Here is a 72,089-nt window from a genome sequence, read left to right on the forward strand (position 1 = left end):
AGGATCTTGAGGAGGAGTGGGCAAATTACAGCTAAATCAGGCCTTTTAAAGGATTCTACAAACAAATTTCAAAGAATATATGAGAGAGACCGTATGTAGACTACAAATCCTGAACTATTACCTGGCTCTTTACAGTAAAGTTTGCACATATCTAGGCTCAAGGTCAAGAGTCACATGCTCTGTCTGAGCCAACCTAGGGCCCCAAAATATTATTATACTACATTTTTTTTAATACTACATTATTTGATCTTGTGTACTTTACAGAAATAAGTTCATTTAAACCATCAAACCTCATTTACTGGGATATATATTTTTGTTTATACAGGGTGGCATGGGTCATTTGAACAAAAATTGGTCCTTTGATGGTGGAGTTCTGTGCAGACGTGGAAAGTTACCTTCTTCTGGCTTGGTGTTGAGTTACCTATTACAATAAGGTCTCAATTTATGAAAGAACAGTATTATAGGGCTATCAGTTTCTAGGTACAGACAAAATTGGAAAGAACTGTGAAGGTTAAAGGACACATTAGAACCTTCTGATATACTGTGTTCTAGTAGAAAACAATGTACTGGGTTGAGGTAAGTTGTGTAAATTCTGTTACCTACCATGTGAGAGACTTTTTCCCTTTGTTGACTAATTAAATAGAAATTCCATTTAAATGTACATTTCTCTCGGGATGCCTGGATGGCTCAGTGGGTTAAGCTGCTGCCTTCAGCTCAGGTCATGATCCCAGGGTTCTGGCAGAGTCCTGCATCGGGCTCCTTGTTCAGCAGGGAGCCTGCCTCTCTCTCCTCCTCTGCGTGCCTCTCTGCCTGCTTGTGTGCTTTCTCTCCCTTTCTGACAAATAAATGAATAAAATCTTTTTTTAAAAATAAATTTACATTTCTCTCTGCAAGAGGAATGTTGGTGTCAGGCACACCAGAGCAGGCTGGCAACTGAAAGGTGGTCGAAGAATGGGATCTATGGGGATTAATCTTTGTGGTTTGTATAAGCTTCCAGATCTTGCTTTTTAAGTCTGTGTTTTTCTTTACCCCTAAGTGCTCAGTGGAGATTTAGGAGACAACACAGCATGGACTTTGGGAGGGATTCGGAATGGGGAAAGAAAAACCAGTAGTGAACTGGTGAGAGCTGACCTTCAAGCATAGGACTCTCAAGTGTGGCAGCAAGGACGAATGGCAGTGGTGACAATGCACTGTGGACACTGCACGACATGGTTTGCAGAACACATTGGCTTTCTTGGCAGGTCACAAAAATCAGTTATAAACCTGGTAAGAATGGTCAATATGAAACTCGTTTGTCATAAATTCTATTATTCACAGGTGCCATCTTATTGTCACAGGTTGGTAAGGTGGGGACCTGATCTGTTGTATCTTGTTACATCAAAAATTGAAGTTTTGCTCTTAGAGTCACCCCTTTATTTTTATCTATCTTTTATTCATTCATTCAGTTTTAGATAGGCTCCACAACCAGTGGGGGGCCCAATGCAGGGCTTGAACTCAAAACCCTGAGATAAAAGACCTGAGCTGAGATCAAGAGTTGGCAGCTCCATGGAGGCACCCATAATGGTAGCTAAGTACTAAAAAAGTAGGGAGCTCTTTTTTCCTTTTTTTTTTTTTTGGTGGATTGCTCCATTAAATTGTGTGTCATCCTCAAGTAGGGGCCATGCTAATCTTCTCTGTGTTGTTCCAATGTGCTGCCACAGCGACCACAGGAGGGAGCTCTTTTAACTCTGTAATCAGAAAATTTTGAAGTGAAAAAAAAAAAAAATAGCGGTGTTATGAGCTATTGAAATATATCACATGGTCTGGGAAAACAAAAACGCAGACCTCAAGCAGAGAGAGAAGTTTAGTGAAAGTATCTCTACCTTCCGCTCTGGTTGGGACCAAAGTGAAGAAGGTGGAAGAAAATGGAAGAACAGCTGGGTTGGCTCCAGGATGGGTTAGGTCTTGAATCAAAATACTGACAACAGGAAAAACTGGTCAGGGTCGTGTGAACTGCCACCATGAACAACACAAGTGGGTAAGTTTCTGGAACAGGACCAGGCTCAAAATACTTCTTGTTCTCCAAAATGGCTCAAAGAGGATTTGATTATTTTTCAGACTATGGGTTAGGGTCTATTAGACTCATGAAAACATCAGGGTACATAGTGAGTGTGGATACATGTTCTGTGAGATCTTTCTCTTGGTTTTCTATGTGTATATTTGGTTATATAAGTATATTATATATATATTTCTTGCCAAAGTTAGAAACTACAGGTTTCTAGAGCTCTGGCAGGGTAAGGGCTTTCCCAGTTGCTCATTTCATCAAACACTTCGTATTAATCATGGCACAGCTAAAATGAACAAAGAACCATATATCTCAGTTATCTACCAGTAAATGGTACCACAGTGAAGCTCACATTGTTATTTAAAATATATAATGTAAATATGGTATTGACAGTATAAAAAGTAAAGGCTATGGAAAACTCAAGAAAGGTCAAAGGGCATATAAGCAATATACAGATCATTTCCTTAAAAGATAAATTTTAATATACAGAATAAAATCCAAGATTTTGTTTTTCACCTTCCCCAAAATTTGCGGGCATGACTTCTGAATCTGACCAGGAAAGTTTATATTTTGGTCCAATACATTATTACACAAGTAGTATGATCAAGTCCGGCTTGATTATCATAAATCATACAAGTTAACAGAATTTACCTTCAAAATTGGTTATTCTTAGATAAAATTTCCAATTTTTTTCTTAGCTAAGAGTTTACTCAACTTTAGCCTCAGAACCAGATTCAAAATAAGGTATCTTCTTTGACAGCTGGTCATCATTTTAGGTTTAATCTATGCAAATTATTTAATACTTTATTGAGGATCATACAAAAACTCCACAATAAATAATGAAAAGAGTATGCAAAATCATTAGCCTCTGTTTGCAATACAGAAAATACATGTCAGTTCTGGACCAAAATAACTCCATTGAAATACAAAAAGTGACAGGGAAGAATGGAAGGATTTGCAGTGACAGCTTCTGGTGGGGAGCTACAACCAACCAACCACCGTCAGCTATTTTGGAAAGTGAGGGTGGGTTTTAATTTGCAGATAAAGAATGTCTTCGGTAGTTTAAAAAAATAGAAACTCTAAAAAAGCTTGTGAATCATATACAAAAGCAGCTGTTTGAGACCAAGGTTGAAAACCAGAAATTTTGTGTTAGCACCGCCAGCAAGCACAGGTTCTGTGATTCATCTGCCCTCCTCTCTTGCGCAGAATGCAGACGTGATGTTGTATACATCATTTACAGGTATAAAAATTGTCCTGGAATACAGGCTTCCTGTAGGGTAAAGTCTTAAGCCCTAAGAGGCACCAAGCGGTTACAAAGGCTAAGCAACCGTCCGGATCACAAGTTCCGACGATATAATAAATCCCGTGTTGCCTTATCAACTTTTTGCTGGTAGTCCTCCAATTTGTCAAGTATTTTCTGGGATAGCTGTAGGAGAAAAGAAGGGAATTGTTATAGAATAGGTCAAGGACTAAAAAAAGACAAAAGTTTTTAAGCACTCTTGATTTCATCAACCAGCCTCCCCCTTATAATGATATTCGCCGCTCTGCTTCATTTACTCAACATTCAGTACAGGGGTCTGCACTGTGACTACTGATAAAATCCGACTTCTCTGTTAAATGCAGTACCCCAATCCTGTTATCCCAATGAGTCTTCTAAACATGCAAATCACACCAGTATTTTTTTAAATTTAAATTCAACTAGCCAACATATAGTACATCATTAGTTTCAGACATAGTGTTCAATGATTCATTAGTTGCCTGTAACACCCAGTGCTCATCACAGCATATGCCCTCCTAAATGCCCATCACACAGTGACCCCCCCACCCCACCCCCGTATTTTAATAAAAGCATTACAAGCTGTCTTCTGAGAACCAGAGAGGCTACATCTGGCTTAACTAATCATTTTGTAAAGGGATTGGGCCAGCATGTTAAGGGCAACAAATGGCTTCTGCTTTCCCCTTAATCCTTGAGAACTGAAGAGCAAGCTCTAGGAGTAAGTGGTAGTACAAGGGCTTAGGGAAGATCCATGCCTCACGAGAGGACAGACTTACGGCAATGTTGTGACTATTGGCGCTGTTCTCTCCCAGAGCCTGCAGAAGCTGGTCAATAGAAGAGTAAGGGAGCCACACCATTGGAGCTGTTGCAGACAGTGGAAACTGAAAGGGAAAATATCTACTATTTGAAGAACATCTCAAAAGCGGACCATTTCTTTTGGGCAGTTAGTTTCACGGGTTTGAATAACATAAAATTCTTTATTTTTTTTTTTTACAATAAGAAATTGCACATACACGCATACGGACACACAAGTGTACAACCCCTCCTCCCCACCTTGCTTCTCTTTTCAACTGGGAAACTTGTCCTTTTCTCAGTTAAATCAAATGTATGTATGTATGTATGTATGTATGTATGTATTTATTTATTTTCATATGTATTTTTAAATTCATGTCGCCTCTTGTCTTTAAGGAGCCCTAAAGCCTAATGAGGAAAAATGAACTAAAAAAAAATTCTTAATGTCAATGAATGAGACTATTTACAGTCTGAAACTTAATTCCAATTATCTGGGGAAAAAAGTTTGAGAAAGAGAAAGCTCACCTTTCAGAGTTCTCAATACTTTCCCGAGGTAGCTTAAGAGCTTAGCTTTGTAGTTAACTAGACCTAGATTTTAGACCTGGTTTTTCTATTTACCATCTGTGTGAACTTAGGCAACTTACTTAACCTCTGAGTCTCTGTTTCTTCATGCGTTTAAAAAAAGGGTTAAAACAATCTCTCAGAGGTGGCTGTAAGGATTAAACGAGAAAACACTGACAGAAACTCAGCATAGTCTTTGGCACACAGAAAAGAACACTTTGTTTTTAATTACTTAACTCCTCCAAATACTAACTAAAGCTATATTCCTTTGATGGAGAAAAGTGAAATGTATTCCCGTTTTATAAATGGGAAACTGGAGACCCCTACAGTGTCGGTTCCTGATTGTGGAGAAAACTAGTCGTATAACTACAAAGAGTAAAGGTTAAATCCACTATCCTATAGTTCAATTTACTTTCACATCCTGACTTTATTAGGAAGATAAAGTCACAATTAAAAAGAAACATGCATACATGCCTACCTCAATTCCAAAGTACTGATGTCCTTTCCCCAATACAGCATCTACATATTCTGAAACCAAATCCACAGCTTCTTCTAAAAGGTCATAGTTTAAGTACAAACGGAGCAACTCAGCAGCATCAACCTTCTGTAAAAAGTCAGAGATTACGAATATCTACCTATTTCCATGTTACCTAGGCAATAACTGAAGAATGCTGTGTGTCTAATTCCCTGGCATTTATACTTCTCAATATAAGTAAATGAGCATTTGAGTTTCCTTATCTTGGGATAAGGGCTGGATTCCTAAGAGCCCAGTCACTTCTGGGTACCCTGTGAGACTTTATCTTGTTAAGTGGCCTTCCTGCCCTATTTTGTGATCTAAGGCACACTTTATTTATTTATAAATTTTTAAAGATTTTATTTGTCAGACAGAGAGAGAGAGAGAGGACAGAGAAAGAGCACAAGCAGGGAGAGGGAGAAACAAGCTCCCTGCTGAGCAAGGAGCCCAACACAGAACTGGATCCCAAGACCCTGGGATCATGACCTAAGCCAAAGACAGATAATTATGACTGAGCCACCAAGGAATCCTAGACGCATTTTATTTAACACTTTTCTACTTCAGTTTCCACAGTAGTAGTAAAAGTTAACATACCTTCTCAGAAATACTGAATACTGAAGAGCAATATGTTCATATTATCCTCAGAAATATATGAATGACAAATGCAAAAGAAGTTTAAAGAATTATCAACTTGAAATACCTGAGTTAGGGGCACCTGGGTGGCTCAGTCGGTTAAGTGTCTGTCTTCAGCTCAGGTCATGATCCCAGGGTCCTGGGATCGAGCCCCACATTGGGCTTCTTGCTCAGCAGTGAGCCTGCTTTTCCTTTTCCCTCTGCCTGTCTGCCTGCTACCCCCCTGCTTGTCTCTGTCTCTCTTTGTCTCTCTGTGTGTCAAATAAATAAATAAAATTAAAACAAACAAAAAAACAAACCTGAGCTAAATTTGTTTAACTCAGGGTGAAACAAAAGTGATTACAACTTTGGTTTGGAAGGGCTCTGCTAATTAGGCAATAACGCTTTCTATATTCTGATTTGATCACAGTCCTTTTACCAGCTTAACCGCCTTTTCTACTTTCTAACTTAAACAAGTAACACCCCCCCCCCCCAAAGGAGATAAACTTTCCTGATTTTAAGCTTTACAGTCTCTTTCCCTACCCTACCCAATGTATTTCAGATATAGTTTTCAAACTTAAGCATGCACTGTATCAAATTACAAGCTTGTTAAAATACAGATCCCAGATCCTAGCTACAGATTAATCTGAATGTTAAAGTGTGGAATGGGGCTCAGGAATCTGTATTTGAAGAAGCCCACTACCCAACTAATTCTGAGGTAGGCAGTCCAAAAATCCAATTTTGACAAAAACTTAAACCCTGTTTTAGTTTTGAAAACTACTCTACTCACTTCTGTGAATTTTTTGAGTAACAGTAAATACTGTGTCACACATATAGTCATTGTTCTAAGTATATACTCATTGTTCTGTGAGCAAATAAGCAGGCATTAATTTAATCACTAACCTGCAGAACTTTAATTCTAAACACCCAGTACTCCATACGGAATTAAAGTTAAGCTATTCTTAGTGTACTTAACTAACACTGAGAAGCTGCCCAAAGCATAGGTCAGTATATATCCATAAATTACCACCTTTTCTTTTTAATCATCTCATGAAATTTATTCTTAATTGTAAACATCAGTTTCTTACTCTGTACAAATTAAGATACCATTTACCTTGTAACTGTTTATAAGCCAGTTAGGCAGAGGCACTCCATGAGACAACAGCTTGTTGATTACACAGTGGTGATATAAATTATTCTGGACTTTGTACCTTTCCAGGTAAGTCGATAATAGTCGCCATGCTTCATCTGTGGCACTTGAAGAAAGCAGAAGGGACTAATGAGTTCTAGATTCTTTTTTTTTTTTTTTTTTAAAGATTTTACTTATTTATTTGACGCAGAATGAGAGAGCACAAGCAGTGAGGAGTAGCAGAGGGAGAGGGGAGAAATATTCTCCCCGCAGAGCAAGGTGCCTGATGTGGGACTCGATCCCAGGACCCTGGGATCATGACCTGAGCTGAAGGCAGAGGTTTAACCAACTGAGCCACTCAGGTGCCCCGAGTTCTAGATTCTTAACAGATATTTATAGCACCATTCAAAGCATGTATTTATAAGGAAAAAAAAAATCTTTAGAGACTCACAACTGAATTGGTAATATAACTAAATGGCAACTAATATTATTAGGGTCAGTGTGGTTTAGGGATAGTATTAGAAACCAAATGACTTGGATTCTATTTCTCTCCCACTAACTACATCTTTAGTTGACTACACAATTCAACTAACTTCTTTGTTCCAGATCCCTAAAACAAAGAAACTGGCTCAGATCACTGTTTCCAACCCCAATCAAGCATTAGACTCATGTAGAAGCTCTGTTTTAGAAGATGAGGGTGATGTACCTGTATTTTAGTAGTGATACTGATGTGCTAATTTAGGGATTGAAAACTAATGTCAGAGCACCTCCAAATTGTAAAATGTTCCAATTCTAAAGCACCAAGCTGTGCAAGAGAAATCGTAAATTCTATTAAAGGGAGGGAAGTTTTCTGAAGGTGAAGGTTAGAAAAGGGTTCTAAAGAAGCAGAAGTGCATTCAGTAGACACTAACTGGGTGCATGAGGGAAGTATTTGGAGGGTAAGCCCTTTTGGGGCGGATGAGCACCAGGGCTGTACCTAGACTCCTTAGTGGTGATGACAGATGAGAGCTGATTGGCTGCTAGCCAGGACCAGGCTTCTGCTTGCGCCGCCTCGCCTCCCAACTGCAACTTGATGCATCTGCAATGAAAACGTTTCCACACATGGTAAACTGACTTGCTGAAAAGAACCACATTCTTTTGTTACCAAAACCAGAGATGAGATGATAACTTTAGCTCCAGTCTGCTGCACCTTCCTCAGAACCACACAAATGAATGACCTGCAAGGCCACTGGTGTTAGGGGGTCATTTACTTCCAAAGGAAAATTTCTGAAAGTTTAATATTTAGGTACAAGGCATTATTAAAATGAAGAGAAGATATGCCTTTTCTAAAAAGGACACCACTATTTGGACCACATATCCTACTATCTTGGGGGAATGTGGGGCTAGGGATGCCAAATTTTTGACTTCTCAAGAGAAGTTATAAATCAAGATTTAAAAAAAATTATAATTAACTAAAAGAAATTTTAAAAAGTCATCGTGGTGGGCTAGAAAAAACACTTCTTCAAAGCACAACTGGCTGTGACCACTGGTTCACACTGGGCAGCAGTGCAATATTTCTGCATTAGAAAATGAAGACAACAGAAAGACAATTTTAAACATACTTGAAAGCAAGTCCCTCGAAGACTGGTGTTAAGGGGAGCTTAAAGGTCTGACAGAGTGATATGGCAGTGTCAAAAAGGCCAGCCTGAACCAAGAGAGAGACCATCTCCTCTGCTGATGAACTTCCTGTGGAAATCAAAAAGAGTTATTTTAGTGGCAACTGGTGCCTGCCAGTGACCTGAAGTAGCCTCTGGGGACAGGTCTCTCCAAGGAGCAGGGAGAGGCGCTTGGCCTGTCTGGCATGCTGGTCTAGCACACCGTGTCTAGCCTGCTGTCTGTGTCCCCAGACTGCCGTGTGACTACCTGCAACCGCAACTGCCGATGGGTCGTGCTGAGCTAGAGTGAGGCGAATGCGGGCCAAGGAACACTCTTTCTCGAGGTCGCCCAGTTCCAGGATTTCAATCTGCCGATTGGCTAGAAACCAAAGGAAAATATGTTCGATTCCCAAAGTGCAAAGGAAGTGTCTATCATCACTGCCTATTAACTTAGCCTGTCAATTCCCACTACACATTAAGTAGTTCAATGTCAATTCCAAAGGCACCGGAAGGAAATGGCGGTGGGAAGAAGGAGGGCTCCGTAAAAGTGAACTTAAAAATAAAGCAACAGCCCTGCTTCCAGCATGCAGCTCGGTTAAATCAAGCTACTCCAGTAAAAACAGCTGCAGCTGAGATGCTTACAATGTGTTGTACACAGAATTTCATTTAACTATTACAACTCAGAAATGCTGTTACTGGGTCAGAAAGAAAGGAACATGCCCACAGTGAGAGAAGCAGAATTAAGGGTTGGTGTGTCCAACCCCAGAGCAGTATTAGGGTTGATGTGTCCTAGAGCCCAAGCTCTTTAAGGAGGAATATCATGTCTCCATGGTGATATCCAAGGAGCCTGCTGAAACAAGTTTGATACTATGCTGATTTAAATACTGCAAACAACACTCTTTTTAAAGCATTTTCATTCCTCATATAGCCATATGAAGTTTTCAAAGAGCAACCAGATAATTTTTAGATTAAAATACTGAAAATAAGCTAAAAGAAACGTTACAGTATTTTTACATTGCTCTACATGTTACAATCACTATATAAAACCACACATTTAATACAGATAATACTATAACACAACTACATAATTACTGCTTAAGCCAAGAATCCACAGGAGACCCCCAACTCACTTGGAGCAGCTGTGCATTCTCCATCATGATTCCTCTTAGGGGATGCTCCAGGACGATCATACTGAGAAGACAAAACAAGTAATTAAAAGTTAATGAAAAGTTGAAAAGTTAGTATAAGTTGACCCCTGAACAACATGAGGGTTAGGGATGCCAATGCCCTACATAGTTGAAAATTTGCATATAACTTCTGACTCCTCCAAAAACTTAATACGTAATAGCTTGCTGTTGTCTGGATGCCTTACCAAGAACATAAACTCTCATTAACATATATTTTTATGTTATCTGTATTATATGCTGTATTCTCACAATAAAGGAAGCTAAAGAAAAGAACATGTTATTCAAAAAATTGTAAGAGAAATACATTTACATTTTTAAAAAGATTCCTTAAAAATTTATTTATTTAGACAGAGGATGTGTGAGTGGGGGCAGAAGGAGAAGGAGAGGGAGAATCACAACCAGACGCTGCGCTGAGCCCAACACGGAGCTCATCCTCATGAATCTGAGATCATGACTTGAGCTGAAATCAAGCGTCTGGCGCCTGATTGAGGCACCCAGGTGCCCCTACATTATTCCATTTATTGAAGACAACTGTGTGTAAGTGGACCTGCACAGTTCAAACTTGTGTTACTCAAGGGTCATCTGTATCTAATTTCGATATTACTAACTCAGTATTTGTGATCCAGAGCTTTCATGCTTAAATTCTCTCTACATAAATTATGTTTATTTCAACTAGCATGGCACTTACAAAGGTTCTGTAACTACGGAGTTGTTTGCCAAGTTGACCCACTTAGCTAGTTCTAACAGTTACTGGGTCTAAGGATGTTGACTTAACCTCCATATAAAGCACCTGACCTTCCTTGGTTCCAGAGTTATATTCTCCACCACAGACCCTGGGAAACAGCCTAGTACATGCACGAATGATATACAACATGAGTAGCTGCACATATATGACGCCATCAGCACTTTTTAAAAGTGTAAAACAGTTATGTGTAGATGGAATTAACAAAAATGAATGAAATAAAAGCAGCTACCATTTACTGAGCACTTTTTGCAGGCCAGGCACTGTCACTGTTCTAAGCACTCTACATGAATTACCTCATTTAATACCCAAACAATCCTATAAGGCAGATATCATCATCACCATGATCATCCCTATTTTATACAAGAGGATAATTGGGTAGCAAAAAATTAAGTAATTTGCTTGAAATTAGGTTTAACTCAAAACCATTCTGCAAGTACTTCTTCCAACAATAATTCTAAACTTGAGAACTAAAGGGGTGGTAATATATAACAAAGGAATTGCTGCAAAAATAGATGAAGTTCATAAATATCCCAGCAGAAATTTTAAACAAAATGGAACAAAACGAGGTGATAGTTTCAAAAGGACCAAGCCAAGTTAAGTGAAATGATCCCCAAACTCCAAGGTGGAAAGCTTTCATACCACTGCACCAGATGCTGGGTGTACAATCCATGCATATTCTGGACGAATAAGTCGTAAACAGTTAACAGCAGCCAAATAACAGTTGCCTTGTTTCTCAAGTCCCCGCAGAGTTCGAACCTCTCTGCCAAGACGCATTCCGTACTCAAACATCACTGTACCAGCTAGGAGGCAATAATAAATTAAACATCAGAATTTCAAAAATGTGTTTTAGAGGGATGCCTGGCTGGCTCGGAACAGCATACAGCTTTCAAGTTTCAGCTCCATGTTGGGTGTAGCGATTACTTAAAAAATAAAATCTAAAAAAAAAAAAAAAGTTTTAGAAACTTTGTTATACTTACCAAATATTAAAACGTAAAACAAAACTGATTTAACTTAAAACCACACAAAAATCGTGTGTTGGTGAGGATGTGGAAAATCTGGAACCACTGTACACTGCTGGTGGGAATGTAAATTGATGTAGCGGTTATATAAAACAGTAGGGCAGATCCTCAAAAAATTGAAAATGGGGGGCACCTGGGTGGCTCAGTGGGTTAAGCAGCTGCCTTCGGCTCAGGTCATGATCTCAGGGTCCTGGGATCGAGTCCCGCATCGGGCTCTCTGCTCAGCTGGGAGCCTGCTTCCATCTCTCTCTCTCTCTGCCTGCCTCTCTGCCTACTTGTGATCTCTGTCAAATAAATAAAATTAAAAAAAAAAAATTGAAAATGGGACTACCTTGTGATCAGCAATTTCACTTCTGGGCATAAAGCCTGAAAACTGAAAGCAGGGTCTTGAGGGGATACTTGTATGCCCTTGTTCACAGCAGCCATTACTCATAATGGCCAAGATGGGGGCAATCCAAGTGTCCATTGATGGATGGATAAACAAAATGTGACATATACATATAAAAGAAGAAGGAAGCAATTCTGTCACATACTATAACATGGATGAACTCTGAAGATTATTAGGCTAAGTGAAATAAGCCAGTCACAAAAAGACAAATAAGATATGATTCCAGTAGCCAAATTCACAGAGACAGAAAGTAGAATGATAGTTGCTAGGGGCTGGAGGAAGTAGAAATGGGAAGTTGTTTAATGAGTTTAGTGTTTCCATTTTGCAAGAGGAAATTGATTACACAGTAATGTGAATATACGTAACACTACTGAACACTAAAAATTGGTTGTTATTTATGTGGATTTTATTACAATTAAAAAAAGAAAAATCTGTAAATGTTATTTCTGATATTCATTCATTCATTCCATTTTTTTTTTTTAAAGATTTTATTTATTTGAGAGAGAGAGCAAGCATGAGAGGAAGAAAGTCAGATGGAGAAGCAGGCTCCCTGCTGAGCAGGGAGCCAAATGTGGGACTGGATCTGGGAATCCAGGATCATGACCTGAGCTGAAGGCAGTCGCTCAACCAATTGAGCCACCCAGGCGCCCCACTCATTCATTTTAAAAGTGATCAACACCCAACATGGGGCTTGAACTCATGATCCTGAGATCAAGAGTTGTAAGCTCTACCAACTGAGCCAGCCAGGTGCCCCTACTTCTTTTAGATACTACATTCCCAGATAGTACAAAAGACTAGAGTCCTAGTTTCAGCCACATTTTTACCTAATTCCACCCAGTGCAGCCAAGAAATGTTTGGATGCTCTGCTCATGAATGAATTATCTTTACAATACTTGAGTCACACGGGCTGAGTGAGATACTGAAAAACATCTTGTTCTGAGGCAGCATGAGACTCCAGAAACCAAACGGCATTTAACATTTCTTTTAGTTTTTTTTTTTTTTTTAAAGATTTTTAAAATTATTTATTTGACAGACAATGATCTCAAATAGGCAGAGAGGCAGGCGGGCGGGGGTGGGGGATGGAGGCTCCCTGCCCAGCAGAGAGCCCGACACGGGGCTTGATCCCAGGATCCTGGGACCATGACCCGAGCTGAAGGCAGAGGCTTTAACCCACTGAGCCACCCAGGCGCCCCTTTCTTTTAGTTTTTAAATGGAAGTATTTTTCATTCCAACAGTTTTAAAATTCATATAATTTTACTTAAAATGAAATTGACGGGGTGCCTGGGTGGCTCAGTAAGTTAAGCGTCTGCCTTCGGCTCAGGTCACTATCCCAGGGTCCTGGGACGGCCCCGTGTCGGGCTCTCTGTTCAGCGGGAAGCTTGCTTTGCTCTCTCCTCTTACCTGCCATCCCCTCTGCTTGTGCTCTTTCTTTCTGTCAAATAAATAAAATCTTAAAAAAAAAAGAAATTGACTTGACTTTCCCCCATCAACAAATGTTTCCGAGTGCCTGCCATATTAAGACATTTTTTTAGAAGCACAAGTCTTGCTCCAGAAAGATCTGAATATTAATTCAGCTAAAGTGGTCTTTTTTTTTTTTTTTAACATTTTATTTATTTATTTGTGAGAGAGAAAGCACAAGCAGGGGTGGAGGAAGAGAGAGAGAGGGTGAAGCAGATTCTCTACCGAGTGGGAAGCCTGATGTAGGGCTCCATCCCAGGACCCAAAGATTGTGACCAGAGCCAAAGGCAGATGCTTTAACTGACTGAGCCACACAGGTACTTCCAACTAAAGTGACCAGGTTGATGTAATGGATATTGCTATTGTAAAAACAGTGAGAGATCTTTAATTATCTACATGTCCCCTCTGTGTGAGTCAAGAATATAAGGAACATGCAAACATGTTTCACCATTAGGAAAATTAAGAATAAGGTTTATTAATTACTTCCATCTATTCTTTCAATGAAAATCAGCAATAAACCTTATGAAAAGTTCTCTGAGTGAAAACGGTAAAAAATATTACTAGTTCCAAGGGAAATCCACAGTGGTTATCTCGTAAAATGTGATCTTAAAACAGACATCAATCCCTTTGCATTTTAGCTGTTCTTTCTTTTTTCTCCATCTCAAAGATTTTACTTTTTTTAAATTTTTTTATTTTAAAGATTTTATTTGACAGACAGAGATCGTAAGTAGGCAGAGAAGCAGGCAGAGGCGAGGGGAGGGGGAAGCAGGCTCGCTAGTGAGCAGAGAGCCCGACACATGGAGCTGGATCCCAGGACCCTGGGATCATGACCCTAGCCAAAGGCAGAGGCTTTAACCCACTGAGCCATCCAGGCACCCCCATTTTAGCTGTTCTGATAAAGACTTCATTAATCATCATACAAGTCCAAACTAAGATACAGTCTTTTTTTCTTTTTTTAAAGATTTTATCTATTTATTTGACAGAGATGACAAGCAGGCAGAGAGGCAGGCAGAGAGAGAGGGGGGAAGCAGGCTCCCTGCTGAGCAGAGAGCCCAATGTGTGGCTCAATCCCAGGACCCTGGGATCATGACCTGAGCTGAAGGCAGAGGCTTTAAACCACTGAGCCACCCAGGCGCCCCCAAACTAAGATACATTCTACAAAAATGACTGGCCTGTCTGTACTCTTCAAAAATATCAAAGACATCAAAAGGCAAAGTCAGACTAAAAGAATTGCTCCAGATTAAAGGAGACTAAAGACATGACAAATAAATGTAATATGTGATTCTGGATCAGGGGATAAGGACAGTATGGGAGGAATGTGCTATTAAAAAAAAAAATCACATTAGCATATTTATAGTTAATTCATGAAATTAGTTTTATTTCCTTAATCTGATAATTGTATTGAGGTTATCTAAGAAAACGTCCTTAGCAAATGCATCTCAAGCATTTATATATCGAAACAAGAGTCTACAACTTACTCTCAAAACAATCAGCAATAAGATACGGGCAATAGCAAGCTGGCACAAGAACTCAAAGCCAGCCACAAAAATTCCAGATGCCTCTAGTAAAAGTGCATTTCTTTTAATATCAGACAGAAGATATAGATAGAATGACATCTCACTGAAGATTCCTAAAGAATGTTCTAGAATGGGATAAGTGCATGTCTTTAAGGCTAGCAGGTAATCCTCAAAAGGGTGAAGCTAATCTTGTAAATAAACATAATTTCCCCAAACGCCTATAGAGAACACTCATTCAGTGGTGAAAATAAGGTAAAAATTACTTAGGTCAACAGCATTTTTATAAAACATGATTAAACTGCTAAAGTTGCCCCTAACAAATTGGCTTCAACTGCTCACCCTTTCGGTAATTGTGGCGAAAGACGTGAAAGGCATAGAGGAGCTCATAGTAATTGTGAGTCATAAGGTCCACAGCTCGTGCGCGTGATTCAATTATTGCCACAACCTAACAAAGGGGAAGCAATCAGATATCAAAGTTAGTAGGGAGCATGACAACTGCCACAGCTGTGTCCAGTCATCAGCGGACAACTAAAATTACCTCGTTATGCAGATTCACATAAGGAAACTCTACAAGATCCTGTAGCTGTGAGCGTTCACAAAGAACTACCACCAGCTGCCGCAGACAATCTAACTGCCTACGAGGAAAAAAAAAAAGGGACATGAGGACAAACTGTCTCAGTGGATTAAACAAGGCTGGTAAATTGTCTTTAAAAAAGACTGAGCTTGACTACCTGCTAGAATCAGGAATTTGGGTTAAGGCTTCATATGCTTGGCTATTGTGACCCAAATCCAAATGATGTTTGAAAATGCATGTCCTCAAGGTAGCCTAAATGTCAAATAAAGGGAAAAAGAACAATGGCAATTAAAATGCCACGTCCATGCCAAATCCCAAGGGAAATAACTAGATTATAGTTAGTTCTTACCTGACTTTTCCAGTCACCACCTACTTCAGTTAATATTGATGAAGCCAATTGAATAACCAGCTCAGGCAAGCCAACAACATCTAGTAGACGCAAAACCTGAGGAGAAACAGGAGTTTCCATTAAAATTAATATGGTAGTGCACTTCAAACTGAAATAGGAATTAATCAGATAACTAGTTAAGATGAAGATTAAATCAAAGACGTTGACTACAAGACAGGATTATTTGGTTACTATTTGACTTTCCTTTAGGGGCGCCTGGCTGGCTCAGTCGGAAGAGCATGCGACTCTTGATATCAGGGTCGTGAGTTTGAGCCCCACGGTGGGTGTAGAGATTACTTTAAACAAACAAACAAACAAATAAATAAATAAAGACTTTCTACTGTCAAATAACAGGCTGTAAAATTTCCTATTGGGTCTTTTACGTTCGATGTTTAGTACACAGTGGGTACTCAGTATTTGTTAAAGGAACACACTATATTTCACTGCTAGTAACTATTTAGTAACTTCTAGTAGCTAGTAACTAAAGTAGTAACTCCTAGTAACTGTTTAGGTCACAGATGAATTTAAAGCCCAGAAAATAAATTGCCACCATAGCCTTATAAACCCCTGAAGAGAATAATGTTTGAGATAATCCATTTCTAAACAAGATAGTACAGTGCTCTTCAAACTTTTTTGATTGCCCACTCTATTAACAATGTCTGTGTACACATGTGCACATGTATTATACTTATGTACACACAGCTCTCTAATTTATTTTAACACACTCAGCATATGAATTTATAGAGATGAAATAGATAAAAATCATTTTGAATTATTTTTATTAGTACTTATTTATTCTTTTCTTTATTAATAGTATAAAACACCTTTTTGTTTTGGGTGCTTAGTTTTTATTTTATACTTTTTCTTGAAATATAACGTATATTTAGAAATGTACATAAATTCTAGATACACAGCTGATTAAATGTTCATAAAGTAAACATATCCATGTAACAAGCACCTAAAATAAGAATTAAAACATAACAGCATTCCAAAGCTCCCAGATGACTCCTTCCAGCTTCTTCTGACTTTTACTTGTTCCGTTTTTAATTTCATGGAAATCGAATCTTATGGTATGTATTTTTTTGTGTTTCTCTTACTTTGCTTAACATGTTTATAAGACTGATCTATTATTATATGCACAATTTCCTTTCATTGCTGTGGTAGTCCATTCAAAGAATATACCATAATTTATCGATCCATCCAGTCAATGGACACTTGAATTTCCAGTGTATGAGTTTTATAAATACCTGCCTGGATCATAATTGCACATCGTTTGGGTAAATATGTACATGTTTCTGGATATAGTCAGAATTGGAATAACTAGGTCATAGGGTGTATCAATGATTGCAGCTAGTAAATATTAAGTTTTTCTTCTTAAAGATTTTACTCATTTATTTGTTAGAGAGAGAGAGATGGCACAGCAAGGGGAGCAGCAGGCAGAGGGAGAAGCAGGCTTCCCACTGAGCAGGGAGCCTGATGTGGAATAGACCCCAGGACCCTGGGATCATGACCTGAGCCAAAGGCAGATGCTTAACCAACTGAGCCACTCAGGCACCCCCCAACAGTTTTTCAAAGTAGTTGTAACCAATTCATACTCATTACAGGTGATTAGGATACATTTAATGCCTTGATAATTTTCTTTCCTTTTTTTTTTAAAAGATTTTATTTATTTATTTATTTATTTATTTGAGAGAGAGAGAGAGAGAGAGAGAGAGCAGGAGCAGAGGGGAGGAGAGGGAGAAGCAGACTCCCAGCTCAGCAGGGAGCCGCACGTGGGACTCGATCCCAGGACCCTGGGATCATGTCAAAGGTAAAGGCAGACACTCAAACCTATGGAGCCACTCATGTGCCCAATAATTTTCATGGTTTCATATTATCTTGAGTTGACATTTTAATTCAAGGTACACTTACTTATATATTTTAAAATAGTATTCCTGAGAAGTCCAACTGTTATCAGTTGATTCTTGTCAGTTCTGATTATAGACTGTTACTGTTTTTACCTTGCAATATGGCTGATGAAGAGCCTGTATCAAAGGGAGAAGTATCAGCCCTATATTGTCCTCATTTGCTTGTACTTTCTTAGTCTGGCTTCTCTGAAGGAATTTTTAAAAAAATTGTGGAGGTGATTTTTATTAAAATGAAGCAATATCATGTGTAAATCAATTTAACTGGGCAAACATAATTTACTGAAATTGAATGGACTAGCGTAGATGCTCCTCTAAATGCACGTCCCAGCTGTGACACCCTCCCTCTCTCTTCAGATCATCTACCTTGAAACTAAATGAGAAGTGACCACGTGGTAAAGGACCACATAAGAGCACCAGAGTTGATCCTTATATTAAACATTAGCATTTTTTTTTTTTTTTTTTTAGATTTTATTTATTTGACATAAGCAGAGGGAGTGGGAGAGGGAGAAGCAGGCTTCTGCTCGCTAGGCAGGGAGCCCGATGTGGGGCTCGATCCCAGGACCCTAAGATCATGACCTGAGCTGAAGGCAGCTGCTTAACCGACTGAGCCACCCAGGCGCCCAAAACATTAGCATATCTAAATTTATTCTTTTGTGAGAGTTCTAGTATTTTCTTCCCAAGGCCCGCTTTGGGGTCCATTGGAGCAGTGATTTTTCATGTTTTTTGAATCAGTAAGTTTCTTGTGATGAAAGCTACAGAACTTCTCCACAGAAAAAATACAAGCATCATTTTGCACAAAATTTCAGGGGATTTATCAATTCCTCAAATCTAGCCAGCCTCGATTAAAAATCCTTAGAATTAGGGGTGACCAGCTGACTCGGTGGAGTGTGCAACTCTTGATCTTGGGGTTGTTGAGTCTGAGCCCCACAGTGAGTGTGGAGATTACTTAAAAACAAAAACCCTGGGGCGCCTGGGTGGCTCAGTCAGTTAAGTGACCAAGTCTTGATTTCAGTTCAGGTCATGACCTCAGGGTCGTGAGATTGAGCCCCTTGGCAGGCTCCATGCTGAGCCTGCTCAGCATCCCTACCCTGCTCATGTGCTTTCTCTCTCCAAAATAAATAAATAAAATAAATCTTGAAAAAATCCTTTGAATTCAAAATAATTTCATCAGAAGGATGTGGATGGTTATTAAGAGCTATAAATCTATTTCAGTAAAAATTCATCTATCTTGTGGTGCTGGTTGGCTCAGTCAGTATAGCATGTAACTCTTGATCTCAGGGTCATGAATTCAAGCCTCACAATGGGTACAGAGCTCACTTTACACTTGATCTTAGCCAAAAGGCCGAGAAGCGATACAGAGCTCACTTTAAAAAAAAAAAATCATCTGTCTCTTTTACAAGCAAGGAACCAAATGGTTATGCCTGTCTCTGTCGCATTTTTCTTTTTGGTGGGAAATAACAGGTAACAACAAATAGTTACCTAAAGCTTAAACATCAAGCATGGTTAAATGTTGTGGTGACAGACACAGAGACTTCAATGAAATGAGGCTTGAGGCTTGACTCTCTGGGAAAAGGGGAATAGCAGGTAGAAAGGTCTTGAGGGGAACAGAGTGTACGCCTGGCTTGCATGAGATAGTAAGCACACCACTCTTTCTAGAACTAAATGACCAGAGAAAACACTGATGGGAAGAAAGGTCAGGAGGGACAGCGAGGTCCAAATCTTAAACTAAGGCTAAATACAGTATTCCAAGTTAATTCCTTGAGCTTTAGGCAAGACTAGTGTCAATAAAGTTCTGATGACCACGCTAATAAACTGGTATCATGATGGGAATTTCACTTAAGTTAGAAACACTCACCTATTTTATTAAAATACACATTTCTTTAATTTCTCCAGGCAAATTCGTTTCTCTTCTCTTGGAAGTTCAGGGAATGATTAAGTTTTTACATTACTTTTCTTCCCAAATATCAAAACAATGATTTCAGATACATTTTTACACAGGGTGGTTTAAGAAGGACCAAACTACATCATAATGTACCTTATCATAATACTGCATCTTGGGGGTGGACACAATCTCTCCATCCTCTGAGCGAATCAAGCGATCCAAGAACTCCTCTTTGCCCACCTCAGATGCTGCATGGCGGAAGCAATCCAGAGCCTGGAGAAATAAAAGAATACAAAATGACTTACAATGAACTGTTCTAGCTGCTTAAGTCACCGGTGTGGAGGATAGGGGAGGGGAGCGCGGGGTGGGGGAAGGGCAGGCTGGTTTCAGGTGCTAAAGGAAAGCCAAAAAAGAAAAATTAAGACTTGGCTACATTTACAATGTCTGCCATTCTAAATTCTATTTGACACATTATTTAATATTTTTCTTTAACTTATCTCACTTTTTAACTTAAATGCTATTAAAAAGTTAACTTTAATAAGAAAATTGACGGATAAATATACAGTAGCATAGTAACATGTTAACATTTGTAGAATTTGAGTGGTGAGTATATGATTGTTTATTTTAAGTGTTTAAACTTTCCTGCATGTTTGAAAATTTACATAAACAGGATGTCAGGGAACAAATCAGAAAGGTAAACTTTGGGGCACCTGGGTGGCTTGGGTTAATTAAGCCTCTGCCTTCGGCTCAGGCGATGGTTTCAGGGTCCTGGGATAGAGCCCCACCATCAGGCTCTCTGCTCGGCAGGAAGCCCCGCCTCCCTCTCTGCCTACTTGTGATCTCTGTCTAATAAATAAATAAAATCTTAAAAAAAAAAAAAAGTAAACTTCCATAATGAGGATGAGAAAGCAGCATAAAATTAAAAAAGTATATGATGAAAACATGTAACTGAGTAATAAATTTGATTTACAAAATTCATCCCTAAAAACACCAACACAGAGGCAAAAGGGTTTTAATGCCTTCTTCATGCTTTCCCATGTTCTAACTAATTTGCAAAGCACATGAAAGCTGAACAACCCCCATATGGTTCTTGCTGGTACTAATCGTCTTTATTCTTATCTAGAGGATTCCACGCCTCCCATCCCTCTAACCTAGTTAAATGGAGACTGTGTCCTCTTTGCACTGAAGTTGGTTCATCATTCAAATGCAATTTACCTTCTGTCCCTCTCCTGTAACCAGGTAGCATCGTCCCAGCATAAATCGACAGGAACCAACATTGACTTGACACCAGGGACGCAGCAGTTGAATATAATCCTTAAAGGCATAAAAGGTGCTTTCTGATTAGAAAACAAATATAAGGAGATAACCACTCCCAAGTTCTTCAAAGACAGAAAAAGACAGACAATTAACACAAAAGGCGTATTTCCTGAAATCATCTGGAAATTAAAATCTAATCCTGTTAATTTACTCTTGTATTAGGTTAGATACTTAAAAAAAAAAAACAGGACTCTAATAACACCATTACATGTAAACACACAAACACTTTTCTGACTTAACAATTTTCAACTTTTGTATTTACTGGTTTAATGACTAGATTCCTTTAAAGGATTTATAGGAAGACAATGGTGTGTTTGTTTTAGTATAAAGAGAACCTAACAGGATTAAACAAGCAAAACAAGATACTCTAGAAAAAAAAAATACACTAGGAATGACATGTCAAGAAAGAAGTAAAGAAAATGTCTCTGGGGCATGTTTTGGTACACTCAAGTTTAAATTATTGTGGTTCTTATTATTAGCCGGTTAAAGTGTAGATAACATTTACACAGAAAAAAATTTCTGAAATCCCATTCTTTACCAGAATGATTAAACCTGAAATATTCAATAGCACTCACCTGCAATTGTACATACTGACAATTTCCCATCAAACATTCCAGAAAGAGACACCCGGGATTGCTAGGCCATCTAGTCACTGGATAAGGAGATTTTTTAACTTTTTTGGCAAACATACATACGTGTATGTGTGTATACACACACATATTGGACATCAAAGTCCACGCAATGACTTAATTTTTATTTATTTATTTATAAATAATTTTTTAAGTTTTAAATAAACATGAATGTATTATTAGCCCCAGGGGTACAGGTCTGTGAATCACCAGGTTTACACATTTCACAGCACTCACCATAGCACATACCCTCCCCAAATTGACTTAATTTTTTAAAAAGAAGGTAAAGAGAAGGTGGCAGAGCACATGTTCTTATATTAGACAAACATGGTTTGAAGGTTATATACTAGAAGCCTAGTCACCTAACTCAGAACTCAATTAACTATGGCTAAACCATGTATTTCAACCCTGGGCAACCACTTCCAACTCTGATACACTGTACATACTGGTGACGCCACTGGACGCCCAGCTTCTACCATAGTGTCTGAGATACAGAGCCATTCAATAAATACTTGAGGACATATAATGTTTCAAAAGAGATCTAGGTTTTAAGCACCCAATCTCAATAAGAATCTTCATTATACAGGGAGAATAAGAGCCTTAGGCTATTTAGACAGAAAACACATTTTTAACTGGCTTTTATTATTTTTTTTTAAGATTCACTTATTTATGAGAGAGAGAGAGAGAGAGTGAGTGAGTCAGGGTAGGAGCGGGAGAGGGATGAGCGAATGAATTCTCAAGTAGACTCCCTGCTGAGGGCGGAGCCTGACGCAGGGCTTGATACCAGGACCCAGACATCATGACCTGAGGCAAAGTCAAGAGCTGGCCACTTAGCCAACTTATGGAACCACCCAGAAGCCCCTAACTGGCTTTTAAATAAAAGGATACAAAAGCTGCAGTAAATAATTGGTAGTTGCAGTAATCATCTCGGGCCAATTCAACCCAGTTTGGCTCAGAGGTGCCTTTGGTTGAGAGAAGAGATGAGATATGATATGTTTTCTTGCAACTTCTTGGAAGAATAATTCCACAACTGTCTGAGGGCTAGATACTTAAAAAGAAAAGGTTATGACAATCGTCAATTTGTGATAGTAGAGTCAATTTTCAACTAAGATGATTTACTAACTCATTTCACACTTCAAATAAATAACATTTATTATTTCAAAATATAAAATGCATCATGGGTGTAAGCAACAGCAATATAAGTAAAAGCAGTTATAAAGTATGAAGTACTATACAAATGCAATAAAAAGCCATTTAAATCAACAGTGCACTCATTCCTTATTCTTTTCACTGATTTCACTATACCTAAGTGTCTTTGGGAGTCCAGGACCCCAGGTTCATGACCTGAGCCAAAGGCAGACTAACGACTGAGCCACCTGGGTGCCCCCATATATATGTTTATATATGCAATACCCTTAGTTTATGCCTGATTTGGGCTGCCTGGGGTTTCATGGACTCCCTTTTGCAGCCCTCAGGCCACAGCTTGCTTATGAACCTCCCCAAATGAAAGCAGCAGAAGTGGTAAAGGATCTGTTTAATGAATACCCAATAAACGCCAAATTTATAATCAAATTCACACAGTCTAGTCCTTACCAAACTTATTTGCCATTATAGCACCAGAGTCCGTCAGTTCCAGCACTGACAAGTGTTGGAGATTGGACTCCCTGTTGAGAACAGAGAAAAATACAGCAGTTCTACAAAAATATTATTACGAGTCTCCCAATGACATTGTTAGTAAGTTGTACATAAAAGCTCTATGGAAAGCATATTACCAAAGAAGATAGTTTATCTTACTGAAAGTGTAATTCTTCTAAGTAATAGATTCTCCTTTTTCTTTTGGTTATAAAGCAGCTTGGCCTACCTTTCCTAACTAGTATGTTTTTGTGTGGGGTCTAACTTGCCCTGTGACCTCATCTATTTGGCCTTCAACAGGATTTATCTTTATATTAAACACACACACACACAATAATGGTACACCTGAAACTCATGTAACATTGTTGTGTCAACTCCACATCAATTTTAGAAAAAGCATTAAAAAATGGGTAGTTAGCGTAAAACTCTCTCAACAGTTTCTTAGAAATAACAAATTTTAGCAATTGTGTATGTTTTCAATTTCCACTTAAGAATAAACATTTTTTCTTTTCAGAAAACCACATATATAATAATGTATATCTAGTATTTTGGTCCTTTTTATAAACTGCCTTCAACCTTTGGAAATCGAAGCAGCTAAACGCTCTGAATTTTATAGGCAAATCATGGAACTGCATAATGTTTACAATTTTTTTTAAGACAATGAAAAAAAATAACCAAACTCATACTTTATTTTAAAAATAACGAAATAATGAAACTCACAGTGTGTCAACTGGAACATCAGTTGCCAAGCATTGACTTCCCCACTTAATGAGATAATAAGACAAGAGTAGAGGAGTTGTTCGGTGTAGTAGGTCTTGCTGGTCTTGAATGAGCTGACCAGCTCCCAAGATCACCTGTACATGACGGGTGGGGTGGATGAGACCATACATAGCGATTAGTGATGGTAACAAAGTTTGGGTGGAGGTAAAATTATTATTATTATTTTTTAATTTATTTGACAGAGATCACAAGTAGGCAGAGAGGCAGGCAGAGAGAGAGGAAGGAAAGCAGGCTCCCTGCTGAGCAGAGAGCCCGATGCGGGGCTCGATCCCAGGACCCTGGGATCATGACCTGAGCCAAAAGCAGAGGCTTTAACCCACTGAACCGCCCAGGCACCCTGGGTGGAGGTAAAATTAAAACAAAACAAAACAAAAAAAACACAGTTACAAAGGGCACACACAGAAAGCAACATATATACATAAAGGCTACACACCTTAATTTTAGGGTAGCAAAAATATCTACCCAAAGATTTAACAGTACAAAAATGCTGATGGTTAAAGAGAAAAGAAAAGTGTAACTTTCACTGAATCTGCGGGCTCAGAATTCAAGAACAGGAACAGGGAAATCTAAGCCCTTCCTTATGTGGATAAAAACAGTTTTGAACATTACAGGAGAATTTGGAAATACCACCAAAAGCCTTAAAAATGTGCATAGGTTGTGACTAATCAATTACAGTTTTGAGAATTTATCTCAGAAATATAGTAGAGGTGTACGGATATTTATAGGTATGAGGAAGAAACTGGCAACAATCCGGATGGTCACAAATGTGACTGGTTGAATAAAACTGTACTAGGTTAACTATTAAAAAGAATTTTGTAGGGCGCCTGGGTGGCTCAGTGGGTTAAGCCGCTGCCTTCGGCTCAGGTCATGATCTCAGGGTCCTGGGATCGAGTCCCGCATCCGGGCTCTCTGCTCATCAGGGAGCCTGCTTCCTCCTCTCTCTCTCTCTCTGCCTGCCTCTCTGCCTACTTGTGATCTCTCTCTGTCAAATAAATAAATAAAATCTTTAAAAAAAAAAAAAAAAAGAATTTTGTAGTAGAATACTTAATGACACGTGAAAATACTGATTAGCTGTGTGAGGTAGAATAAAAACAATCAGATTACAAAAACACCATGTAGCATATCCTAATTCTAGAAATAAACAAAACGTTTGAGAACAAAGGGTCTACACCAAAATGTTATCCCAGTTGTCACTGGGTCCATTACAGAGGAGTTTTAATTTTTCTTGTTTACAGACAGAGGCTTACATATAAGGCTTGTTCTATAATGAACATCTATTCTATACTTAGAAAAAAAAAACAATGGTTATAATTAACAAACAAACAAAAAGCCCCATAAAAACCCCTGAGGAAATGTAAGACTGCAAAGACTAAAAAGAACTCACTAATGGCTGCTCTAAGTACCAGCCTCTCGGGAAAGGCCCCTGTATCTCCCTAGTGGTCCTGAACAAATCATCTTCCTAAATGTCCTCCTTACTTTTACCCGAAATTCTACCATTATTAACATATTTGAGTTAATAAATTCTGATTTGAAATATATAAATAGCTCTGTGAGTCCCAAAGGCCTTGAATTTCTTTTTACATTAACAGGAGTTAGTGAGCCAGACCCCTTGTCACACTTGGATGAAATGACCCACTGAGAGACAAGAAAGGCATTCTCCAAATATGGAACATTTAGTAGTGGAACAAGAGTTAGGTGGCCTAAGAAGATTAGGATGAAGAGGAAGCACAGAATGGAGCTGGGAGGACCCCAAGGTAGCACACACAGTTGGTTGAGAGTCTGATCAGGTCATGATCCTAGGGTCATGACATGGAGCCCTGAGGTGGGCTCCAGGCTGGGCATGGAGCCTCCTTGAGATTCTCTCTCTCCCTCCCAGCCCCCCAACCTATGCACATGCTATCTTTCTCAAACAAATACATACATCCTAAAAAAGAATGTGCTTAGGCTAAATTTTGTACTGCAGAAATACAACTCCTTTTCTTCTTCCTTTCTCCTCCACACTAAATGGTACCCTACTATCACAAGCAAAGTCGTTACTAACAATACTAAAATTTGGAGAGCCACCCTGGGAAATTTCCCCACCGCTATACATACAAAGATTAACTGCAAATTAACCTGCTTCATGTGTGCTTTTTTAAAAGCTTAATTATTTAATTTTTTAAAAAGTAGGCTCCATCCCCAGCGTGGAGCCCAATGCAGGGCTTGAACTCATGACCCTGAGATTGAGACCTGAGCTGAGATCAAGAGTCTGACACTTAACCAACTGAACCACCCAGGCACCCCTATTTAAGTAATCTCTATACCCAACATGGGACTCAAACTCAAGAGCTGCATGCTCTTCTGACTGAGTGAGCAGGTGGCCCATGTAATATATGTTCTTTTTTCTTTTATTTTTAAAAAGTTTACTTAATTTATAATTTTATTTATTTATTGGACAGAGAGAGTGCGCCCACACAAGCAGGGAAAGAGGCAGGCAGAGGGAGAGGGCGAAGCAGGCTCCTGCGGAGCAGGGAGCTCAACATGGGGCTCTATCCCAGGATCCCAGGGTCATGACCTGAGCTGAAGGCAGACACTTAACTGACTGGGCCAACCCAGCGTCCCTGTCATGTATGTTCTTAATCTGTATTTTATTTTAAAGATTTTATTTATTTATTTCACAGACAAGGACCACAAGTAGGCAGAGAGGCAGGCAGAGAGAGAGGGGGAAGCAGGCTCCCTGCGGAGTAGAGAGCCTGATGTAGGGCTCGATCTCAGGACCCTGGGATCATGACCTGAGCTGAAAGCAGAGGCTTTAACCCACTGAGCCACCCAGGCGACCCCTTAATCTGCATTTTAGACACTCACTACAGGTCAAATGTAGGTGACAGAGCAGTGAACAAAGACAAAAGTCTGCACATTCTGCTCTGTGTGAGTAGGGTTTTTTTTTTTTTTTAAAGATTTTATTTATTTATTTGACAGAAAGAGATCACAAATAGGCAGAGAGGCAGGCAGAGAGAGAGAGAAAGAGGAGGAAGCAGGCTCCCTGCTGAGTAGAGAGCCCAATGCGGGGCTTGATCCCAGGACCCTGAGACCAGGACTCGAGCCGAAGGCAGAGGCTTTAACCCACTGAACCACCCAAGTGCTGCTTTGTGTAAGTAGGTTTTATAAGTTTCCCTCAGGCAGTACTTACAGCATCACCCAGCCTCATTAACAGATGTTGTAATATCAAAAGGTCTCGGCAAATGAGGAATCGAGTACTGGCAATTTTACACACACCTCTGCAAACAATACACGCTGCTGTGTTGCTACCATACAGCTGGGAAAGATTCATTCGAATATTCAAAGGCTGAGCTATAATGAAGAGGAGGAAAAAAAGGAAAAGAAGTTAAAAGGAGTTAAATCGTTTTCTCTAAATCAAAGAGACACGTTTGTGGTCATTCACCTGGATTGAACCCCTTTTCCATTTCCACTTCTGTCTCATAGTCCATTTCCCGCACAAGTAGCCCAATGGCCTGGATTGGGTTCTTGATCTCTTGCAGTTTACTGCAAATATCCTCCATCACATTTTCTCTGGAAGGACAATCAGAAAACTATTACTACTGAGCATACGTAACAAAGACTCTATAAATCCTATAAGCTAAGGGCTCTATGGAAACAGGAAGACCAAATACGCAATAAGGGAGTGGAGATAATCACTCTGGCATACAAGATACTTTAACTTCATATAGCAAATTTTTCCTCATTCTTTTAGAAATGACAGACAAAATGCATTTGAGAAAATACTTTTATTTTTTAAAAGATTTTATTTATTTATTTGTCTGAGAGAGAGAGAGAGAGAGATCACAAGTAGGCAGAGAGGCAGGCAGAGAGAGGAGGAAGCAGGCTCCCAGGACCCTGGGATCATGACCTGAGCTAAAGGCAGAGGCTTTAAACCACTGAGCCACCCAGATGCTCCGAGAAAATACTTTTATGTTTTAGAACTTATAGCTCAGTTAGTAGTTAATACAGCATAATCCAAGAGTCTGCTTCCAGATCTGAATTCATGTGTTACATTTCCTGTTTAAAAGCAGAGACACCAGGGTGCCTGGGTGGCTCAGTGGGTTAAAGCCTCTGCCTTCAACTCAGGTCATGATCCCAGGGTCCTGGGTTCGAGCCCGGCATCGGGCGCTCTGCTCAGCAGGGAGCCTGCTTCCTCCTGTCTCTCTGCCTGCCTCTCTGCCTACTTGTGATCTCTGTCAAATAAAAAAAAAATAATAAAAATAAATAAATAAATGCAGAGACGCCTATTCAGAATTACAGCAACTCATTTTAACTTCAAACCACTACTTTGCATGGACTTGAATGTAATTAAAAACTTGATGTTGGCACTAAAATTTGCTAAATTTCTATTAGGAAATGCACTTTACCCTAAATTCTCCTTACACATCAATAGTGATCAAATCTTCCAGAATCTGTTCTGCAGCCTTTTCTGGAGACTGTAGGTTGTAACAGCTCATTTCCATCACTGCTGACATATCCTCAGTTATTGACTCTCCAATCAGCCGAAGGCATTTTATAAGACACATAACATCCCGAGCAACATCCACATCTACAAGTAAGAGAGAGTTAACATTCATGACTCAAGCCAATGAAGAGTCACTGATTAATATTATACTAACATAAAATATTAATAATTAAACACCAAGAATCTATCTGAGGTCCTGGAGATGCTCAGGCCTCTTCAGTTTTCCTCACATATCTATACTGTGGTAAATTGACTAGGAAAGGTCACAGTGGCAATCGAAGTTTGTTTTTTGCATCCACTTGAAAAAAAGCATAGGGCTCATGAAGGAAGGGACTTAAATATGGACACATTAAGTATTATTACCATCAGATATAGCTGCCTCATCCTCTGCCAAAAGGTTTTCATCCGGCAGGAGATACAAATGATCCACTAAGGAGGAAGGCACAAGGAAAGACAGGTACCCCTGGAAATACAAATCTTCCAATTACACTTTTTTCAATGAATGTTTACAGGTATAAAAAAATTGAGACCTGAATCTTATGATGAGGAACACCAGACACATCCAAGCTGAGAGACATTCTATAAAATAGGTATAGTCAAAAAATGTTAGTGTCATCAAAGACAAAGAAAGGCTGACAAAAGCTCAAGATTAAGCTAAATAAACATGACGACCAAATATATCCAAGAGCTTAGACTGGACCCTAGATCAGAGGAAAAATTATGGGCATAAGTGGTAAAATCAGAATGTAACAGTACAATATCATATAAATAACGAATTACCTGATCTTTAAATTGTGCTGTGGTTATGTAAGATTACACTGTTTTAAAGATACACAGTAAAATATTTAAGGAAAAAGGGCATAATGTCTATGACTAACTCTCAAATGGCTTAAGAAGAAAAATGTGTCTGTATAAAAGGAAGGAAAGCAAATGGAAGTTAACAAACGAATCTGGGCGAAGGTCATACAAACGTTCTTTGTGCTACTCCTGTAACTCTTTAAAATCTGAAATCACTTCAATACATAATAAGATAAATAAAGGAAAATGCAAGAAAATTAAAAATATTAAGGAAGACTATCTAAATAGAAATGAACTATAATTCTGAAAGAAAAAAGAATACAAAGCTCTAAAAACTAACTACAACATTTGAGAGACTGATAGTTTGAAAGATCTGCAGAAGCATCTAAAGGAGTTCTTCTCTATGCTTTAGCTCCCTTACTTTTTTCAGCAGGCAGACCATGTTTGTGTGTGGATTCAAATGCAGGGCAAGAGGATGAGAGAGGGCTTCTTGGTACTGTAGACAACAGGCATAGAACTTGCACCAGAATTCCTGTTGTAAGTTTCGAAATTCCTCCTGGGAAAATTCATATTCTGTTACACTTCCTTGGAGCTGGCAAAGAAGAAAAAGGGGGAAAAGAAAAGAGAGAGAGAGAGAAAAATTCTTAATACCATTTGGGATCTTTCTTCCCCAAAACATAACTGTCTAATATCATTTTACTAAGTTAGAGCCAAATGAAATATCCCTTATGCATTACACACCATTAACTACATATGTAGGATATGTAGTCAAAATACATATATATAAAGATATTTTATATATATAAATCTCAAATTAAAAGGTTTAAACATTTATACTTCCTACTAACAAGGTCCAGTGAACAATTTGAACAATTCCTCAGTACCAATCTACCCTGTACCAAGAGATGATCATTCTTTCTCTACCAAAACCTCACCTCACTTTCAACAGCTAAAGTGACTTCTTTCTTTAGGTCACTCCAGGAAAGATCTAAATTCCTCTCAGTTCCTCGGCAGAAAATCTAAAATTAAAAGAGACATTTTAGAGTATTATATACTAACCAAAACTAAATGAAAAATACTTGAGTTTGGAAGGCACTGGGCCAATACAGTTATATAGCAGAAACTGAACATGCCTGAACAAATAATTACTGTATATAAAATCATAGCAAGTTTGAAATAATTTTCTTTTTTAAAAAAATTATTTCTGTAGACCAGAAACAACAGAAATCCATGAATCTGTCAGAATTATAATAGGATATATAATAGGATAAGCTAGATTACAAAAAAGCAAAAAAAAAAAAAAATTCCCCCAAACCCTGAAAAGCTATTACTACTCAGCCAGAAGGAAGATATAAAATGATGCTAAAAACACACACCCATGACTGGCACAAAAGCCAGTCAGAGTATTGTTGGGGCTGGTCACTCTAATAGGAATGGCTCTCCTCAAGGAGAGCATTTAATAAATGCCTTAGTGAATATTTAACATTTCAGTGTACAAGAGATAATATAGGACATCTACATTTCATTGTTAATAAGGAAGAAGTCAGATGGGATGAAAACAAAAACACCTTAGGAGAAAGTGACCGTGTCACCCTGAAGTTTTAGCAGAGAGAAAACAGAAACATGCAATAGCCAGATATTTAAGAATGTATGTAAAAGAAAAGTCAAGGGTCTAGAAATGGTATCACCTGAAAGAAAGGAACTGGGTGTATTTAATCTGGAGAAAGACAAGAGGGAAAGATTCCTAAAATATTTGACTAGTTGCTTTCTAAAACAGAGACATGTTCTATGAAGTCCCAAGAGAGAGAAACTGCCAAAAGGACAAGGACTAAATTTGATACAATACTGGAAAGAGCATTTCTTTTTTATTTTTATTTTTTTACAGGGATAGTGAGAGAAAGAGAGAGAGAACGAGCAGGGAGGACAGGAAGAAGCAGGCTCTCCGCCTAGCAGGGAACCCCACATGGGGCTCAACCCCAGGACCCTGGGAACACAACCTGAGCTGAAAGCAGACACTTAATGGACTGAGCCATCCAGGCGCCCCTGGAAAGAGGTTTTAACGACACAGCTCGGAAAAAGTAACTCACACAAGACCAGTGAGAAACTGATCACTGGAGGCAGAGACAACTGGAAGTTGTTGGAAAAGCCTCAGAAGGTATTTCTTTGTGTGGAAGGTCAGGTGAGGAGATTCTGAGGGACCTTTCAATTCTCTGAGTGATTGTTCTATTTTTAATCCACAAAGTTAATGGCAATTTAAGTAAGCCAAAGTGACTTTAAAGTAAAGAATCCTTTTGTGAAGCATTAATTATCTCTTAAGGCATGTGACTTTGAAGATTAGATTTTTAGAGTTTTTTTTGGAATGTGAACTAAGTCAGACCTTCATTGTATTAACAGAAAGATAAATAAGAGTACTATCAAAACTAACGAAGAAAACATTTTAAATTTCTTTCAAGTACTGAGATTACATGCAGAATATTATGATATATTTTTATAATAATATAGGCACAGATTTCTTTTTTTACTACTAGTCACTAGGAAAGAACTCACAGCTTTACCTCCCTGCTGGGAGTCTTACTTAACAGAAAAAACATTTAAAAAATTACACTAAGAGCACATGTATATACAACTGCAAAAATACATTTGGTGTTTAGTGTATATAAAACAAGAAAAATAATAATTATTAATTATACAACGATAGTCTGAAATAAACATTAACTCTTTTCTTGCTGACCTGTAAAGCTTTACATAAAGCTGCTTTTATGAATCGTCCTGGTGTAAATAGATTCTGCAAATACATCTCCTGTTAGAATAGAAAACAAAAATTAATGTCATTCTGAATAGATAAAATTTGGGAAAATTTGAAGGAAGAAGTCATCACATCAGTACCAACATTTGAGTTTCCATTATATGAATATAGTCTTTCTATAATTGAGCAATATCAAGTACTAGAGCAGTTCTATCCTTTCACATTGAGAAGATTTAGTGTCTCTGCGTTAACTAGGCATACTATAATGAAATTAGTGTGTATCTTTTTTTTTTTTTTAAAGATTTTATTTTATTTATTTATTTGTCAGGGATAGAGGGAGAGAGAGCAAGTGAGCACAGGCAGACAGAGAGGCAGGCAGAGGCAGAGGGAGAAGCAGGCTCCCTGCCGAGCAAGGAGCCCAATGTGGGACTCGATCCCAGGACGCTGGGATCACGACCCGAGCCAAAGGCAGCCGCCCAACCAACTGAGCCACCCAGGCGTCCCCCCCACCCTTTTTTTTTTTTTTAAAGATTTTATTTATTTGTTTGACAGACAGAGATCACAAGTAGGCAGAGAGGCAGGCAGAGAGAGGGGGAAGGAGGAAGCAGGCTGCCCGTTGCGGGGCTTGATCCCAGGACCCTGAGATCATGACCTGGGCTGAAGGCAGAGGCTTTAACCCACTGAGCCACCCAGGCGCCCCTCAGTATGTATCTCATGGAGTACTTCATAGCGTTCCACTGGAAAATGCAGCTTGTCAAATGTCAACCTTAAATGGAAAAGGCAAACCCAATTTATTGGTGATACACCCTGGGAAGAGAACAACTAAACTAAACTGGTTTCTATACACCATCCACAAAGTGGCTCACATTGAAAAGGAATCAAGAATAGGCAATACATGTAAAAACAAACAAAAGCCTGCAATAAGTCATCACTAGCAGGGAAATGAAGTAGAGAGGAAAAAAATGGGAAGTCTTATGCTGCCTAATTATTTTGTCCTCCCCCCCTTTTTTTAAAGAGTTTATCTGACAGAGAGACATCCAGAGAGGGAACATAAGCAGGGGGAGTGGGAGAGGGAGGAACAGGCTTCCTGCAGAGCAGGGAACCCGATGTGGGGCTCGACCCCAGTACCCTGGAATCATGACCTGAGCCCAAGGCAGACGCTTAACGACTGAGCCACTCAGGCGTGCCATCCCAATTTTTAAATCACATTTTCCAGGAAGTAGTAAACCTGACTGACCTTCATTCAATTTTCTTTCCTCCTACTGAGGCTCTCATGACCTAGGGGCCCATAATCTTCAATTGCATTTTAGCATGAAGGTATCATCTGAAAGCTTTTGCTTCTACTTATCCTGATGGTATTTCTGAAAAAGAGGGAGACTGGCCTGTTTTGCTCGCTATTGTATTCCCATTTAAAGTTATTTTCTTCATAGCATATACTGGTACCAGAATTTATCTGACTTCTAGTTTACATGCATGTACCAACATGGTTGGTATAGTGGACATATAGTGTTTATATCTGCCCAGGATCCATTTCCCTTCTTTTACTAACAAATCCCTACCTTTCTCTGGGTAGCCGTTCCTCTTCTACCCATATCCCCATACTCAACTGACCTCACAGCCTCCATAACAGCAAGGTGCAGCTTGGTCAGTTTTCTCATGCTAAGCCAGATTATTCTATTCCTTCTGCTCAGAATGACTATGTCAGAAATCAGCACATGGTTCAAGCCTGGTAAGCGAGTCTACTTCAGGACCAGGGACAGAGATTCTTTCGTTCCATTGCAGTAATAAGTTCATAGAACGCACAGGCTCAGGGAGCCTGCCTGAGAATAAACTGAACAAGGAGGAAAGCAGAATAGAGACAAAAGAGAGATCAAACCCTGAAAGCATTGTTCCAGACATGGCTAAAGCCAGGTTCCTCTCAGCTTCTCAGCTGCACAAATCAATACATTTTTGTTTTAAGCTTAAGTCAGTTTCAGGTGGGTTTCTTTAACCTGCAGCTGAAAGAATTCAGACTAATATAACTGATTCTTCTCAGACTAATGATCAGAGTAAATCATCCCATTACATAAAATTTTTAAAGAATCTTTTTTTTTTTTAAAGATTTTATTTATTTGTCAGAGAGAAAGAGGGAGCGAGAGTGAGCACAGGCAGACAGAGTGGCAGGCAGAGACAGAGGGAGAAGCAGGCTCCCTGCTGAGCAAGGAGCCCGATGTGGGACTTGATCCCAGGACGCTGGGATCATGACCTGAGCTGAAGGCAGCGGATTAACCCACTGAGCCACCCAGGCGCCCCCATTACATAAAATTTTAATGTTGCTTACTCTGGGGTCTTGATCATCTCTGAGAATTATCTCTTCCTCTGGCAGAGAGTGCATAAAAACCGAATTCCACTGACCTGCAGCATTACTATAGAGAAACAAAAAAAAAGACCACAGTCTGCATTAAAATGATAACTAAAAGCTTATGCTGTTGATCTATTAAAAGTTTAAAAATAAATAAATAAAACTTATTTTCAGCAGTCTGGCTTTAGAGAAGTACTCTTAACAGTTTAAAAAGCATCTTCCTGGAATTAAAACTCTAACTACAAATCTACAACCAATAGCTATCTGCATTTACTATATATTAGACATTATGCTAAGTGCTGTTAAGGGTATTACTCTTATAAGCCCATGGTAAGTCTAAAGGATGTATTACCCCATTTTGCAGATGGAGAAAGTGAGGCTTAGGGCATCTCACAACTACTCAGTTTCACAACTGGACTCAAACTCTCATCTGACACAGAGTTCTGCTTTTTTACCATTTTGCTGGAATGCTATCTATAAGGAGTACTCTCATATTTTTTGAGGTGCAACTCAACTGTCTGGGGCAACTATTCCTTTAATTCTGTTCTAGAATAGAAGGTTATGAAGAGCCCCTAAGGTTCAATTAGCTTAATTTCATAGTAAGCTGTATTCTAGGGAAACCTACACAGGTTATTTCAGGGGTTACACAATTGTTTTATTCAAAATTATTATTTAATGTGTTTTTTAACTATTGAAACATTTTATACTATTATGTACATTACAAGTAGTAGAGACCAAATATACATAATATTAGAGATTATCAACATATTAAATTGTGTTACAATTTTATACTCATAAAATAATAGTTTTATATACTGGAGTTCATTATTTTTGGAAAAAAAAAAGTTTCCTATTTTAAAAAAGTCTCAAAAACACTATACTTGTGCAATCAATGTCTCTTCTTATGATGAGGAAACTGAGAACCCAAAGGGTTTGTAGTGTGTTTTGAAAGTTGTGGCTGTCAGAAATACTCTGCTCAGAAGCAAAGAAAACTCCCAAGTTGGAAGTATTTTCGGTATGTGCCATTTCTCCAAGAAATATGGTATTTTCTTTATCTCCCTCAAACCCTAAGAATCCTTTGTTTTAAACCCAAGAGATTAAGAAATGACACAAAATGCAAAAGGAGGAATTTTGGAAAACAGTTCACAACAGGCAAATCTAGGACTGAATCCTTTCAGTGTAAACACTTGACTTTGGTTCTACATAAAAAGCTCCATTTTCTAAATATGAAACTCCCTGGGGTGAGGCAGGATGACAAAGGTTAAGTGATCCATACTGTTCATAGTTGATGTATTTCACAACAGTTTGGTTTTCAGCATCATGCCACATGGCCCAGACGTCTGTAGAGGTTATGGCAAAGTCAATCAGTGTCTCCTAAGGAGAAATGTGGGGAAAAAGAGGTTAAAATAAGAAAGGGCATAGTTTAGAGTGACTTAAATTTGTATCGGTAGGAGAGGTAAAAACATAAAAACAAAAGATAGTACCACAAGAACTTGGTAAAACCCAAGTGGGATTTTGTTTGCATGTATCATTAAATATTCCATTTTTAGATTTCCATCCCTTTACAACATAGCTGAGTGAGTCAATACTTCTTTCCTGTACTTGTGTGACATGCAAAGGATAATCCAACCTACCTGAGAAGTGAATAGGGAGGAAATGTGATCTAGACTATAGCGGTTATTCTCAGTGCTCACCAGCTGGAAGATGCAGAACTGTGGAAACATAATTTAATCATTTATTACTTGAAATAATCAACACGCTACTTTTCTCAGAGTTATGAACATCCAAAAACCAATTTTTAAAAAAGTTTGGTAAAATACACATTACATTTATCATCTTACCATTTTTTTTTTTAAAGATTTTATTTATTTATTTGACAGACAGAGATCAAAAGTAGGCAGAGAGGCAGGCAGAGAGAGAGGGAGAGAGGGAAGCAGGCTCCCTGCTGAGCAGAGAGCCAGATGTGGGGCTTGATCCCAGGACCCTGAGATCATGACCTGAGCCGAAGGCAGCAGCTTAACCCACTGAGCCACCCAGGCGCCCCCATCTTACCATTTTTTAAAGAAGATTTTATTTATTTGACAGAGAGCACAAGTAGGCAGAGAGGCAGGCAGAGAGGGGGATGCAGGCTCCCTGCTGAGCAGAGAGCCAGATGTGGGGGTCAATCCCAAGAACCTGAGATCATGACCTAAGCCAAAGGCAGAGGCTTAACCCACTGAGCCATCCAAGGACCCCACATCTTAACCATTTTCTAAAAAATTATATTTATTTATTTGAAAGACAGAGATCACAAGTAGGCAGAGAGGCAGGCAGAGTGAAAGGGGGAAGCCAGGCTCCCCACCAAGCAGAGAGCCCGATGCAGGGCTCTATTCCAGGACCCTGAGACCATGACCTGAGCCAAAGGCAGAGGCTTTAACCCACTGAGCCACCCAGGCGCCCCCTTAAACATTTTTTTTTTAACCATTTTTAAGATACAGTCCAGTAGTGTTAAATACATTCATGTTGTTGTGCAACCTATCTCCAGATCTTTGCTCATCTTGTAAAACTGAAACCATATTCATTAAACAACTCCACACTCCCCTCTCCCCTCAGTCCCAGGCGTTCACCATTCTATTTTCAGTTTCTATGAACTTGACTACTCTAGGCACTTTTATATAAGTGGATCTTTTTCATTTTTTTAGATATAAGTAGAATCTTAACAGTATTTTTTTTTTTTTGTGACTGACTTACTTCACTTAGCTTAAGATCCTCAAGGTTTATCCATGTTGTAGCATGTGTCAGAATGTCCTTCTTTTTAAAGGTTAAATAATATTCCATTTTATGTATACGTCATTTTTGTTTATTCATTCATCTGTCAAGGAACACTTGGTCCTTCTCTACCTTTTGGCTACTGTAAATAATGCTATAAATATGGGTGTATAAATATGTCTTTGAGACCTTGCTTTGAATTCTTTGGAGTATATACCCGCAAGTGGGATTTGCTGGAGAACACTGTAATGTTATGATCAATTTTTTTAGGAACTGCCATATTGTTTTCTACAGTGGCTGCAACATTTTACATTTCCACCAGCAATGCACAGGGGCTTCAATTTTTCCATATCCTTGTCAACCCCACTATTATCTGGGGTTTTTTTTGGATAGTAGCCATCCCATGGGTGTGAGTAGTATCTCATTATGGTCAGAAAACTGTTTTTAAGTTTATATTTTTACTAAAGTACCAGAAATAATTAATTTGAAAAAGAGAGGGAGAGAGAGAGGGAGAGAGAGAGCACTTGTGTACCAAAGTGCAGAGAGGAGGCCAGGGAGAGAATCTTCAAGCAGACTTCCCACTGAGCATGGAGCCTGATGGGAGCTTGATCTTGCACGACACCTGAGTTCATGACCTGAGCCAAAACCAAGAGTTGGCCACTCAACCAACTGAGCCACCCAGGAGTCCTGTATTAGAGATAATTTAAAACATATGTGCAATACAAATCGACACTAGTTAACCTTTACTAAAAATTCAACTCTGTAACTAAAGTGTAGTATTTTTTTTTTTAAGATTTTATTTATTGGGGCACCTGAGTGGCTCAGTGGGTTGAGCCTCTGCCTTCGGCTCAGGTCAGGATCTCGGGGTCCTGGGATCAAGCCCCACATTGAGCTCTCTGCTCAGCGGGGTGCCTGCTTCTCCCTCTCTCTGCCTACCTTTCTGCCTACTTGTGATCTCTGTCTGTCAAATAAATAATAAAATCTTAAAAAAAAAAAGATCTTATTTATTTATTTGATGGATAGAGATCACAAGTAAGCAGAGAGGTAGGCAGAGAGAGAGAGAGGGGGAAGCAGGCTCCCCGCTGAGGAGAGAGCCTGAAGCAGGGCTCAATCCCAGGACCCTGGGATCATGAACTGAGCCTAAGGCAGAGGCTTTAACCCTCTGAGCCACCCAGGCACCCTTGAAGTAAAGTATTTAACTCTACTGCCAAAACAAAAAATTTCACAACGCAGAGTACTAACCACTATATGATCACGGCCCAAAACAAAAAATTTCAAACTGAAAAATGGTATTTAATGGATATTTTAAGTAATTTTTTTGGATAAAGAAAATTCACTATATATTGATGTGTGACAATGATTCTATCTTTATAACATAAGCAATAGTCCACAAGGAAGTACTAAAAGAAAATATACAGTGAGAGACCCTTTTGGGGAAAAAAATAGCAGTGTATGAAATATAAAAAATATATGTAGTGTTCATATTCATCCTAACCTAGGGCTATATTTTACAAGTTATAGATCTCAACCCCTTAATGGGATATAAATTAATTTAGTGGGTCTCAACCTTCATTCAAAAAAACCAAAGTATCAGAGTTCATCAGTTCATCACGCCTAGTAAAGGTTAAGTTATATTCCATGAAAATTTTTTGTTACATGTAAATCATCATATATGTGTACAGTAGGCAGTAAAGCAAGGTATTTCTTATTACAGATACTAGCCGAAAAAACAAAAAACAAGTTAGAAAAATGCTGGGCTAGTATAGTGCTTCCCAAATTACCTACCTGTAGTAAAGGACCAGTTTTTTTTTTTTTTTTAAATTTCCAACCTGTTGCAGATTGATACTATTATAAAATACAGAAACCTTGAATATGATGCCTGTAGGAATGTCAAACCACTACAAATGTCTCTAAAATAAAAGCCTTCCTCTCACTTTCTGTAGCTATCTTACAGCAAACCAGTAACCAAGAATTCATGGCCCAGGACCAGTCAACAGACCACACACCACAGGTCTGAAGGACTTCTGTTACAGAGCTGTCTTAGTGTTTTAGTTGGAAAACAGGCAGCAAGCTTATGATATCAATGAGAACAAGATGCTGAGAATGACCGAAGTAATATACTTAGTAAAGAATTAGAATCCAAAGAACCAAAACAAAAATGAAAAACAAATGAAATTAATAGGAATGGACGTAAGATATCACAGATAAAGAAAAACAGATGTCAGGGTACCTGGGTGGCTCAGTCATTAAGTGTCTGCCTTCGGCTCAAGTCATGATCCCAGGGTCCTGGGATGGAGCCCTGCACTGGGCTCCCTGCTCAGTGGGAAGCCTGCTTCTCCCTCTCCCACTTGCCCTGCTTGTGTTCCCTCTCTCACTATGTCTCTCTCTGTCAAATAAATAAATAAAATCTTAAAAAGAAAAATAGACATCGTGCAGATTAAGGGAAAAAACAGGCTGAAGAGCATTTTTTGAAGGGGGAAAAAAAGGATTACAAGTTCATTATGACCTGAATAGGCCTAACCTCCAAAAAAGCTGATTTGATTTTAGGTTTCATTAATAGAACCACAATGCTTAAAACGAAGGAAATAATAGCTTTGTTGAGTGCTGCCTGTGGCTCAGGTCATGATCTCAGGGTCCTGAGATCCAGCCCCAAATGGGGCTCCACACTCAGAGGGGAATCTCTTTGTCCTTCTCCCTCTGCCATCTCTACTGCTCATGCTCTCTAAGAAATAAACAAAATCTTAAAGAAAAAAAAAAAAAAGTTCTGCTTAATTTGACACTACTTATACATTCAATTCTGAATCTCTTAGAGGAGTGCTTCTTAAAATGTAGGCTATAGCTCTTTCAGGGCATCAATGAGGCTGAAACCCCCTTCTTTAGAGTTTTTTTTCCTAAGTAATCTCTACATTCAATGTGGGGGCTCAAACTCACCACCCCTGAGATCAAGAGTTGCATGCATCTATTCATTGAGCCAGCTAGCCACTCAGCCCCCAGTGAGGCTGAAAGTCTTTTTTCATTTTTCAAGCTTTTCTTTATTTGCTTGTTGGGGAGGGAGAGAGAGAGAGAACGAGTGAGCATAAGCAGGGACAGTGGCAGGCAGAGGGAGAAGCAGGCTCCCCACTGAGCAAGGAACCCGACTTGGGCTTCAATCCCAGGACGCTGGGATCATGGCCTGAGCTGAAGGCAGACCCTTAACTGACTGAGCCACCCAGGCATCCCTGAAAGTCTTTCATAATATTATATTATCTTTTCACTGTGTTGTTATTTTTGCATTGATGATGCAAAAGCCTAGAGAGTAAAATTATTGGTGTTTTAACATGAATCAGGGCAATGGTACCAAACTGAACACTCTTTCATAATAAAAATACTCAATAAACTAGGAGTAGAAAGGAACTTCCTCAACATGATAAAGGGCATTTATGAAAAATTCACAGCTAACACCATACTCGATGGTGAAACACTGAAATCTTTCTCCCCTAGAACAGCAACAAGACAAAGATATAGGCTCTCTTCCCACTGCTATTGAATATTGTACTGGAGGATCTATCCACAGCAATTAAGAAAAAAAAAAAAAGGCATTCAAATGATTCAAATGGAAAAGAAGTAATAAAACTGTTTGCAGATGAGGTTATCTTATATATAAGACATTCTAAGGACTCCACTGTAATACTATTAGAACAGGAAAAAAAATAGAAAAGGTTGCAAGATACAAAAATCAATATATAAAAATCAACTGTATTTCTACTTTTTTTTTTTTTTAATTTTATTTATTTGACAGACAGAGATCACAAATAAGCAGAGAGGCAGGCAGAGAGAGGGAGGAAGAGAAGCAGGCTTCCTGCTGAGCAGAGGGCCTGATGCGGGGCTCGATCCCAGAATCCTGGGATCATGACCTGAGCCAAAGGCAGAGGCTTTAACCCATTGAGCCATCCAGGCGCCCCAAAAAATGAACTGTATTTCTATAAACTTTGCATTGTGTAATCTGAGAATAAAATTGAGAAAATAATAATTTCATTTCAATAATTTCATTTACACTAGCAATAAAATACACTAGCATTTAGACTAGGAATTAAATACCTAGGAATAAACAGATCAAAAGAATTGCAAAACTTATACTCTGAAAACTACAGAACATTGTAAAAAGACATTAATGAAGATTTAAATAAATAGAAAAGCATCCCCTACTTATGGACCAAAAGACTTAATATTGCTAGGATGGCAATACTGTCCAATATTATCCAGAGAACCAACATTATCTCTTTCAGAATCTGTCAAATAAGACATATATTGGTTTTTGTTCCAGCTCCTGATCCTGAGCTAAAAAAGCCTGTATTTGGGGTGCCTGGGTGGCTCAGTTGTTAAGTATTTGTCTTCGGCTCAGGTCATGATCCCAGGGTCCTGGGACTGAGCCCCACATCAGGCATCCTACTCAGCTTGAAGCCTGCTTCTCCCTCTCCCACTCCCTCTGCTCATGTTCCCTCTTTTGCTGTGTCTCTGTCAAATAAATAAATAAAATCTTAAAAAAAAAAAAAAAGCTTGTATTTTCCTAAGTGATGGAAATGATAGGAGCATCTTATACAGAGCCCGCAAATCCCTTCGAATTTCCTGGGTGATGCCTTTAAAAAAAAAAAAAAGTAGGCTCCACACGCAATATGGGGCTCCAACTCACCCAGAGATCAAGAGTCACATGTTCTACTGAATGAGCCAGCCAGGCGCTCTGGAAACACCTTTTTTCTTTTTCTTTTTAAGATTTTATTTATTTATTTGGCAGGCAGAGAGAGAGAGAGAGGAGGAAGCAGGCTCTCCGGCAGAGCAGAGAGCCCAATGTGGGGCTCGATCCCAGGATCCTGGGATCATGACTCAAGCTGAAGGCAGAGGCTTTAGCCCACTGAGCCACGCAGGTGCCCCAAGAAACACCTTTTTTCTAATGAAGTGACTCCTGGATAGCTTCAGGATAAGGGCTGGTCACCAGGGAAACCAAGCCATGATTAAAGTCTGGAACATTCAGGTCCAAGCCCATTTTCTGGGGAGGGGAGAGAGGCTAGAGAAGGTAATAATGGATCAGGTCTATGTCATGATGCTTCCATAAAAATTCCTAAAGTACAGTATAGGGAAAGTTTCTAGACTTAATGGCCGTGAACACAGCCATGTGCCAGGAGGGTGGCAAGCCCCAACATGACAGGGACAGAGGGCCCTGAACTCAGGACCCTTCTGGACTCATCCTCTATACTCCTCCTTCTAGTTGTTCATCTGTATCCTTCATCACACAGTAAACTGGCAAATGTTAGTTAATACTTCCTGGAGTTCTGTGGGCTACTCCAGGAAACTGAGACCAAGGATAGGGTCATGGCATGAATCAAGAGCCCAAGGGATAAAGAGGCACCTGGGTGGATCAGCTGGTTGAATGTCTGACTATTGGTTTCAGCTCAGGGTTGTGAGACTGAACCCTGCATTGGGCTCTGCACTCAGCAGGGAGTCTGTTTGGGATTCTTTGTCTCCCTTGACAGCCCCCTCCAACTTCTCTCAAATCATAAATAAATAAATCTTTTTTTTTTTTTTAAAGATTTTATTTATTTATTTGACAGAGAGAGATCGCAGAGTAGGCAGAGAGAGAGAGAGAGGAGGAAGCAAGCTCCCTGCGGAGCAGAGAGCCGGATGCGGGGCTCGATCCCAGGACTCTGGGATCATGACCTGAGCTGAAGGCAGAGGCTTTAACCCACTGAGCCACCCAGGCGCCCCATAAATAAATAAATCTTTAAAAAAAGAGCCAAAGGCGGTAAAAAGAGTATCCACATTTGGCTTAGAGTCTAGGTGCATGAGCAGGGTGAGGGCTTCCACACATAGGTAGAAGGGTAGGATGTATGATGAGGGTATCCACACAGAGTAGCAGTCTATGTTGGTGATTAGAGCCCAAGGAGAGGAGGAGGGTGTCCACTGAGTGGGGGTGGCAGAGAATCAGCCAAGATAAAGAAGGCATCCAGATGGAGGAGCAACCTGTAGTTGGGCATCAGAGCCCAAGAGAAATAAAAGGGGCACCCAGATGGGCACCCCCAGCACAGTAAGGAAAAACCCTACCTCACCAGAATGTTATCAGGATTAAATGGATAATATGTGTAAAGTATGTGAGACCAGAGTAAGCACAATCCAAGCATTTGCTATTAATGTACTTAAGGGGCCTGGCATCATACCAAACAGAGTATCCGACAAACGGCTGTTTACTCTATGATTATACAGTTGTATTATGTCCTAAATACCTATCTACATACAACAACTAGTGTCTGGAAGATAAGCAAAATTACTTCTAAAAATTTACTTCCCTCCAACCACTTAGTAACACCTACCTCCCTTTCATTTTTTCACCATTTTTCCACCCAGACATCCAAATTGGCTCTTTCTTGTTCAGCTTTGGTTAACTTTTCCTTTTACATGTCTTTAAACTCTCTATTCCCTTTAATCCTAACTTCTTCAAGATCTTTAAATTCACATATTAGCACAAAACTCATCATCTCCATGGAAATACCACTTGAAACACCTACGCTGGTATGAAGAGCTTAAACAGACTCAATGAATCTATAGCTCCCTCCCCATATCAGTACCTACTGCATAGCTTGACAGAGGTCTCATTTGTTTCCTACCTGTCCTTGTTTGGGCGCGTGCATGTATACCCCTATGTAGAGTCCCATGGAAGGGGAGTAAGCAAGTCGTAGTTTATGTCCAGTCCCAGCAGCGAGCCGAAGGTCTTTAAACGTGGGAACATACTCTAGCATGTCAGCTGCCATCAGGCACATCTGGTCCTGCCCAAGATGAATCAACAAGTAGTGTCAAAGAAAATCCAAGCTAGAAAAACAAACTCCTTCCCTTTCAAAAGGAGGTACATCCATTACATCTACCACTCTTTCTCTTTTAACTGCTGAAGAACACAACAGGTTTTTTGTTTTGTTTTGTTTTGTTTTTTTTAAAGGCTGAGATGAAAATATCTACTCAGTCTGATAAATAAAGCCATCAACTGTTTTATGAATCTTAAAAACTACTTTATTGGGCAACCCATTCAGGACCCCTCTTTCTCTAGAGAGCTTTTTTTTCTTTCCTTTTTGTTATCACCTTAATAAACTTTCACTTCACCTTTAAAAAAAAATAAACAAATATCAACCTGTATTTAAAAAATACATTTGAGAGGGCGCCTGGGTGGCTCAGTGGGTTAAGGCCTCTGCCTTCAGCGCCAGTCGTGACCCAGGATCCTGGGATCCAGCCCTGCATACAGCTCTCTGCTCAGTGGAGAGCCTGCTTCTCTCTCTCTCTCTCTGCCTGCCTCTCTGCCTACTTATGATCTGTCAAATAAATAAATAAAATCTAAAAAATAAACAAAAAACACATTTGATCCTTTTTTATTTTATTTTTTAAAGATTTATTTAACAGATGGAGATCATAAGCAGGCAGAGAGGCAGGCAGAGAGAGAGAGGGAAGCAGGCTCCCCAGCATGCAGAGAGTCTGATGTGGGGCTCGATCCCAGGACTCTGAGACCATGACCTGAGCTGAAGGCAGAGGCTTTGACCCACTGAGCCACCCAGGTGCCCCATGATCCTTTTTTTTTTTTTTTTTTAAAGATTTTATTTATTTATTTGACAGATAGAGATCACAAGTAGGCAGAGAGGCAGGCAGAGAGAGAGGAGGACCCTGGGATCATGACCTGAGCCGAAGGCAGAGGCTTTAACCCACTGAGCCACCCAGGCGCCCCATCCATGATCCTTTTTTTAAAAACATTTTTTCCGGGCGCCTGGGTGGCTCAGTGGGTTAAGCCCCTGCCTTCGGCTCAGGTCATGATCTCAGGGTCCTGGGATCCAGTCCCGCATCGGGCTCTCTGCTCAGCAGAGAGCCTGCTTCTCTCTCTCTCTCTCTGCCTGCCTCTCCATCTACTTGTGATTTCTCTCTGTCAAATAAATAAATAAAATCTTTAAAAAAAAAACAAAAAACAAAAAACAAAAAACAAAAAACAAAAAACATTTTTTCCTCTTAAGTGAAGAGCATTCTCTGTACTATTTTAATTCTGTAGGATTCATAATTTATTATTATTATTTAAAAAAGGTTTTATTTATTTATTTGACAGACAGAGATAACTAGTAGATAGGCAGGCAGAGAGAGAGGGGGAAGCAGGCTCCCCGCAGAACAGAGAGCCCGATGTGGGGCTCGATCCCAGGACTCTGGGATCATGACCTGAGCCGAAGGCAGAGGCTTTAACCCACTGAGCCACCCAGGCGCCCCTAGGATTCATAATTTAAGAGAGAGAGAGAGAGAGAGATATACATAGAAATGTGTGAAAAATAAATCTAAATGGAACTGAGTCTAGAAATAACCTGTGATTTCCAAACTAAGTGATCTTAATGATCTTTGAGAGAAACAGCAAGATTGATTTCAATTTTCTTACAATTCACAGTCCTATTTTGATTTATAGTAACGATAAATGTAGCACTTACCTTGTAAGACCACATTCGTAGTTTATGATCCTGGCACAGAGCAAAGATGAAGGCATCGTGCTCAACGCAATGAACAGCAAGAGCGAAGGGACGATCGGAGAGCCCCTGGTCACCTCTAAAAACACAAGGCCCAATTTTGGGTTTCAGTGTTATAAATACTGGATTAGAATTTGTAATTAAAAAGATAAAACAAAGTTATAAATGTAACCTCTTAAAAGAAGGAGCCAAGAATTTATATACTGGTATAAGGTAATTATATTTTCCAGTGATTTACAATCAATCACTATGATACAATTTAAGGCTCTACATAAGACAGGAATAGAGTTCTAATCATCAAAAATTTTCCACTTCTAGTATTCTATAAAATCAGATTTGGTAAGTCAGGGAAGAGCACTAAATGGAATATTGTGAGAGTATTTACAAAAATCACGTTCTGCAATCAAGGTGTCCAAGACATGGCTCTCCTCTGATAGAATGTGATGTTTTACAGACTCTTCTTTTCAGTATAATGCTTTTCTGCCTTAGAGTAAGAGTGGAATTACTAATAGGTGCTGACCAGGGCAAGAATTACATCCTTGGGCCCTCTGATTTACCCACCAGACACTACCTACCTGATGGCTGTTGGCATCCAGCCTATAAGCAGTCGTTGCATTACTGAACTCTGTTTCAGCTCCACAACTGACACCGTCCCTGTGGGATGGAGAACAGACCAATGAGATCCAAGGCACCTCTGGATCAGACTCAGAGAAACCCAACAACAAGGATGCAGCCATGAATAGGTACGTTTAAAACCTTATAACAGGTAACAGGTTTCTGTATTTTTATACGAAGAAGTTTTAGGATGCAGCCTATCCACATACATTCCTAGGGAAAACTTCTGCCATTTACCAATAGTAACCCTATTGGTGCTCAGAACAATCATTCTTTCCAAAACAATCACTGGTTTCCTTTTGCATGGGAGGCACAGTTCCAGATGCTGAAGATGTAGCAGTAAACAAAATATAAAAAAAAATACCTGTCCTCATGGAATTTATATTCCATAGGGAGGAGGGCAGAAGCCGAAACATTAAACTATCTTAAGCAGAATGGTAATAGGTGAAAACAGAAAGGGTACAGTGAATGCTGTGTTGGGGGTGGTGCATGTGTACATGCAGTTTTGAAAAGGGTGGTCAGGGAAGGCCTCACACTGATGGATCATTGAGTAAAGACCCAGAAGAGTTGAGGGAATGAGCCAAGTTAGTTGCTGGAGAAAGACTATCTCAGGCAAAAGCCCTGACGTGGGAGTGTGCCCAGTATGTTCAAGGAACTTCAAGAAGGCAGGAGACTGGTGTATAGAAGTGAAGGGGGTTGGGTGGGGAAGAAGCTGAGGTTAGAGAAGCAGCAGGGGTCACTGTAAGATAGTGTAAGGACTATGGGTTTATTCAGAAACATCTGAAGAACAAACCCTCACCGGAGGGCTTTGAGCCATGGAGTGACATGGTTCTACTAAGGTTTTAAATGTACCAGTCTGTCCCAGAAGTCTCTGTAGAGAGGTTAAGGAGAGGTCTGAGAGGTACTTAGGAAGCTAATGCAATAATCCAGGCAAGAGACAATGGTGACTTGGAGGTTATTAGCAGCTGAACTTCCTTGCATCAATTAATTTATTTTAATTATAGAACCTTAACCTGAAGGTAGATAAGCAGTCAACACCTCTCTACTATAGACCTTAGAATAGGCTATCTTGTAGTCATCTGTCTTCCCACACTCCAAAAAGGTTTACAATTCCTCATCCAGCGTATAAAATCTTACTTTCTCAGGAAAAAGAAAAAACCAGTAAAAGCATTAGAGACTCCTTAGGCAAGCAACACTGAATGATCATTTCAGGGGGAGTAGAGAAACAGTTCTTGCCATGGATGATGGGTATAGACTTCTGTTTTAGTGCCAACATTCCTTGTTTAAAGTTAAATCCAAGTTCAGTTCCCATTCTTACCGGGTATGTCATAAGGAGGTAGTTTAAGAACAAAGATTCCCCCAGAAGCAGATGGTAGAGCAAACAGAGCCTCCCCATCATTGCTAAGCCAGGCTGCTGAGGTGGTAGAATTAGGGGAGAGTCCAGGTACAGCTGGAATTAATTGAGAGTTGCAAGGATCCCTGAAATCAACTTTTCCAACGTCAGTAAATATGGACTGCATCTGACTTTCAATTACCAACTCCTGTGGAGTAATGAAAAAGAAAAATCTGTTAAATCAAAATAAGCTGAATTTTGCTCAGTTCCTTTCAATTGTTATAAAACCTTTTTTTTTATTTTAAAAGATTTTATGTATTTGAGAGAGAGAGCATGCGCACGCGTGAGAGAGAGAGCTCCTAAGCTCAAGCAGGAGCAGGGGGAGGGGCAAAGGGAAACAGAGAAGCAGACTCAGACTCCCCAGTGAGGGAGAAGCCTGAGGCAGGGCTTAATCCCAGGATCCCGAGATCATGACCTGAGCCAAAGTCAGATGCTTAATCGACTGAGCCACCCAGGTGCCCCTACAAAAGTCTTTAAAGTAAGAAAAGACTGATCCTAAAAGGAAAGCGATTTTTTTAGATAAAAATTATTTCTTCAACTTAAAAATATGTCTGATCATTTTAAATAGTAACTATCAAAGTACGCTTGGTGAGAGGTAACAAATCCAATTTTCCTTTAATTTCTAAAGGACACTGCTCCCACATTAAATTTCTGATAGCCAGGGTAGTCTGAGAAGTAAGGGATATTACCCTTAACCAACTTACACTCCTATACATCCGGGAAGGGTGTGGTAAAAGTAATCTGTGCACTGTTTGATTGGTTAATATCAAGATTATCACATGATTCTGAGTCTCGGAGACATGAACCCCTCCAGGTAAGACGATGCAATTTTGGAATTTGAGGCGAACTGTATTATTCAACAGATTTATGTCCAGTGACTCTTCCACCAGCTCCAATGTATCTCCAGAGATCTTCCTATTAAAAAAGAACATTTGTTTACAAAGTTTATGCTTTTCTTTCTAAGTGACTCTTGCTTTGAAAAATATGGGAATAGTTTCCAAGTGAATTTTCCCAATTTGAAGGTTTTGGGTAAACAAATTCAGATCAATTTTACAATCCAAACCATCACTATATGTTCATTTACAAAACACAGCACAATATAAAATTCAAATCTTATTACATGATTCTCTGTTCAATGGAGGCATTTCCAAACTTGATGACCCGTTTATTTAGAACAATGATACTCAACACAATTAAGCTCCACTATAAAGACAATTCAAACTGCATCCCCCATTACTTGCGGTGGAATGTGGCCTCCACTATTAGTACCACAGCATCATACTATAGTGACCTTAATAAATGTGACTATTTCCCCCTCTGCTAAGCAGGATGCAGAGCAGACTTCTTCAGGCGCATCTCTGCCATATGGTAGCCTTGGATCATAGAAAACACCATGCTGGGAAAGTCCTAACTTCTTATCACCTGTTTACCATACCACCTGCATCTGCCCCCAAAGAGCAAGTCTCCTTCCAGTAATTCAAGGGCAATCTCTAACTTTCCCAAGTATATCCCTCCTGCGTCCATCTCTCCTTCTTCCAAAGCCTTCTCTCCACATTCAGATATGCTCTTCCCTGGCCTCTCTCTTTCTGTCACCCTGTTCCTGCCTTGATCTGGCCATTCCAATTTCTCCTTTCCCCTCCATGGCCACATCTTGTTTATTTCCTCACCTCCTTCATACTCTTCAACCTGCCCTCTTCTCACCAAGGTCACCACACCAATTCCAATCAATGGATTCCTCAGTTCTGCTCTTATACTTGACCTCTCTGCAGCATTCCACACACTTGACCATGTTGTCCTGAAAAGTCTCTTTCTTGACTTCTATGATACCACCCTCTTCTGGTTTTATTCCCCCATCTCTAGGTACTCCTTCTCTTCTTTGACCAGGTGCCTACTTTTTATTTCTCAAACCCTGATCCTGGGTCATCTTACCTGCTCACTGTACACATTCTCTTGAAGCACATCTTATTCACTCCCAAAGTTGTATGCGCCATGTGAATTCTTTCTTATTTTTCTAAAGATTTATTTATTTGACAGAGAGAGAGTGATCACAAGTAGGCAGAGAGACAGGCAGAGAGAGAGGGGGAAGCAGGCTCCCTGCTGAGCAGAGAGCCCGATGCAGGGCCTCTATCCCAGGATCCTGAGACCACAACCTGAGCTGAAGGCAGAAGCTTAACCCACTGAGCCACCCAGGCACCCCACCAGGTGAATTCTGATGATTTCCTAGGGTTCCCTTCTGGTAACTCATGGTATGTCATCAGCACAAGTTTCTGGATCTTCAACCTCATCTCTGAACAACTGCTTCACCTTCCTGACTTATGGTTAAAGCTGGGTCCTGGATCTTGCCTGAGCCCCTGGAGCCCTCTCTAATGGTAAGCTTTCTCTACCACACTCCCTTTAGGGGGCCCTCAAGGTCAGGCACATTTGTCTTGCTTGCTCCCCACTGCCATTCTGGGTCATTGTTCCTCCCTCTCTGCCTAAACTACTCAGCTTTCAAGTGTGTGCAACTAGAAACCACCTGTGACCCTTGCCCACTGCAGTTCCCCATAGACCTCTTTCATTCCTTGAAGCCTACCTCCTGCTCACTCTCTTCCATACTTCCACTGCCATATCTTTACTTTTTCAAATATCCCACTTTCTCCAATTCCTCTCCTTTAGTGATTGCCCTCGACTGCATATAAATACACTAGTATATTTCTCCCACACCCTGGCACTGTCTTCCTGCTACCATTTGATTCCTCTGCTTCTCTCATAGTAATGCTCCTTAAGAGACCTGTTCTGTTCTCACAATTCCTGTCCTCTTCTCTCCAGAGCTCAGCCACTTTGGGTGTTTGTACCACAATAGGAGCAGTTTCCCGCAAGGTCACCAATGATCTCCACTGTTCAAAGGTCTATTTTCACTTCTCTGACTTACATGCAGTATTTAACAGTTTTTCATTCTTCTTCTCCTTGAAATATTTCTGTTAGCTTCTGGGATACCATTCTCCTTTTCCTTCAACTCTTTACTTCCCTAGCTATTCCTTCCTAGTCTACTTATCTTCCTAAATATTGGAGTGCCCGGTGGTTAGTCCTCAGACCTCTTTTCTCTCATCCACACAAGTTTTCAACAGAGGGTTCTAGCCTACTCCCTTAGGACATTTAACAGTTACGTGGAGATATTTTTGCTTGTCACAACTGGGAGGGGGATGCTATTGGTCTGAAGTGGGTAGAGACCAGGGATGATGCTCAATATCCTACAATGTATAGGACAGCCCTCCACAATGAAGACTTTTCTGGCCCCAAATGCCAAGAGAGCAGATGATCTCATTCAGTGTAACAGCTTTAAATGCCATCTAATGCCAGCAATTCCCAAATCTGTAGCTTCAGCCCAAACTTCCCAGTGGAAATGGAAATGGCTACTGCTTTAATACTTCCATTTGGATATCTAACAGGGATTTCAAATGAAAACTGTCCAAAACAGAATGCCTAGACTAGCAATCCTGAAAAACACCTGGTCATCTGCACTTTTTTCCAACTCAATTATTGGCATCTCCGTAACTTCCAGTTGCTCAAGCCAAAAATCTCGAGATCACCCTTGACTCTTCTCTTTCTGTATAATCTAATCTGACCTGGTAGTAATTCTATCAAACTCATCTTTTTTCTTTCTAAAGATATATTTATTTGTTCGAGAGACAGAGCATGCATGTGTACGAATGCCAGGTGAGGGGCAGAGGGAGCAGGCTCTCTGCTGAGCAGGGAGCCCAACGTGGAGCTCTATCCCAGGACCCCAACGAGGGGTTTGATCTTGGGGCCCCGGAATCATGTTCTGAGCCAAAGGCAGATGCTTAACCAACTGAGCCACCCAGGCGCCCCCTAACAAAGTCATCTTTAAAACATATCCACAATCAGAATATTTCTCACTGTCTCTACTAATCCCACCCTGGTCTAAGCTGCCATCATCTCTTGTCTGGAATGTGGCACCAACCTCCTAATCCGTCTCACTGCTCCCAAACTGTCCCGGCCATATGCTGTTCTCACCACAGCAGCCATAGCAATCCGCTAAAAACACAACTTAGATCATGTCATTCTTCTACGTAAAACTTCAATGGCTTCTTGCCATCTAACTCTGTAAAAGTCAAAGCCCTAAAATCACCCAACAAAACCCTGATTTGACCCTTGGCTACTTTATTATAATCTATCCTTTGATCATTCAGGGGCAGACTCCCACTGGCCCCTTGCCATTCTTTAACATAACAAGCAAGCTCCTGTCTCAAGGTTCTTTGCATTTTGGTTCCTTTTTCTTGGAAGGTTCTACCTGAAAATCTTATTCCCCAGATTACTTCCTCTGCTCAAATGCCAACTTATCACTGGGTCTTTCCCAAATAAAAGATCAACTCCTGCAGGCATCCCCTTTCCCTTCAATCCCTATTCTCTATTCCACTTATCACTGGAAAAACTTATTATTTGGGGGGATTCCTCTTGTTTACTATCTGCCTCCTCGAGGGCAGGGAATTTGTTCCCTACTGTATTCTCAGTCCCTAAACACTGACTAGAACATATCAGGCACTAAAAAGTATTTCTTTTTCTTTCTTTTTTTTTTTTTCTTTAAGATTTTATTTATTTATTTGAGAGAGACCGAGAGAGAGAGAGCATGAGAGGGGAGAAAGTCAGAGGGAGAAGCAGACTCCCTGTGGAGCCAAGAGCCCGATATGGGATTCAATCCTGGGACTCCGGGGTCATAACCTGAGCCAAAGGCAGCTGTTTAATCAACTGAGCCAACCAGGTGCCCTAAAAAGTATTTCTTAAATGAGATTTGTATGTCTAACGTAAGTCTCTCTTCAGAGCCTTGGACTTATAAATTTCAATGCCTACATGACATTTCTGAAGGGCTGCTGCAATGGGTACTTCAAATTTAATATATCTGAAAGAATTATTCACATCTCTCCAAAATCCATCTTCTGTATGTTAGTGAAATGCAACCCCGCCACTCAATATCTTGTTAGTGATACCAGAAACCAGGGAACTGTCTTTGTTCACTCCATTTCCCTTCCCATCTTTTACCCCACGTTCAGTCCATCACCAAGCCTAGGAAAGCTACCTACTAATTGCATCTTAAATCCATCTATTTCTCCTTTCCTAACTACTCCCACAATTGAACCACCAGCATCTCTTACTCGGCAAGAGCAAGAGCAAGATCTTTTTTTGTATAATATCTATCTAATCCAAATTCATTTTCCATGAAGTAAACAGATTTTTTCTTTATGAAATTTGGTTTATGCTAGTAAAGAGTTAGTAACACTTTTTTTTTAAAAGATTTTATTTATTTATTTGACAGGCAGAGATCACTAGTAGGCAGAGAGAGAGAAGGAAGCAGGTTCCCCGCTGAACAGAGAGCCCTGATGTGGGGCTCCATCCCAGGACCCTGAGATTATGACCTGAGCCGGAGGCAGAGGCTTTAACCCACTCAGCCCCCTAGGAGCCCCAAGAGTTAGTAACTCTTTAAGACTCTTCAATGATTATTCAGTGTACTTGGGGAAAAAAAAAATCCAAAGTCCTTAGGAAGGATCTGAACATCTGATGGTAAGCACCTGCTTACCAACCCTCCCATCCCCCAGGCTCAGCATCTCTCACATCACTTTCCATTTCACCCACTGCATTTAAGCCACACAGACTTCCAGTCAATTCCTCAAATCTATCCAGGTCTTTCTATCTCACAGATTTTGCATATGGTGATCCTATATGCCGACCGCTCGCTCTCCAACCACCTGTCTCGGCAACTTTTCATCCTACAGATCTCAGATTAAATGTGATATCGGTGAAGACCTTCCCTGTCCCACCAATAATACTGGTCCTCTCATAAACCTCTCACAGCCCCTATACTTTTCCTCTGAGCCAAGTATGAAAACTTGATGTTTATACACCTATGTTGTGGTCCCTTTCGTGATATTTTCCTTCATAAAATTGTCCCATTAAAGATGGCTCCATTATCTATTTTCAGACAGCTACAACATCTTCCATGATGGAAACAGTGGATTGTTTTTGTCCACCACTTCATCTCTAGTAAACTCAGCAGAGTGCCTGACATGAAGAAGCTCAAATGTATTCCAAGAATGGAAGAAGCTGTAGAACACAATGAGAACACATTGAGTTCAAGTTTAAAACTCGTCTTCGGGGCTTTATCCCATAAGCTTCATTTCCTCTGCTTTTAGTGCTACCTGGAAGGGCACCTCTCCTAGAACTTTGTGTCTCCTTGATTTTCTCCTGATTCCGAAATCAAGAGAAAACAGTGTTTCTTTTTTCCTGACTGTCCATTACTGCCCAAGAGAAGGACAATCTGGCCAAGAGCCGCGAAAATTCAAGCCGAACAATCCGACCTTCCAGGGGGATTCAGCGAACAGAGCACTTACCAATGAATGAACCTGTTTCTGGTGACGGAGAACAACTTGCCACTTTCCATATAGTAGAAGCCTCCCGCGCTCTCACCGTATTTCACGGCTCCAGCCAAGGCATTTGCAGTCCCTGCAAAAGGAGAGTGGTCAGCCTGCATACCTGGTTCTCTCGGGATGACAGAGACTGAGGGCGCTGAGAAAGCAGAGGGTGACGACTGACAATCCACACGAAGAGAAAGGGAAGAAAGCAGGACGAAGTAGGACACTACGGAAGCTATGATCCCAAGGCTACAGGCATGTGGACTAAAGGAGTATGAACCCGGGGTCAGAGATTTAAGGACCCATGAGAGGAGCCCGAGGGGAAGGATCGGATCGCGTCCTCCCTGACTGCTTTCGTACCGATGCCGGAAACTGTGAATTCCCGAAAGTGTCTCGGCCTCTCGCGCTCAGCACCGCTGAGCTCCTCGAAGCTCCGTTCCAGGGCTCCCGCCGCCGCCATCTTCCCGCCGCCGCCGCAGGGCCCGACGGGACGCGAGCTAGGACGGCCGGCCAACGTCACTTCCGGGGGCGGGGCGGATGGAGTAAGGAACTGGTGAGGAAGCCTGCGGGGAAGGAGGGTACGATTGACTCTTCGTTGCGAGGCTTCCAGTCAGTTGGTTGGAGAACGAGAGTGGACAGGAAGGAAGCCAGAAGACAAAGGGGCAAAAGGGAACCGACTCTGCTTGCGGGAACTTTAGCCCGGCCGGCTGGCTGGGACATCCCCTCAGGGGGCGGTACCCTTTTCCCGGCGTCCTCCGGGCAGGGGGCGGGGCCAGGTTTGTTTCCATTTTGAAAACCCGGGCGCGGGCGGCGGGGTTGAGCTTCCCCGGAGGGGCGAGGTCCGGAGAGTCCGGGTGGCCGAGCGCCCTCTACCGGGTTCCGAGGTCGCGGTCACCCTTCTCGGCGTCGGGGTGGCGGTCAGTACATTGGCTGGTCTCCTTTTTGGCCTTCCGCGGCACGTGGGATGGGGAGAGGGCGAGTACTGGGGAGAGGAGATCTTTTGGGTTGCAATCTTTTAGAGAGTCTGAATTCGTGCATTCTGGTGTTCTGAAACGCAATGCATTCAGCAAAACGTTGATGCAACACGCTGTGGTTATCTAAATGCTGAAAGGAATTTGCCTTTCATCCCGTCCCTGATCTGGATGTCTGTAAGATATTGTGCCTTTACCGGTATCTAGGGCTCAGTACTGGGAAAAATGCTGATTTGCATGGGAAAAGGATTTTTCCTCCCTAGTCAACGTTTGTTAAGCAGTTCTGTTATTCTTGTTATCACCAGTAAATGCAACCCTTCTTTATCATTCTGTTTTATTGATCCTATTCTGACCACTCCCCCCCCCCCCCCACGCCCACCACCTCCTCTTTCCAGCTTGCTCCTAGGACTCCAGTTCTAGCCATGCGATCCCTCCAGCCCACCCAGGAACCGTTGTTCTACCACCTTTTCACGGTCCCCATTTCCTTGAGATTTCCTTCTTACTCTGCTTAAATTCCATTTAAATTACTCCTTTACCTAGCTTGCTCTTTCTTCATTATGCTTTGGTAAAACCTAGAAATTTGATTAATCCAAGGCTGCAGCTGAGGAGGGCTGGAGAAAAATACACAATTATCAGTCATACCTTCCTCTACCTCCATCATGATTCTAAACCTCCAGTGGGTCCGTACTACTACACAGAGAACACATCCCTTGTCCACTTACTGTCCTAGATGAGTATTTCACAACTTCTCTAACCTGAGCGCCTCTCTCCTCCTCACTCTCAGTTTGCTTTTTCACTTAGAAAATTGGTGAAATCAAGAGAATTTTCCCCCTGCCTCCTTTCCCTACCCGCCTTCATCAGTACCTGCATACTCTGCCCTTCTCTCCTGTTACTATAAATTGGACTGTCCCTAAACGTACATCCCTAAACTTAGGGGCATAAACTTTACATTTTCGCCTGCTCAAGGACACCATTCCAGCAGTTCTCTCTCCTGCATTTTCAGTTCTGCACCACCCCCCATTACTGAGTTGTTTCCCCAAGCACACAAGCATGCTGTTATTTCTCCTTCCTGCCACACACAAAAAACTCATTTGATTTCCACTCTCTTTGGCCACTATCTACTACTTCAGAGCCCCTCTTTATCACTTCAGAGCTCCTCTTCATCGCTACAGCAAAATCCAAGAGCTTTCTGTTTAATTTCTTTTCTTTGAGTCTCTCTTAAATCCACTTTTATCAGGCTTTCGCACCTGTTGCTTTACTGAAACAGCTTTTTTCAAGATCTCCAATGACGTCCATCTTTATCTAACACTGAACTCTCATTCCTTTTTTTTTTTTTTTTTTTTAAGTAAACGCTACACTTATCATGGAGCTCCAACTCTTGAGCCTGATATCAAGAGTTGCATGCTTTATGGGCTGAGCCAGCCAAGCACCCCTGAACTCTCATTCCTTAACATTCTTGACTACCTGCAGCATTTGACCATTTAATTGCTTTCTTGCCCACTTTCTTCACATGGCTTCCAGGACACCACATGCTTTTGATTTCCTCCCATTTCACAAACTGTTCTTTTTCAGACTTCTTTGCTAGTTGCTTCTCTTTTTCTCCAAACTTCTTAATGTTGGACTGCCCCAGGGCACAATTCTTGGTCCTGCCCACACACATTCCCCTGAGGATTTCGTGTAGTCTTCTGCTTTAAATACTAGATCGCAGTAGTCTGATAATTCCTAGATGTATTTCTTCAGGCTAAACCTTTCTCCCTTGAATTCCCACCTTAGGTATCCAACTGCCTTTTCTTTTTTTAAAGAATTTTTATTTTTTAAATAAGCTCTAGGCCCAAGATGGGGCTTGAACTCAAAATCCCAAGATCAAGTCACATGCTCTGCGACTGAGCCAGCAAGGGGCCCCTTGAGCCTGCTTTTTACATTCATCTGACTGCTAACATCACTGGGATTCCCCCACAGTCACCTCAGACGCAGCATATCCAAGGCAAAACTCATTTTACCTCACTACACTATCATGTGATTCTCTATGTGGTTATCACTAGGCAGTGACCTGATTTAGAAATTGAGGAGTCATACTGGGCACAGAGCTCCTGAAACCCTTGGAATTCCCTAAGTGACGAGAAGAGAAAGGTGTCTTTTTTTAATGTTAGTGAAGTGACTTTTGGAAAGTCCCTCAGAAGCTTTATGGTGGGGCTGGTTGCCAGGAGAAGCAACCACATGATTTGAAGGTTGGAACTTTCAGCTCCACCTCCATCCTCCAATTTCTGGGGAGGCTTGAGGGGTTGAAGATTGAGTTTAGTCACCAAAGGCCAATGATTTAATCAACTAAGCCTATGTAATGAAGCCTCCATAAAAACCCAGAAGGATGGTTTTGGAGAACTTCTAGGTGGTAAACCAGAATGAACCCAGTTCTGTGCCCCAAACTCCATTGGGACAAAATCTCCTACATTCAAGACCTGGTCCTAAATATCTGATAAGCCAGTAATCTAGTAAGTAAATTGGTTTCCTGAGTTCTGTGAGCTGCTCTAACAGAAAATCGAACCCTAGGAAGGGGTTATGGGAGCCTCCAATTTATAGCCAGGGGTCAGAAGCACACGTGATAACCTAGACTCGTAATTAGCATCTGAAATGGGAGCAGTGTTGTGGGACCGAACCATTAGCCTTGTGGGATCTGACGGTATTTCCAAGTAGGTAGTGTCAGAATTAAGTTTGTGGGATACCTGGTCAGTGTCCACAGGAGTTAATTGCTTCTTGGTGTGGAAAAGTCCCACTCACGGGACCTCCAAAAGGCCTACCCTTAAATACCATCACAGTAGGGATTAGGTTTCAACATATGAATTTTGTGGGGTGAGGAGGACAAAAACATTCAGTCTCTAGCACTTCTTAAAAACTTGCAGGGGCTCAAAAAAAAAACTTTTGGGGGCTCCCTGTTGCCCTGACTTCCAAGGTCTTTTACCACTTCAACACAATCAACCTTCTTTAAACATTTTTATTTATTTATTTTTAAAGATTTTATTTATTTGAGAGAGAGACAGAGATAGAGCAAGGGCTGGAAGGAGAAGGGGACTCGGGCTCCCGCTGAGCAAGGAGCCCGATGCTGGGCTCAATCCCAGGACCTTCTGGGACTGGAGCTGAAGGCAGATGCACAACAACTGAGCCACCCGCGGGCTCCTACCTTTAAGTTCTTGCATCTCCTTGAGAAACACTTACGCTGTCCCAACTGTGGACTGCCTTCCTACAGTCCTAGTGGTATTTGGTCATACGTGGGCACATTTTGTCAAACCTGTGTGATAGGTAGGCCTGAAACCTACTTGCTAAGGGTCTAAAAAGGGACTTGGGGAAAATTTTTGCCTTAGGGCAGAAGGAACTTGTAGTAATTTGATTTGGGATTTAGTTGTAGTGGAGCACATTGTGAGTTGCCTACCTCCCTGGCCTCTACTGGACTTGAGTCTGATGCCTATGGAAAGCAGAGTCGGGGGCTAGGAGGACAAAAAGACTAAGTACACTACAGCATCTGTGTAACACTGAGGGCCCTTGAGTACTGCACTGAGACTGCTCTTGCTGAGCGTACAAAAAAAAAAGGGAGAGCACCAGTATTTGTCCTGCACAAATGACCCTAGAGCAGGTTTTCCAGTTTAAAGTCTCCGGCATAATTGTGTGTGTGTTGGCGGGGAGGGTGCCTTCCAGAAGTCTAGTGACCAAAGGAGTGGGGTGAGTACCTAGCAAGGACTGGTGTCTTAGAGAGCAGGGATGGTCCCCTGGAGGAGACTGGAGCCTGGCCCGCAAAGCAGTTCCTAAGAGTAACTCGGTGGATTTACCTATATTAATTGGAAACTACCTGTTAATTTCATTAACAGAGTACTTCATGAACATAGACACTCCCTGGGCATTCCAAGAAATGCTTTAGGGACTGTTTAGCAGGGACTGACAGTCTGCTGGCAGGAGTAGGTGGGGGAGAAGTCAGTGGAACGTATTCATGTTTTAAATGTAACTGTACTTTTACCCACAGTCTGGGGAAATGTGGGTTTTACTATATTTGGACTATTTCACTTGTATATGTCATGCTTGTAGAGTTCTGTGTGTTTTTCTGTAGGAGTTTTCCATTGGTGCTATACTACATTATTACAGTTAGTGGCTTAAACAGTTACATAGGTTAGAAGCCCAACATAGGTTTTACTGGGCGAAGATCGAGGGATCAGTAGAGCTGTATTCTTTCTGGAGACTGTACAGGAGAGTCCTTTTCCTTATCTTTTCCATCTTCCTGAGGCCAACACATTCCTTGACTTGTGTCCCCTTCTTTCATCTTCAAAGCCAGTAATGTCACATCTCTCTCTGACCTCAGGGAAAAGTTCTCTGCTGTGATTAGGTTGGGCCCACCTGGATAATCTAGAATAAACTCCCCCATCTCTAAATTCCTGAACTTAACCACATCTACAAAATTACTTTTGCCTATGTGTGAGGTAACTTAGTCACAGGTTCCAAGATTAGTATATGGACATCTTTCCTGCATGTGTGGGGTGGGGGAAGGGGGATTTTTCTACCCACTATATTTATGATTTACTAAATATATCATATTCTAATTTCATTTTTATAACGTCCTTGAATGGTAGTATTATTCCTGTAAGTGAGATAACTTTTCAGAAGCACTGGTTAAAAATATAGTTCCTATCAGTTGTTACCATCTTAACCCAGAGTTCAGTGTTAGCATTACTCACTGATAAGGACAACCAGATTTGAAGTGTCTCCTGGGTGATACAAAGTGGAGGATATGGCATAATCTGTAAAAGATTTTTAAACAAACATGCCATAAAATTTGCCCTTCTAAAGTCTGCAGTTCAATTATTTTTTGTATATTTATATAGCTACATAACCATCACAACAATTTAATTTTGAGGTATTCATATCATCCCCCAAAGAAATCTAATACCCATTAACATCACTGCCCGTTTCCCTCCTCCTCAGCCTCTGGAAACTACTAATCAATTTTATAGTCTTTAAAAATACATATTTAATTAAATTATATATTTGAGAGAGAGAGAGGGAGAAGGGGCAAAGGGAGAGAGTCTCAAGTAGACTCCTTGCTGAATGCAAAGTCCAACATGGGGCTCGATCTCACTACTCTGAGATCATGACCTGAGCCTAAATCAAGGGTTGGATGCTCAACGGACAGAGCCACCCAGGTTCCCCCCTCCCCTTTTTGTTTCTTTATTTTTCAAGCCCCAACACAGGGCTTGAACTCATGACCTGAGATCAGGACCTGAGCTGAAATCAAGAGTTGGACGCCTAGCCAACAGAGCCACTCAGGTGCCCCTCAGTTTTATGTTGCTATAGAATCACCTATTCTAGACATGTCATATAAATGAAATCATACATATGTGGTTATTTTAGCATAATGTTTTCAAGGCTCATCTATAGTATAGTATAAATCAGTATTTCATTAATTTTTATGCTCAAACAATATTCCATTGTATTGTGAATATACGTATTTTATTTATCCATTCATCAGTTGCTGAACATTTGAGTTGTTTTAGTTTTTGGCAATTATGAATAATGCAGCTATGAACATATAAAGTATTCTTGCAAAAATGTTGACTACAGATCGTGGTAGGCAGAATAGTGGTCCCTGCCCACCCCCAAGTGTCTCCATCCTAATCCCTGCATCCTAATCCCTGGCACCTGTAATGTGGTACCTTATATGGCAAAAGAGACTTTGTATGTATGAGTAATGTTAAAGACCTAGAGGTGGAGAATGTAGCCTGGATCACCCAGATGGGCCCTATCCAATCCCATAGTCCTTAAAAGAAAAGAGCATTGGGGTGCCTCAGTTGTCAAGTGTCTGCCTTTGGCTCAGGTCATGGTCCCAGGGCCCTGGGATTCAGCCCCACATTGGGCTCCCTGCTCAGCGGGAAGCCTGCTTCTCCCTCTCCCACTCTCCTTGGAGTGTTCCTAAGAACACTCCCCTTGGTTGTGTTCCCTCTCTCACTGTGCCTCTCTCTGTCAAATAAATAAATAAAATCTTAAAAAAAAAAAAGAAAGAAGAAGATGGGGCACCTGGGTGGCTCAGTGAGTTAAGCCTCTGCCTTCGGCTCAGGTCATGATCTCAGGGTCCTGGGATTGAGCCCCACATTGGGCTCCCTGCTCAGCAGGGAGCCTGCTTCCTCACCCCACCCCCCGCCTGCCTCTCTGCCTACTTGTGATGTTTCTCTCTGTCAAATAAATAAATAAAATCTTAAAAGTAGAAGAAGAAGAACAAGAGCGCATTTTCCCAGAAAGAGATGCGAGGACAGAAGAAAGGCGGGACGTGTGATATTGCTGGCATTGGGGATGGACCAAGGAGGCCAGGAACAAGGGATGTGGGCAGCCTCTAGAAGCTGGGAAAGGCAAAGAAACAGATTTTCCCCTACAGCCTTCCGAAAGGAGTCGAACCCTGTCAACACCTCAATTTTAGTCCATTGATTTTTGCTCTTAGCCAAAGAGAGCTGCCTTGTCTTTGATTATGCCTCCTGCATCCAGTGAGTGGTCAGTGTGGAAAGTCTAAAGGTCCTGCCCCTTACCTTGATCTAGGACCATTCTGAAGGACCATCTCAGCTCCAAAGTGCTGTGTGAGATCAGCCGAGGCCTCAATTTCTCTTTCTGTCCAGTCCTGCCTCCCTTCGTCCCTTCAAGGCGCTGTTCCTAAGAGCACTCTCTAGTAAACCTCCTGCACTCAAATCTGCCTCCAAGTCTGTTTCCCCAGGGAATCCAACATGAGACACATACACCTGACATCTTGTCCAAGGACGGGCAGCCAGCTGGGAACCAGCAAGAAAAAGAATTTGGAAAGGGAAAAAGGTTAAGCGGAGGACCTACTCTAAATTCCAAAATTGGTGATGAAATATTGGAAAGAATATCAGCTGGGCTTTAGAAAACCTGGGTTCAAATTCTAGCTCTGCCTCAGAGACCTCTTGTCACTCAGCAAGCCACCTGTCTCCCTGCCTCCATTTCTAAGAAGAGGATGTTGTACTTACTCATCTTCAAGTTGTGTTCTGGCACTCAGCTCCCGGTCTGTGGCCCAAAAGCCAGAGACAGGCTGGATCTTGACCTTTATCTCCCGGATTTCCAGGCTCAGAAACATGCCCCTTCCAGAAGCTCCCCAGGACTGAGGACAGGCATGTCCTTCCTGAGTTGAAATTGGCTTGAGTTGCACAACCCATACATAGCCTTTGGGACCCTTAGTTCAGACTGTGATAGTTTCTTAGATGCTTGTCTATCACTATGCTTTCCCTTTACACTATTTTTTCACTTCTTTGTTGATACTTAAATCTTTTTTTCCTGTATAAAAAATGTCCTGCAGTCAATGTGCATATTTTATATAGTCTCCTTCCTTCCTTCCAAAAAGGTTAAGTTGATAAGGCGTCTTATGGTTTCCTACAAATCCAGTAATTACGGTTTTTACAGTGAGCTGTCCCATACTTTTTCTTATCTTCAACATCCATCAGAGTTCTTGAAACTTAAAGTACCTAAAAATGTTTGAAGGAATTACTAAGTGAATGAATAAACACACACAGACATCCTTAGAAAACTCAAATACTCTTTGAACCATTGAAATGCTGGGCATGGTGTGGTTGCAGTATAAATGGAATCATAGTGCCACCTAGTGGTTAAGTAGTGACTTTGTTTAGAAGCAAAATGCAGATGTCTAAAATTATTTGGGCAACAAGTTTTACTTGCAGATACTTCTGTAAGAAAAATACTTTTATGACTTGATCCTATATTCTGAGAATGTCTTGGTTTGCTAGATCACCACTAATTAATAAGTATAAGTGAACAATATTGAGATGGAACTTTAGGGCAGATTTTCCTGACCTAACTTAATAGCTATTCCTTGAAAGGAGAATTTGGTGGTTTAAATAAGTATGGGAAATGGCAATTAATAAAGTTAAGCATATTTATCTTCTGCAGAACTTTTCAGGGACACCAATAGAATTGTGTGCTTTGTGAAGCTCCACCATGCATGATGTTTTCCAGATGCTTTATATTCTTTTCAAGGAACAACGCGTTGGACCATTGTTTTATGGGAAAAAGCTTTCAGAAACGCTGCTTTCTTGTCATTTTTCCCATATGTTAAAAATATCTATTAGCGCACAGCATTTCCTGCCTATAAAGCCTTCCCTGACCTTCATTGCCTTGTTCTAGATACAGTCAGTTCAGAGAGCATCAGAATAAGTCAGTAGTCATACCTTACATTTATAGGGATCTTAGTTTTGAGGTAAGAATTTCTTTAATCAATTAGTATTTCATATTGAACACTTTTTTTTTTTTGGTTTTGTTTTTTTTTTTTTAGATTTTATTTATTTATTTGAGAGAGAGAGCAGGAGAATGAGAAAGAGAGAGAGAAATCAGTGGGAGAAGCAGACTTCCTGCTATGTGGGACTGGATCCCGGGACTCCAGGATCATGACCTGAGCCGAAGGCAGTTGCTTAACCAACTGAGCCACCCAGGAGCCCAAACACGTTTTTTTGTTTTTGTTTTTGTTTTTTTTTTTTTTTAAACATAATCTACTTTCTTTTGGATTCTAGGAGTGTGGTTTCCTACTGTTTGGGTAATTACTTTCAATAATTGCTATTAGCGATGGTAGAAATGACTCGGGATTCAACCACAATGCAAATGACTTCATATTTTCTATTTCTGCCTTTTGCTTACATGCTGTGTATTAACCAAAGTGGCGACTAATTTCTGAATTTCTGGCAGGAGCTTCATTTATTCCTTCAGACTTTTTTTTTTTTTTTTTTTTTAAAGTAAGCTCTACATCCAACATGGGGCCATCATGACCCCAAGATCAAAAGTCACACACTGTACTCATTGAGCCAGCCAGGCACCCCTATTCTTTCAGTCTTGCACACCTGCCAAGAGCTAGTCCCTGGGATTAGAAAGACCCCTCTGGATTTGAGCTCTCTGCAGTCAGGGATCTTGTCCACCTTGTTTTCTGTTGTATCTCTAGGGCCTGGCACAGTGCCCAGCACTGATGAGGTGTTCATGAAGTATCTGTGGACAGAATACACATTTCCCATTCTCTACTTTTGAGGTTTAATGGAACAAAGGAGAACTACAGATAACAGTAAAGTGTGATCATTATTATAAAAGAATGTACAAGGAGGAGAAAGAGCATTCTAGGCAAAAAGTCTTAAAGGCATGGAGAGAACTGGGGTGAGGAGTGGTTGAAAAGGCTGGGGTCACAGTGGAGAGAGCTTTTCCTTTCTTGCCAAAGAGTTTAAGTATACTTTAACATTTCTCCTTACAACTCAGTGCTTAAAATACTTGGTAAATTCTTGCTGTCGATATAAGAATTTTATTTCAGTTCAAATAAAACTTGGCGGGTAATTTTTTTGAAAGGTTGATTTAACATCAGGATAGAGATCCTTGCTGAAAGGGAGAAGACATCGCCGTAAGGTCGGTAAGTTCGTGGGGGAAGCCAGGATGACATTGTAGTAATTAGTAACTGCCCCGACATACTGTCTAGAATTCTGAAACTCTCCCCAGGAAATGCCTAGTGTAGAGCCCTGCAAGAGACATTTAAAAAGAAAAATTGTGGAATAAGTGAAGTATGTCAGTGACTTTTCACTTCCTTTTTCATTATTCTTTTCTACCTGCTTATGAAACCACCATGACTTCAGAGACCAGGGCCCTCTCATGTTGCCTGAAAGCCCAGGGTTCGCAGCCAGACCCGGCCCTTCTGTGCTTTTGGACTTATCCTTGGGGACCATATACCCTGAATTGTTTTCATTGCCTTTCATCTGATATTTCCCATAAATTTCAATAGGTTGTGATTCATTCATTACATGCTTCATTAAATGTTTTTTTTGAAAAGATTTACTTATTTTAGGGGGTGCAGAGGGAGACGAAGAGAATCTCAAGCAGACTCCCCGCTGAGAGTGGCACCCCATGTGGGGTTCGATCTCACAACCCAAGATCATCGCCTGAGCCAAAACTGAGAGCCTAGACACTCAACTGACTGAGTTACCCAGGCGCCCCTTAACTAAATGTTACTTTTATATCTTTGTGAGGTCTCGCACATGATGTAATTCACAAAATCAGAAAAAGAAGATCCTTGCTTGAACCATACAGCCCAAGTTTCGCTTCTAAAAATACAAATGCTACATGTCCTGAAACCAGCTCTGGGATATAGTTGGAAGTAATCTGACATAGATCCACACTGAGGTGCTATATAAAAGCTAAATAAATAGCCCTTTCCAGAAGAACGGACACTGCAAATGCTTTGCCTTGACCCACAGATGTTGCCTCTCTTCTCTCTCTTGCTCATCTTGCTAATCAGTCGTGGGAGCCCTTTCCTACTTTAATATCATTTCAATGCAGTAATTCAGACAACCGCTCTCAGTCGACTGATCCCCGCACGCGGTAGATAATCTGCTTACCGTCTTCAAAGGAAAGGTGCTCCCGTGGTGGAATGGAAGGCACCAACAGGAACCAGATTCATCGGTAGCCCCAACAGGGGGCAGTTAAGCCACGTCAGTAAAATACGATTACTGTTGACCTTAACAGACCAAGATCGAAGCTGACCCAGTAGAGTTTTTATTTGCGTGTTAGAGCCCAGAACTACTGCTTCATGTGAAAGTACCTGATACAAGTAAGCTAGAAATCCACATTTTATAAAGTAGAGATTCTCATGTAGTTCTGGACTTTTGTGAGGTCACACCTAGACACTCCCGTGTCATCCTGTCCTTTCTTTTCTTTCCTTTTTTTTTTTCCTTAAAGATTTTATTTATTTGAGAAAGAGAGAGTGAGTGAGAGAGAGAGCATGAGCTGGGGGTGGAGGCAGAAGGAGAGGGAGAAACAGTCTCCCTGCTGGGCAGGGAGCCTGATGTGGGGCTTGATCCCAGGACCTGAGATCATGACTTGAGCCGAAGGCAGATGCTTAACTGACTGAGCCACCCAGGTGCCCCATCCTGTCCTTTCTTGACACCTCAGGGCTGCTGCTGCTTCTGCTTCTGCACAATCACAAGGGCTGCCAATCCAGCTGCCCATGTCTTTGCACGTCTGCAAAATAATGACGGCAACAAATAAAAATGGGAGCATTTTGCCATCTGTTTAATTCTCTTCTCCTTTCATCTGATCCTGAAAGTTAGCCAATGTCTTTCTCCCGTTCTTTTGCTTCAAAGACTAAAAAGGTTCAAATCATAAAAATAGGAAGAATTTTTAGAAGTATTCCCCCTTCCTCATTTTGCCTGCCAAGTTTCGATTCAGTGCAGGTGCTGACTGATGTTTATAGGGACATAAAATAAGTCATTTCCATGTTGCAAAGCAAGGATGCTCAGTGGCCTGAGCCAGGGTTAGGACTCTGATTAGAGGCTCCAGTTTGAGGTCAGAGGCCAGTGTTTTTCTAAATCCCAGACTTCAGTTTCTTCTAGCTCGCCTGTGTCATTGCCCGAATCCTGCAAGAATGTCTGGGAATTAAATAAGTCAAAATGGATGCCTGCTATCTCGGGCCTGGCAAAGCTTCTATAGGCAACCGCAGGGCCCCACCCAGCGATTGTTTATGTTCCTCTTGCATCCTCCAGGATCCCGCTTACGCACCACATTCTGTTGAGTAACGGTGTACGGAGCCAAGTCAGGACCAGTAATGTTCCTCGTCTGCCTTCTTGGGCTGGTCCTGACGCTGGCCCCTGACAATGCCAGGCTCGGGAACTATTTGTTTCTGATTTCCAGCCAAGAAGTCTAACAATTCTCTCCCTTCCTTCCTATCGCCCTCTTCTTCCTTACCAATGCCAAGTCTGGGATTTTCCTTGTCTAGAGACCGACCATACAGGCAAGGAAATGAACTTTCTTGGGTTATGACAGACCACTTAACAGAAACGGTGCCCTTTGTTCTCGTTCAAAAGCCTTTTCCTTAAATGACATTTCTCTCGAAGGCTTCTGCAGATATATCTGCACTGGCTCCTTAATTCCTACCAGGTCCCTCTCAGAAGACTAAGAAGTAGTAGGCGTTGGAATTCTGATTTTTCTGATTGGGAAGCAAAAGTTCAGAAAGGAAGAATAATTTGCCCAGGGATTTAGTCAAGCAATTCTAGTAGTTGTGTCTACATCTATTCTTTAAACTTAAAAACCCTTTCTTAAAAATCCATTCTGAAACTTTAAAAATCCTTTTCATTCCCAGCAACCCTGTCTAAGACAAAAAAAATTTACATACAGAAAATAAAGGCAGGTCTGGCTGTGGATCACTAATTCCATCATGCGTCAGAAAATCTTATTTTTTGGGGGGTTGCCTGGGTGGCTCAGTGGGTTAAGCCTCTGCCTTTGGCTCAGGTCATGATCTCAGGGTCCTGAGATCAAGCCCTGCATCAGGATCTCTGTTCAGCAGGGAGCCCACTCCCCCCACCCATGCCCATCTCTCTGCCTACTTGTGATCCCTCTCTCTGTCAAATAAATAAATAAGATATTTAAAAAAAATTTTATTCCTTTTGCACCCACTCGGGGACAGCCCGGCCCCAATTACAGTCCAGAGGGACATGGGTCCTACTTGCCTGGGCAAGTCACTTCATTTCTCTGGGCTTAACAGTTTCCTCATCTGTAATACAAAATAGTTGGGATTTGGGGTCTCTTAGGTTTCTTTCCAGTTTCAGGAGTCAGCAACTAGGAAAATGCAGAGATAAAGGCACAAGGCAAACCCATCTGTAAAAAGCCAGAAAAACATCTATGTATAACACTTTAAAAATAATCTCTAGTAAATAAGAATTTGTGTCTACTTTGGGTTCAACAATTTTACTCTTGGGGCTTTATACAAAGAAGCAACCAGAGACGTGCTTCCGATTTGCAAGGATGACTGTCATAGTGCTTGTGTTTAATAAACTTAATTTTAGGATAGTTTTAGATATACAGGGAAGTTGCAAAGATGGTACAGAGTTCTTCTGTACCCATCCGTCCTTCTCATTTCCTTTGTTGTTTAACAGCTGATACTAGTATTTGATATTTCATCACAACAAATGAACCAGTATTGATATATGTTATTAACTAAAATCCATGATGTATTTCTATTTCCCTACTTCTAATGTACTGTTCTTTTTCTGTCCCAGGATTCTATCCAGAGCGCCAATTACATTTAATTGTTATCTCCCCAGTTTCCTCAAGACTGTGAGAATTTGCTGGATTTTCTTTCTTCCTTCCTTTTTTTTTTTTTAAGATTTTATTTTTAGGTAATCTCTATACCCAACATGGGGCTTGAACTTACAACCCTGAGATTAAGTCACATGCCCCAGAGTTTCCTTATTTTTGAGGCCTTTGACAGTTCCGAGGAACACGGGTCATGTATTTTGAAGACTGTCTCTTGATATTTAAAAAAAAAAAAATCACGATTAAACTGGGTTATTGGTTGGCGGGAAAACCATAGCTGTAAGGTACCAGTCCTGTCACATATCAGGGGACAGGCTATCTACATGACCTTTCACCAATGATGTTAAGCTTAATCACAGAGCAGAGGTAGTGTTTGCCAGATTTCACTGTGCTATTTTCCAGTAACAAACGTTCTCAAATAAGATACATGTCCTCCATGAGGACAGGAATTTTGCCTGATACCTACATTCACAACTGTGCACCCAGTGCCAAGTTCTGACTCATAATGGGTGTTCAGTGAATAGAATTTGTTGGATGAAAAGGAGATTGGTTAAATAAGTTACCTTACATAATTTGATGGAGGGGGCACCTGGTTGGCAGTTGGTTAAGTGTCCTGCTCTTGGTTTCGGCTCAGGTTAAATCTCAGGGTCGTGATATTGAGCCCCGTGTCGGGCTTTGTGCTGAGCATGGAGTCGGCTTGAGTTTCGCTCTCTTTCTCCCTCTGCTCCTCATGCTTGTGCTCTCTTTCTCTCTAAAACAAATAAATAAACCTTTAAAAAAACATGATGGACTGCTGGTGGTCATCATAGATATTTCGTGGCATGGAAAAAAGCATCAATGTTCTATTCAGTGAATGAAACAGATCAAAAGAATTTGTATACATCCTATTTTGTATAAAGTTTGTGTGTTCTTGTGTGTGTATGTGTGTATGTCTGTGTAGGTGTGTAGAAAAGGAACTAGAAGGTTGTAAGAATGTTAAAGTGGTTGGTGGTTATGGTGAGGTAGAAGGATTACAGGGGATTTTCATTTTTGTCCTCGTTCAGTAACAACAAGAATTACTTTCTAAATCAGAGGGGGAAAAAACACACAATACAAAGGGAGAGAAGTTTTAACCTTCAAGAAGGTTCTCGAGCAAGAAAACAGATGTTTCAATACAATGCCCAGCAACCGCATTATTTAGCCATCTATTAGTATCTGTGAAGGAACTGAAATCAGCGATGCGGTGCATAGAGGGTGTTGTCCTCAAAATTCTGCAGTTTCTAGGAAACAGGGTACACTAGGCACCATCTGTTTCTGATTTAGGGCATTAGAGTTGCAAGATCATGAGCTGTATCTTTGTTACCCTCATAACAAATTGTTTAAAGTTAAAAAAAAAAAAAGGAAAGAGCAAAACCAAATGCACAGGATGCCAGAGTGAATGGCATTATTGTATCATTCGCTTTCTCCTCCCTGGGGCTTTGCATTTTAAAAACACATGTTGTGGTTTTTCTATGATTATCTTCCCACTTCCTGTGTTGTATCTCCCTTACTGTAAATATCCTTTTGTATAGTCATGCTTCTCTTTCCCTGTGTCCTGCATGTGTGTCTTTCTTAATGTTCTCTCTCTCTCTCCAAACTTGCACCGTGTATTTTCCCCAATACTAATTTGTAGGGGTCCGATAGTATTTTTAGAGATTTTTAAAACCTTGATTTCAAATTCTAGTTCCATCTTCCATGAGCTGCGAGATCTGCACAAAGTTGCTTCACCTGTCTGAGTTTCCCTCTCAGAAAATGAGGACGGTGTTCCGTACTCACTCAGAATAATCCTTATTCCAAGGATTAAATGAGATTTAATGTAAATAAGTATAGGATCCATCCTAGTGCCAGTCACAAACGAGGCACTTAGCCTGTGGCATCTCTAACTTCCTTCTCCGCTTCCATACATACTCTATCTATACTGTATCTAGTGCTATCTTTTGAAAATGCTAATAACATACTAAAGGATCAAGTGTAACCTTGGGCTTTCAGGGTCCTCTTTAAAGGAGCCCCAACCCAGTTTTGTGGTCTCACTACCTTCCAGGCACATGGTACACACACATTATACTCCAGCCACACCAAATTACTAGCTGTTGCCTAAACACAGGCTATTCTTTCTTCTCTCCATGCTGTTAAGCATGCTGTTTTCTGTGTCTGAAAGTCCACTGTGCTCCTTGCAGACAACTTTCTTTGTGAAGCCTTCTCTGATAGCTTTGAGGGCCCCCACACTCGCCTCTGACCACCGCAACCTGTTCATGCGATTCTTTTTGCAAGTGTCTACATCATTCACTTATTTATTTGACAAATAGTTATCCAGCTCTCACTATGCACCAGGCACTGGAAGGTATCCTTTAGTTAAACTGTGGATTCCAGAAGGGCCAGGGTCTTGTCTTATCTACCCTCTTTCAACCCCGTGCTTAGCAGAGGAGTAAAATAAATACTCAAAGTCTGTTTGTTCAATATTGAATGAAATTCAGGCATTTCTTTTTCAGTAATCAAACTGAAAATCATAATGCTACCAAGTACTTCCTCATTTGCCCTTTAAAAGACAAAGATAAAAGACACATATTTTCTTTTGCATGTAACATATTGTTAGCTTATTAACAATTCCAGGGGGCTCAGAAATATTCCTTTGCTTTGAGTGTTCTCCATCTGGAAGAGTTTAGCTAATTAAACCAAAGATCATGGATGAGTTGGCCCCATTTATCTCCAATGGATGAAATCCTTTTCTCTCCAGAGGGTTCTTCAGACAAATATCAAGGGTCAGTGTTATTTTTAGTAACATATATTTTTGAAAGTCTTAACTTTTTTTTATTTCAATTTCTAAGTTTGGTAACACATGCTTTTAAAACTCTCTTTATTTGTTGTTGGTTGTGTTTTTAAATTAAGTTTATAGCGTATCTTGGCCTATACAGAAGCATTTGTCTCAACTCTAGATGATACTGGGTTACTATACTGGAGATTAAGGTAGTCATTAGTCTGCAGAAGAAGTTAGAAAAAAAATGCTTTCTCTCTCTCCTCCCCGAAACCCTCCCACCCCCCACCGCCGTAAGTGCAGGATTCCTCTTGGTGATGATATTCTGTGCAGACTGAATGGTGATTCAGAGAGAGCTATTATTATCCTTCCTTTTGAGGGATTTTCAATTTTTGATGAAAAAATTCTCTCCTCCATTCTTTCTCAATGCAGAGACACATACAGGCCTTGTGTTCTTAGATTCGTTCGGCTTCCCCTTGTATGCACCCCAGGACAGTTAGAAAATTCATGTGCCGATTACCTCCTGATTTCTTTAGGCTTAAGAATGAGAACACGTGGGGCGCCTGGGTGGCTCCGTGGGTTAAGCCGCTGCCTTCGGCTCAGGTCATGATCTCAGGGTCCTGGGATCGAGGCCCGCATCGGGCTCTCTGCTCAGCAGGGAGTCTGCTTCCTTCTAAAAAAAAAAAAAAAAAAAAGAATGAGAACACTTGATAACCTCACATTAGCAACAATTAAATAAGGGCCATAAGAGCTGAGTTTTAGGGATCTAAAAAATTTTTTTTTTCTCTAGATGGAAACAGTTTGTCCATCTTGAGTTACTTGAGTTACATCATGAGATTTAGACTGACAGGCCCAGATAGGAAGAAGCTAAATCAGGTTTTAGTGGAAAAGATACCATGCAAACTTGCACAGGGAACAAACCAAGCCTCATGTCTAACACGACTTTCCTTGCTAGGCAACGTCAGCTCGGCCCACTGACTCACCTGAATTTCATTAAGAGCTAAAAAACAGTAAAGAGAGTCAGCGTGGGGCCAAAGGAACCCACGGAAGTGAGGTTCTCTCACGTCCCTTCTGGGGCGTGTTCCTCAGCTTCTTTCAAGACTGCCTCCTCCTAGCCTATTCTTCTAGGGGGCAGGGGACAAAAAGGTTGGTTCAGGGCTGGGGGACGGCCATGGCATTCAGATCACTGAGTTTACTAAAACAACCAGGTTCTGTGGTCATTAT

General features: G+C 40.6%; 1 protein-coding gene and 1 non-coding gene across 2 annotated transcripts; both read right to left on the reverse strand.

Moving 5' to 3' along the window:
* Positions 1 to 1,610: 1,610 nt before the first annotated feature.
* Positions 1,611 to 1,718, reverse strand: LOC132008538 (U6 spliceosomal RNA). Its single transcript, XR_009401660.1, has one exon. It is a non-coding gene; the product is annotated as a U6 spliceosomal RNA (small nuclear RNA).
* A 679-nt stretch (positions 1,719 to 2,397) lies between these two features.
* On the reverse strand, positions 2,398 to 54,521 carry LOC132008513 (nuclear pore complex protein Nup160). The gene is made up of 36 exons (XM_059387151.1): positions 54,381 to 54,521; positions 54,000 to 54,111; positions 48,321 to 48,531; positions 47,542 to 47,764; positions 46,184 to 46,262; positions 45,573 to 45,687; positions 43,737 to 43,895; positions 35,988 to 36,065; positions 35,630 to 35,727; positions 34,333 to 34,417; positions 31,998 to 32,066; positions 30,202 to 30,285; positions 29,688 to 29,858; positions 28,832 to 28,931; positions 28,387 to 28,552; positions 27,407 to 27,534; positions 27,155 to 27,315; positions 23,926 to 24,059; positions 23,167 to 23,237; positions 22,462 to 22,621; positions 21,520 to 21,589; positions 20,843 to 20,941; positions 19,781 to 19,900; positions 15,800 to 15,895; positions 15,608 to 15,702; positions 15,415 to 15,511; positions 15,216 to 15,321; positions 11,134 to 11,294; positions 9,693 to 9,753; positions 8,831 to 8,941; positions 8,530 to 8,653; positions 7,905 to 8,006; positions 6,914 to 7,055; positions 5,152 to 5,277; positions 4,097 to 4,201; positions 2,398 to 3,470 (listed from the first exon to the last, which is right to left on the reverse strand). The coding sequence occupies exons 1-36, from the start codon at positions 54,478 to 54,480 to the stop codon at positions 3,381 to 3,383; spliced, it is 4,209 nt and encodes a 1,402-aa protein (XP_059243134.1). The 5' UTR covers positions 54,481 to 54,521; the 3' UTR covers positions 2,398 to 3,380.
* Positions 54,522 to 72,089: the final 17,568 nt, after the last annotated feature.

This window comes from Mustela nigripes, unplaced genomic scaffold (assembly GCF_022355385.1).
Source record: "Mustela nigripes isolate SB6536 unplaced genomic scaffold, MUSNIG.SB6536 HiC_scaffold_148, whole genome shotgun sequence".
NCBI classification, from domain to species: Eukaryota; Metazoa; Chordata; class Mammalia; order Carnivora; family Mustelidae; genus Mustela; species Mustela nigripes.

Coding starts and splice junctions, on each gene's coding strand:
- LOC132008513 (XM_059387151.1), bottom strand. CDS start 54,480: ATGGCGGCGGCGGGAGCCCTGGAACGGAGCTTCGAGGAGCTCAGCGGT. Junction 48,532..53,999: donor AGAAACAGGTTCATTCATTG/GTAAGTGCTCTG, acceptor CTTTTTTAATAG/GAAGATCTCTGGAGATACAT. Junction 36,066..43,736: donor ACGCGCCCAAACAAGGACAG/GTAGGAAACAAA, acceptor ATGTTTCCACAG/TTCTGCATCTTCCAGCTGGT.